Source organism: Corapipo altera, unplaced genomic scaffold (genome assembly GCF_003945725.1).
Source record: "Corapipo altera isolate COAL_440 unplaced genomic scaffold, ASM394572v1 150, whole genome shotgun sequence".
Lineage (NCBI taxonomy): Eukaryota > Metazoa > Chordata > Aves > Passeriformes > Pipridae > Corapipo > Corapipo altera.
In genome coordinates, this window is record NW_020884941.1 from 1,523,880 (window position 1) to 1,584,827 (window position 60,948).

Genomic DNA, 60,948 nt, shown 5'->3' on the forward strand with positions numbered 1-60,948 from the left:
CTGCCAGGCAGACAGCAATAAAACAGACACAGAATATCTGATTTTGGTTCCCTTGTTACCCAGTGAGTAGCTAAAAGTTGATACAGTTAATGCACTGGGTATCTGAATGCACGGGCTTGCTTATCAAACCCGTATCAGGCTGGAACCAGAGGTCTTAGTGCTGTGGCTGGAGATGAACATCTCCATATCAAACAGAACCAGGACTCTCAGTTAAGTGACTGAAGGTGAAAAACTCCATACAATGAAATAATTAATAAGCTAATAATCTCTGGGAAATAATTGACATAGTCCAGCCTTTACGTAAGAAACAGGTTGACTATCTCTATAGCGTAAATAAACCACTAATTCAAAGTCGTGGTGTGTGTGACAGAAAGAGATGTCCCTCGCACACCTGGCAACAAAAATAAAGTGCAAATAAAGCTTTCTAATACTACAAAGAGTGTTTTAGTCCCGATTTTCAGTGACACACTGACCCAAATTGTGCTACAAATGCCCCTGGGAGCACTCTTGCTAACAGGCAGTGAGAGCTGCAGGGCAGCCCTGCTCCTGATGGGATGGGAGAGGGCTGGGCCCTTGGTGGCAGGAGCTGGGGAAGGGGTGCAAGGAGCCCCCAGGAGCTCACAGGGAAGAGGCTGGGGACCCCCTTGGTGAGACCACCATGTGTCAGCTCAGCCCTGGGGTGCTTCAGGGTCCCTTTCCACACTACACCTACCTCCTCCTCCCCCCTTACCGTCTTTTGAGTCCATCCCTGCCTCAAGGAAGGCAGGGCCAGGCTGTCGCCCCATCACTTTCCTTGGCCAGAGTCCCTGGGTGACACCACTGTGGCAGCTGCAGTGATATTTAACAACTTTTTGGTTTTCCACTTCAAAAAAAACAAAACAAAACAAAACAAAAAAGGAGAGGAAGCAGCAACCCAGCCACCGTTACAATTCCAGCATGCCCTGTGCTCGGCACCAATGTGCTTGTCCCTCCTTGCTGCTCCTGTACTTGGTGATGGAGATCTCCTATCTGCCAAAACTGAGGCACAAGGATCCCCCGAGCAGCTCCCCCTGCCACAGGAGCCCACACTCCACAGGGACATCAGGGGACACAGGTTCTGCCACCCCCACCTTATCTGCAACCCCTCCCCACACAGTGGGCTATGGACACCCTGCCCTGTCCAGTGCACCCATCCCAGATTTTGGGATGCCAAACAGCACCCCAATAGCCCAGACCTGCTGCATCCCACCCCCCTGCAGACCCCACGGAGCCCCAGGGGCCCCCAGTCTGGCTGGGAAGCTGGCACCTTCAAAGCCCTGTCGAGCCAGCACATTAATCCCCCACTAATGACCTCGTTATTCCTAACGAGGCAGATCAAGGGAGCTGCTGCCCAAGAGGATTTTGCACCGGGGCTTTTAGGGATGGGGGCACACAGGTGCCTGAGAGGGGAAGAAAAAAGGGATGAGGATGGTCTCCCACTCCTGCAGGGAGGGCAGTGGCGCCTCGCCATTTCAGCAGCTCTGCCCCACACCGGTCCCCAGCCTGACGCAGCAGCAGAGAACCCTCCACAGCCTGCACCCCAAAAGAGCCCGGCCTGGCTGGGCACACACCCTCCCACCCGCAGAGAAACAGGATCACCCTGTTAATGCGGGGGGGGGGGAGGGCAAGACCACTGTGTGAGCCCAACCCTCCGAGCAGCCACCCGAGAGTCCGGCAGAGAGCAAAGCACCGCCACCGCCACAGAGCGCTTTATTTGTCACAGCCACACCAGCTCACTGCCCTCCTCTCTGCCCCGGGGGCAAGCCCCAGGATCCCAGGACCTGCTTTTTTCTGGGAAGAGCCCCCCAGGTCAGGTGTCAGCACCCAGGGACAGGTCCCAGGCCTGGAAAGCCCTGTGGCAGGGAGGGAGAATGGAGGGCACAGCCCCCTGCGCAGCACAACCGGGACCTGTGAGGCAGAAAGAGCCAGGGGAGGGTGGTGTATCACAGAGCTGTGGTCACCCCACACCCAGGTGCCCCCTAAAGGGATCCCTCCTCAGGACAGACACCCACTGATGGACGGACAGGATCAGCCCAGGGGTGCCTGTTCAGTCCCAGTGGACCTTGACTGGGGGGAACGTCCAGAGGTCTGGGTGGCCCATGTGGAGCAGGGAGCTGCAGGGGGAGGTGCTCCAGCGGAAGGGGGGCACATCATCCCACGTGGGGCCACTGGCAGCCACCAGCCCAAAGGAGGGGACCATGCCCGAGGAGGTGACCTGGAGCCGGGGAGACAAAACAAGGTGTGAATCAGCACAGGGGAATGGGCAGCACAGCCTGGGGGAGCTGTCGAGGGGGGTGCTCCCCCCAGGAGGAGACTCCTCCCTAACAGGGCTGCCTGAATGCCCCACCTTCATGTCGGTGCCACCATGGCAGCGCTGGCGCAGGGCAGGGAAGGGGTAGGTGCCATTGGGGGGGTTGAGGTCGGAGCGGGCAGAAATGGCGTTCTCGGCGTTCTGGGGGGGGTCGCAGCCCCTGCACCACGACAGAGGGTCCTGCAGGTAGTTGTTGGACCTGCCAGGAGAGGGGCCAGGAGAGAGTCACGGGGAAGACGTAAATTTACAATGATGAAACAATATCACACCCAAGGGTGGCAAACCCCTGGGGGGTGTGGAACAGCCGGGTTTGGGGGGTCCCCAGTACAGACCTCATGAGGCGGATCATGGAGTCCAGGTCATGGACCAGCGTCTGGTTCCGGCGGAAGATCTGGGCCCGCGGGTTCTTGTCGTAGGTGAACCAGTCTCCATACTTCCTCACCAGCTCCAGGTTCCCACTGGCATTGAAGATCTCCTCAAAGTACCTGGGGTAGGGGGGACTCAGAGTCAGCACTCAACAGAGGGGTGGGGGACAAGGCCCAGCACTGCTGCCCCCCTTTATGGGGCAGCTGTGGGTGGGATGGGGTGGATGGCACTCACGGTACGTTGTAGCTGGCCCAGTATCCCTGCTGGTACAGCAGCTCCGTCAGATCAGCCTCCACCACCAGCCCCCTGTGCTGGGAGGAAGAGTATCGGTCAGAGCAGAGGGGAAAGATCCAGTGGGGATTAGGGGAGATGCCTTAGGATGGGCTGGGACACATTCTAGAGGTCCTTACCGTGTTCCCACCCCAGCCAGGGGTGCTAGGCACCCATCACCTCTACACAGGCATCCCCAGAGCCTGCAGCCATATCTCCATTTCCCACTGCCCACCCAATGGGCTGGGGCAGACACGACCCTCAGGGCTTTCCCAAACCCACAGGGATGGGAGAGGAGATGCTTCCACTGTGGCTCAGCTCAGCGCAGGAGCTGCTGCTCAGGGAGGAAGGGGGTCACTCACGGGATCTGCTCCAGCACGGTCAGCACGCCCGGCGATGGGCTCGCTCTGCCTGGCGTGAAGGCGTTGTAGTCCACCACCATCCACTGGTTGTTGTAACTGGCATAGAGAACAGGAATTGCATGCCTCTGGCAGCCAGCCTCCTCCCTCTCCACCCAGTCCCACCTCGCCCTGAGGATAAATTCCCGTGCCCCATCCCACACCACTCACGTGCCGCTGTTGAACCGCCGGAAGACAGTGGCCCACTCGGGCCCGCTGCGGGCCAGCCGGTTGGCCACGATGTTCCTCAGCCACTCCAGGACGCTGCCCCGTGGGTCCAGGTACTTCCACCGCGCCGGGTTGTTGTTCCCGATGGTGGTTTCCAGCGCTACCTGCAGGGAGGGCTGTGAGGGGCAGGGCAGCGGGGCCGGGGAGGGGTCCCCGAGCGCCACAGCCACTCACCAACCCACTGCTGAGGATGTAGAAATCATCCGCAGAGAAGATGGTGCCGGGGTAGGAGGAAAACACCTGGATGCTCCCGGGGATCTGAGACTTGCCTGGAGGGGGGATGCAGAGGCAGGGGAGCATCAGAAGGGGGGTGTGAGGTGCAGCCCCCCCAGCCCAGCCCACGCACCGCCGGCTGAGGCGCGGAAGGGCAGCGTGTACTTCTTGATGAGGCGCAGCATGGACTGGTAGGAGTTCCAGGTGTCGTGGGCCACCAGGAGATCCTGATTGCCCGGCAGCAGCTTCACCAGGGCAGAGCAGGAGCCTGAGCCCAGCACACGCTGCAGGGAGGAACGGTTCAGGGCAGACTCCAGGTCCTCCAGGTCACCCCCCAACTGCAGCAGCCTGAGGGGAAGCAAGATATATGAGGTACCAGGTGGGGGACACCCCAGTACATTAGCTGAGCTGGCTCAGAGCTCTCTGTCTGTCTGTCCATCCAAGCTGGAGCCATTTATTCATCCCACACTAATGCAGGTGCTTGTGCTGGGAGCACCTTGGCAGCCAGATTAGGGAGGGAAGGGTGAGCACAGCAGTGGGGAAACTGAGGCAGGAGCTGTGGGAGGACCCACTGCCCAGACCATGGTGTGGGGAGGAGGAGAAACTGCCTTGGCTCCATCCTGCCCCAGCAGCAGAGGACAAGCACCCGCAGAACATGGATGAGTTGAACTGGTAGCAGAACTGGCTGTCCCTGGACATGCAAGAATTGTCCCCAGCCATAGGATGCCCCAGCCACACCTTGAGACAACCACCTCCCACTCTCCACCACCTCCAAGAAGGAGCTTACAGGAAGCCAAAGGGTGCCAGGGTGAACCTGCCCCGGGGGAAGTCCAGGCGCCTGTTGTAGCTGTCCTCCAGCCCCTTCAGCTGCAGCAGGGCCAGGCGCACCTGGGGACAGGGGACAGAGCTGGCACCCGGCTTCCCCGAGGAAGAGGGGTGAGAGATTTTGGGGGATGGGCTCCCCCATTCCCCCAGGGGATGCAGCAGATCCAGTGGGTCCCAGTGCTACTGCAGAGGCAGGAAGAAGCACAGGGGGAAGTGTCACTGTCAGCAAGGTCATGACTCAGCACTCATGCCTAAGGGTGGCCAAGTCACCCCCTGGGCACCCCAAAGGCAGCATGTGAAGCTCTAGCACTGAGAAAGTCACGAGTCGCTTCCTCTCGCCCCAGGGAGGAGGATCCACGTGGCCACATCCCTGTCATCCTGCCTGGAGCCCAGCCAGGACATCTCACTGCCCTATCTCCTCCTCCGAATTGAAGCCCCAGCTATCCCAGGAGGATGCAGTGGGGTTCTCCTGGGGTGGGGGTACCCCATCCTCACCTGGTGCCAGTACTCAGGGTCCTGCCCCTTCCCCATCTGCTCCTCCATCCAGCCCAGGTTGGCCTCCAGGTAGTCCCGGAGCTTCTGGCAGTACTCGCTCTCGTACTTGAAGGGGCCGCAGTAGCCCACCATGGTGTTCATCCAGTGCATGTACATGAGCTGGGGGGCACAGCGTGGCGTCACCGGCGGGGGACAGCCGGGGAAAGAGGGAAGGGAAGGGGACATGTCCTCCAGGGCCCCATTTTTGGAGGGGTCACCCCTTACCTGCTCGGTGACAGCGGCCTCGGCGAGCCCGGCAGCGTAGGCCTGCAGGCTGTCATTGTACGAGGCGTTGGTGGTCACCTCGAGGAAGGCCCAGCTGGGGGGGACATGGTCACGGAGGGCGGTCAAGGGTGGGTGATGGGTGGGACGAGGTTCCCCCGGGGCAGCTCCGCCACCCATCCCCGCTCGGCTCCATGCCACTCCCATCCCGTCCCGTCCCACCCGGGTCAGCCCCACCACCCATCCCCGCTCGGCTCCATGCCCGTCCCCACCCGGGTCAGCCCGTGCCGTCCCTACCCGACGTGGGGGATGCGGTCATCGAGGCTGGCCCAGGCCACGGCGGCGGGGAGGCGGCCGGGTAGGACGCGCAGCCGCCCGGAGCCGGGCTCCAGCAGCACGGAGACATTGCGGGGCGCCGGGGCGGGGGCTGCCCCGGCCGGTCCGGCGGAGAGGAGCGGGGAGAGAAGCGGGGAGAGCAGAACCGCCGCCAGCAGCGCCCGCGGGGCCGCCATGGCGGGAACACCGCGGGGCGGGGCCAACGGGGCGGGGCCAGGGTGAGGCCACGCCCCCGTTGTGTGAATGGGGCGGGGTGACGTTGGGGCGGGGCTTAAACTTGGTCACGTCCCCTTCGGCGGTCCCGCCATGACATGATAGGGCGGGTTCTGTTGGGGGCGGGGCGATCAGGTGACCACGCCCTCCTCGAGCCTCCGTGGATGAACGTCGAGGAGGGGCGGATTTTGGGGCGTGTCCTGTGGCGTGACCTTGGTCTCACCAGCCGGCCCTGTGGGCCTGGGGACCCTCGCAGCCCCCCAACAACCCACGTCCCTCCTATCGTACTCCCCCACGACCCCACGCTCATATTCACGCCCCCATTTCAACGCCCACGGGAGATGTGTGCAGGTAGCCCCCCAGCCCCAGCCATGTCCCACCATTAAGGACCACGCATGGCCCCGTGGGGTCCAGCCCCAGCCGGTGCAGCCCGCCAAGAGCGGCTCGTGAAACCTGGGGCTGGTGCGGGGGGACGAGGCCCCACGGGGGTTCGGGGCAGGGGGACACACGAGGTGCTGGTCCCCCTGTGGGCCCCAGCCCCGCCGCTGCCCCTCCTTGTGCAATCGCGGGCGGTGCCTGTTTACTGCCTCCCGCTCCTCCTCCTCCTCCTTTTCCGGCGGGCAAAGTCTCTCTGCGGCGCAGGTGTCCCGGGGTCCGGGGGTAGAGGGCTGGGTCTCGCGTGGTAAAGTCACGGTGGGCTGCACAAAGTCCCCCCGGAGAGTCCCCCAGTGGAGGTGGAAATGATGCCACACGCCCGGGGCTGTTCTGGGCAGGGCGGCACCTCAAAGGCACCGCTCGCGTGGGCACATGATGACCCAGCACGTCCCACCAGCTCCCAGTTGCTGCGGTTAATTTCCCAGTAGTGCCCACATGTCCCCGTTCCTGTGCTCAGCGCTGTGTGAGACCACCCCGGGCACCCGGACCGGGCCACTCGTGGGTGCAGAAGCCAAGAGGGGAGCACAGGGACACGCGACAAGCACCCAAATTTGGCCTAAAAACAGAAAAACCGACTGAGAAAGCATCCCTGTGCCAGCGGGGTCTGGGGGCCATGTCCCGGGCCAGCTCCTGGTGGGGCCAAGGCTTCCACCAGTGGGTGCCACTGGTCTTTGGGTATCAGGGGGACCTGGGAACCCCTGGGAGACGCTCCTGGCTGGGCATTGCCTATATTTTTTATTTTCCTTCCTTTCCCCTCTCCCCGGGGAGAAGGGCAGAATGCGACTTTGAGGAGGCTGGCCAGGGTGGGACATGGATGCTTGAATCCCATCAGGATGTCGGGGCTCCAGCCGTGGGGGCTAAGCTACACATCCTCCCCCCAGAAACACGGCTCGGGGTCTTGCACAGGGCAGGGTGGAGGCTGGGGTGTCCCGGAGCGGGGGACAGCGGGTCGGAGATGGGCATCAGCAGCACCCCCGGCCCCTCTGTCTCGAGCCACCGGCACAGGGGTCTGCGCAGCCCCCGATTCACCATCCCCGGCCGTGCCTGCGATGAGTTCGCCCGCTCTCAGAAGGTCACCCCAAAGGGGGCTGTAGGTGGGCGCAGCACCCAGGGTGGGTGTCCCGGCTTGAGAGGGACGGGACGGGGCAGAGAGTCGCGCGTGTCCCCCCTTCGCTGCCACCCCGCCACCAGCGTGGGAAAGTGCCGCTGTCGCTTTAAGGGCGAAGGGTGGAGGCCCCTTTAAGGCGGGGGGGGCGCGGAGGGGATCAGCTGCCCGCGCACGGCAGCGGGGCCGCGCCGACACGGTGGGTGCGCGCCGCGGGTGGGGTCCCCGGGTACCCCCGCATCCATCCCCCCGCATCCCCGCCCGGTATCCCCCCCCCCCCGGGGCCCCCTCCCCCCCCCCCCGCATTGGGGTCTCGCCGTCCCCCCGTCCCCCCGCTTTGGGGGGTGCCCTCAGGTCCCCTGGTCCTGCCTGGGGTGTGGGTGCCCACCCCCATCTCCCTGAGCTCGGGGCGGCCCCGGGGCTGAGCCCCCCCCCCCCGGCGGGGACGTGGCGGGGCGGCGAGGGCTCAGCCTGCCCGCGGGGGGGCTCTGCCTTCTATCCTTTTTATTCTTTATATTTTAAATTATAATTTCTGGTTTTTATTGTTAATTTTTAACCCCTCCTCGCCCCGCACGTGGAGCGCGGGATGGGGATGCGGGAGCAGACCCCGATCGCTCCCCCCGGGGGCCGCTGTCGGCGGTAGGTGCCCCCCGGTGCTGCCCCCCCCCATGGGGCAGGGGGCCATGGGGCAGGGGGCCGCGGGGCTGGCCGGGGTGCTCAGCCTGGCCGGGGCACAGCCAGCCGGGACCCCGCTGCTGCTGGACGTGGGGCGCATGGTCTCTCCCGGGGGGGATGCTCTGAGCCACGGACGGGGCCTGGATGTGAGTCTGGGGACTGCGGTGGGGTTTGGGGGGAAGCGGGAGGGATTTGGGTGCTGCCGGGGTAGTGGAATCCCGTCTCGTCCCGTCCCCGATTGCCCTGTCCCCGCCATCGCAGTTGGGATCTCACCAGGATTTCCTCCGTTGCCGGTTTTCTCTTCCTAAAACCTCGCCGCCTGCCAGGCCGGCGCCTTCCCAGGGCCGGGGTTGGGTGGGGGCTGTGTGGGGACAGGGACAAGGGTGTGGGCAAGGGCTTCCACCTCTGCTGGCCCTGGCACAGCCCTTCACCCACGCACATGTAGCACAGACGGGGTAACTGAGGCAGGGGTGACGGTGACCTGCCGAAAACAGCCCCGCAGAGGGGCAGGGTGCCCGATGTGGGGAGTGGAGGGTGCTCGGGGTGGGCAGTGCACCTCAGGGTGCCCGATGGCAGCCCTCGGAGGGGATGAGGGGGTGCTCGGGGTGGGGAGAGGCTCGGGGAACCCGGCTGAGCAGTCCCCGCTCTGCCCCGCAGTGCTGGGAGGTTCGGAAACAGAACAGCTCCGAGTGGTGCCGCTTCATCCGATCCAACCCCGACTGCCGGATGGACGGGGGCTTCCTCGACTACCTCAATGGGGTCTTCTGCGTCTTCCCCCCCCGGCTGCTGCCCCTCGCTGTCACCCTCTATGTAAGGACGGGAGCAGGGCTGTGCTGGGGGATGCTCCTCTGTGGGGGCGTGGGGTGGGGACCCCACTGACCCCTCTCTGCCACCCCTGACCCCATAGGCTCTCTGGCTGCTGTACCTGTTCATCATCCTTGGTGTGACAGCAGAGAAGTTGTGAGTGGCCCCGCAGAGGAGGGGACGGTCCCCGGGGTGAGTGGGAGCCCTGTGGTCCCCGAGCAGCCCCATCAACCCTCTCCGCCTCCTTCTCTGCCTTTCCAGCTTCTGTCCCAACTTGTCGGCCATCTCCACCAACCTGAAGCTGTCCCACAACGTGGCAGTATCCTTGGCAAAGCACATGGGAACTCATCCAGGGAGGGGGGGATGTGGGGACAGGGCAGAGGAGGTGGCTGTGATGGGGTCACTTTGTGTCCCCTTGGCACCGTGCCAGGGGAAATCAGTTCAGAGCGTGAGCCTGGAGGTGGCACTGGGACAAGTGGTCGTGTGCTGGCACTGGGTGGGAATGCACAGCCCCCCTGTGTCCCCACAGGGGAAGAGACCCCCAGGCCTTTTCCTTGACGTGCCCTCTCCATGGCGTCACCTTCCTGGCCTTTGGAAATGGGGCACCGGATGTCTTCAGTGCCGTGGTGGCCTTCTCCGACCCCCGGACAGCGGGGCTGGCCATCGGGGCCATCTTTGGTAAGGGGACTCCCACTGCCAGCTCCTCCCTGGGAGCTGCTGGCTTGGGACCCGTGTTTGGGGGGAACATTGTGGAGCCGTGGGATGTTCCCACCCGCTGAGAGGGTCCCGTGGCGTTGGCAGGTGCCGGTGTGTTCGTGACCACGGTGGTGGCCGGGGGCATCGCCCTGGTCAAGCCCTTCACGGCCGCCTCCAGGCCCTTCCTCAGGGATGTCATCTTCTACATGTTGGCCGTCTTCCTCACCTTCATGGTCCTCTACTTCGGCAGGATCAGGCTGGGAGAGGCTCTGGGTGAGCGCTGGGGGGGTACTGGAGCTGGGGGGTGGTGGGAGCAGCCTGGGGGTGCCATAACCCCCCCATCACTCCCCCCTCCCAGGTTACCTGGGGCTGTACGTGTTCTACGTTGTCACTGTGGTGCTCTGCACCTGGATCCACCGGCGGCAGCGGGGGGACGGGACGGCTCCCCCTGGGCCCTGGGAGCCAGGTAAGGGCCACCTGGCTGTGGTGGGACCCCGGGTGTGACGGGGTTTCCTTCCACTGTCCCCGTCCACTCCTCCTCCCCCCAGAGATGCCGACGGATTCCGAAGAGCCGGAGCCCCCAGGCACAAACAGCAGTGACTATGGTATGTTCTTCCTGCTGGGCTTGGGGCTGGCTCTGTCCTCGGGGGTCCCAGAGACCCCCAGGTTGCTGCATGTGTGACTGAGCCCATGGGGTGGGCATGGCCGGGTGCTGCCCTGGGGTGGGTGGATCCCCCTGGAGGCACACAGGGCACTGCAGCCCCACACTGGAAGGGCTGGGGGAGCCCAGGGAACCCCCCCTCACCCTGCTCAGCCACTGTGGCCCCTCTCAGGTGAGGAGTACCGGCCCCTGCTCCCCTCCCAGGAGACCTCCCTGCGCATCCTCACCACGGCCCTCAGCCCCTTGGACTACCGCAAGTGGAGGAGGAAGCCCTGGTACTGGCGGCTCTTCAAGGCCTTCAGGGTGAGTAGGGGGGACATGAGCCAGGAGAAGCCTCCCCATGGGGCTTCCCCAACCCTGCTGGCCCTTGGGACTGTGTCACCCCCCCAGGCTTTGGAGTGGGGATGGTGGGATGTGTGGTGGGTTGGGGATGGGTCACGGGGCACCTCACAGGGTGTCTCAGCTTGGGGGTCCCTCACCCCAGGTGCCCGTGGAGCTGGTGCTGCTGCTCACTGTTCCCGTTGTGGACCCTGACAAGGATGACCTGAACTGGAAGAGACCCCTCAACTGCCTGCACATCCTCACCAGCCCCCTGCTCTGCATCCTCACCCTGAAGTCGGGTGCCTGTAAGAGTCTGGGGCATTCCCAGCTCCCAGGAGGGGACGGGACTGAGATGGCCACCAAAGCCCTGGGGACTACAGGAGCCCCTCGGAGCTGGCTCCCTGTTCTGGGGAGGGAGGATGGGCAGTGAAGAGCCAAGCTGGGGGCCTGGTTTGCAGCTGGATGCACCCTTACAGGGGCTGGGGTGGCCCCCCAGCATCCAGGACCTGGAGTAAAAATGGAGCAGGCCTGGCCTGCCTGGAGAAACTAAGGCACTGAGGGGAGCAACCCTCTGAGGGCTTGGGAGAGGTGGCTTTAGGGGACAAGGCTTTACCTCCTACCTTGAGTTTGGTCAGATCCTGCCCCAGCTGCTCTGATGTCCCCTCTCCCCACCATGTGCAGATGGGCTGTACCAGATCCAGGGCGTCTTCCCAGTCTGGGGACTGGTCACACTGGTTGGCTCTGTCCTGGCCATCATCATCTTCATCACCACAAGCAATGAGGAGCCACCCAAATATCACTGTGTAAGGTGTCCTCCAGCCCTGAACACCCACCGGGGACCAGCCCAGCCTGCTCTGGTCTGGGCTGAGGGTCCTGGGGGCAGAGCAGGAGCCAGGACCTCTTTCCCATTCCCCAGCATCCCCAGGAAGGATATGACTGGCTGAAGGTGGGCAGGGCCCTGTGGGAGGTACCCAGAGCCCAGCTTGCACCTCTTCCTGGCAGGTATTTGCCTTCCTTGGGTTTTTGGCCAGTGCCATGTGGATCAACGCTGCAGCCACAGAGCTGGTGAACATCCTGCGGACCCTGGGCATCATCTTCCAGCTGAGCAACACCGTGCTGGGCTTGACACTGCTGGCCTGGGGCAACAGCATCGGTGGTGAGGGCTCTGCTGTGCCCCAGTGCCCCCCAGGCACACCCTGGGGTCCCCCTGCCATCCCCCAAGGTCTCCCCTTCTCCCTCTGCAGACACCTTCTCCGACCTCACCATGGCACGGCAGGGCTATCCCCGCATGGCCTTCTCCGCCTGCTTCGGGGGCATCATCTTCAGTATCCTTTGGGTGCCAGGGGCAGGGGCTGCCTCAATTTCCCTGCCTACAGCCCAAGAGAGGCCCTGGTCCTGTGGGACCCCTAGAGAGGAGCTGGGCAGGATCCAGCCCAGAGCCCCAGTGATGCTGGCAACCTCCTCGATGTCCTCACAGTGTGGGGATTCTGGGGTAGTATTTATGAGCTGCAGGGGTGGAGCCATCAGCACCACCACACTGTCCCCATGGCTCTCCCAGCCCCAGAAGGGTGGGAGTTTGGGCTGGAGTCTGGCAAATTTGGGATTTGCCAAAGGGAAAGAGGGGAAGACAGAGCCTGTGCCTCCTTCTGGTGCGTCCCCAAACCAGGCTGAAGCCTCTCCTCCTCGACTGCTCCAGGTTGTATTTACAAGCAGGGGAATGCTTTGGGGCCAGGCAACAACCATGGGGTGCAGAAAGGAGGAGGAGAAGGAGGAGGACAAGGAAGGCTGGTGCTGTGCCCCTCCCCAGGGCAGGAGGGATGTGGCTGGTTCTGTCACTGCCCCGAGGTCTCCTGTGCTGTGTCTCCATCCTGAACGTGCCCCAGACATCCTGGTTGGAGTGGGACTGGGCTGCCTGCTGCAGATGAGCAGCAGCCAGCCGCTGGTGAAGGTAAGGCTGCAGCAACACGGTGACACAGGTCAGGCTGGCAGCAGGACTCTGGTGTCACCCCACATCACTCCCCATCTCTCTGGCAGCTGGAGCCTGACAGCCTCCTGGTCTGGGTCCTGGCAGGGGCCCTGGGGCTGAGCCTGGTCTTCTCCTTCGTGTCGGTGCCAGCTCAGTGCTTCCACTTGGGCAAGGCCTACGGCATCTGCCTCATCACCTACTACCTGGTGTTCCTCTGCGTGGCCCTGCTGACTGAGTTCAGGGTGATCCATCTCTCCACCTCTGACTGACCCCAGGGGATCACATCCAGCCCTGGATCTCACTCTGCCCCTCCCCTGTCCCTGCCAGGGGGACAAGGGCACCCTGACCCCAGCTGAGCTGCTGGAGGTGCCAGCCCAGCCCTCAGCCTTCACTTCAGAAGAGAGGATGGCTGTGGTTAGAGAGAGGAGTTGTTAGTCACTGGCCACATCCTCTGCTCGCTCTGTTTAATCTGTTTAACTCATGGCAGCCCTGGGCAGGAGCAAGGTCGAGACCTCGGCTGCCTTTGGTCCCAGTGGCAGGAGCAGAGGATGGGGCAGCTCCAGTTTGGGGGCACAAGAAGAGAGGCTTTACCTCCTCAACCACTTCACCTTCCCCTCCTCACCTCCATCCAGCTGGTCCAGGACAGGGCTGGGGCCGTTGTGTACACAGGGTAACTCTAAAAGTCCAAGCAGATGTTTGTCCTTTTAAAGGACACTCTGTGTTGGCACCATGGGGCTGGAAGAGCAGCTGGGGCAGAGCCAGACAGGGTTAAGGTGAGTCAGCGCTCCAGGGCAGCGCTGGGTTTAGTGCAGGCAAAGCCGGAGGAAAAACAAACACCAAACCAAGGGAGGCTGGTTTCCCCTGCTTTTTTTAGTGATGTTTTTCAACTTGGAGTTTCAGATCCTACTTTTCTCCTCCTCCTCCTCCTCCTCCTGGGGCGGGTAGAGCTGTAGGAAAGGACCTGGAAGTTTCGACACAGTGTTAGCCTCTGGCAGGACTAGGTTTAGACACTGTAAAAAAATTGCAATAAAAAACCCTCACAAACCCAGCCTTGGCTTCTGTTTGCTGGGAGGGCAATTTCTCTTGCCCTATGCTGGCGTGACACAGCCCTTACTCAGCGTGGAGCCTTTGCAGGGCAGAGGGAACAGCGGGGGCTGAGCTGGGAGTGACACCCCAGGCCACCCAGGGCGGTTTTCCCCAGGGTCTGGGAAAGTGGTTTCCTCTGGGTTCACCAGCAGCCGCTGTCCCAAGAGCAGTCACATGTCCCCTCACGTTGGGAAACGATGTGTCACGGTCGTGCCAGGGGTCAGCACGGTCGGTGAGAGGCACTGCTCAGTCCCTGGGGACAGGGACACGGGAGGGGCTGCCCTCGGTCCCAGGGGAGGAGCACAGTGAGCGGGCTCGTGGTTCTGCTCCCAGTTAGGAGCATCCACAGAGCTGGAAAGCAAAGTGCTGTTCCAGAGGGACACCCACCTCACTGCCCCACGGGAGAGGGGGGGGTGTTGTGCAAGCAGCACAACCGTGGACCCAGTCCCTGCTCCCTTCTGGGGGTGCCAGCAGCCTCCTGGCCCCGGAGCATTTCTCCTTTTTCTAACCAGGGCTTTCACAAAAAATAACGCTCCCTGTGCCTGCAGCTATTGGCTCTGCCCTGAACCTGCTCCGGAATTATCCGGGAGACAACCCCCACTTCCTTCCACCCAGCGAGGCTACAGCAATCGAAACCGCGGGGCCAACGTTCCGCAACAGAGGCACAGGGTCAAACACCCCTTCTGGCCTTAACCCTGGAGAGTTAAAAACCTTAACTGAAAGCATTATCCTAATGCTTAGGAAAAAAACTGGTAGGGGGAGGGCAGAAGGGAAGCCGGGCTTTGCAATGTCTCTGAACAGGAATTCAGAGCAGTTCGTCAGGGCACGCACGCAAAATATTCCCAATGCAAGCACTTGCCACTGGAGAGGGAGGGCAGGGCGGGCAGTGCTCCTCTTCAAACACTGCAAATGCTTCAGCTTGGCCAAACCCCACTTCTGGAATAACACAGGGAAGGAGGAGAGGAAGCCGCTGCCTTTACAAAGCCAAGGGTGCTTTTTATTAGTGCGCCTGAAAAAAATCTAGAGAACATTTGACAGACATACCCATAAAATCGTTTTTATAAACAAAACACCAGCATACAAAATCCTGCAGTGCTTCCTCCCGTGCTCCCTACAAAATGATTGTCTCCATCATTAGTCTGTGTGTTGGGGTTGGGGGGGGGGGGGGGAAAGAGGAGGATAAATAGAAGGGGATGCCCCGTACTCAAACTTTGTTTCCTTCCAAAGTCATATGGAAGAAGCAAACTCCTGCCACCCTCCTTGGTTTACAAAAATAATTAACCCAGTGGGTACGTGGGGGTGGATCAACACCTTGGCATGAAGCCACAGAGGCAGCACCTGTGCCCTGACCCCAAGCCCTCCACAGAGCCCTGTTATTGCATGATAAGCAGGTCAGTGCCCCCCTCAGTATAGCTTAGAATCACAGCTCCTTTCACACCCAGAAAACACTCCCCCAAAAAAAAGTCACTGACAGCCCTGCCAGGAGAATGTGGAGATTATACACAGCCACATTTTTCGCCCCCTAACCTTCACAATGCTCATTCATCCTGCCCACAACTTAAAGCACAATAAACACCATCTCCTCCAGCCCCAGGACTAATCTGGATAAACCTCCTGGGCTGCGACTCCACGCAGAGCAACTGCAAGAGCAACAACTGCACTGCTCGTTAACTTGTGGTCGAATTTATGGTTTGGAAAACAGCCCTTTAAGGTCCTTCACGGTTCAGAAGTTGTTTCATACCTGCAAGTATACAGAAAGGAAACAAAGAGTTGCCAGGAGGCACCCAGGGAATTTGGCAAGGGTTGGGAGCAGCCACTGGTGTGTACTGCCTGGAAAGCTGCTCATCCACTCCTTCCATCCCGTAGCTCCCACTGTGCTGTGAGAGATTTCCAGAAGCAGCTCTGTCTTGCCTGCCTCTGTCTCATCCACCCAGGAAATGCTCCTGAGCTGCCTGGGTAGGATCAGCCCTCTCCCACTGTCCTTGTGCCACTTGGTGAGGAAAAGACAGGGATGTGGGACAAGGGGAATGGGGACACAGATCTCCCACTGCCTGAGGTACCTGTAGGAAGGAGAAAGCTTCCCCAGCAAGCTCTGCTTTTAGTCCAGACCTGAGGAAAGACCAAACAGCAAAAGGTGAGGGGAACCTCTGCTGGGTACTTCTATCCCTCAGCACTTTCTGTGCTGACAGGGGAAAGAGGGACTTCGAGAGACAGGTTCAAATGAAACATGAGCAATGACACAACCTGCCATGATCACACAACAAATGTGGCAGAGCTGGGAAGGGATCCCTTTTTCCCCCCTTCCTTCCCAGCCCTCAGCTGCCACATCTGGCAGCCTCCCTGCCAGCTGCAGAAAAGCTGATGGGTGAGAAGAATCATCATCTTCCATGTTCCTCCTGTGTCCAAACTTCAGAGGAACAGTAAAGCTCTTCAGTGGATCTTCCCAAGATCCCACTGAGTCGATGTTTGCCGGCCTGAGGAACATTTCTGCAGGGGTGAGAGCAAGGGAGGAGCAACACTGCTGGTGCTGGGACTCTCACCTGCACAGAGCAAGGACCTGGCTAAGCACTAACCAGCAGGACTGTTTGAAGCTCTCCTTAGCCCAGAGCCAGGCAGAAATAAGCCAGACTTGGAGCTGAAAAGCCTTGCTTTCTTCCTCCCAGTCATTTATCTGAGCTAAGGACCAGCCAGAGGTCTGCCCTTTGCAGAGCAGGTGGCCAAGTGGCAGAGGCCAACAGCCACGTCGTGCTGCAGAATCCCACCCCAGAGCAGAGACAGGAGCTTTGGGGTTTGCAGACCCCAAACTCAGGCAGGGTCACAGGCAGGACTGACCAGCAGCAATACAGATACTGGATGGCTACAGCAGAGACAGAGTTTGTGTCCCCAATCCCCCATCCCACCTATGGTCACAACATGATGTGCTGGCCCCTGGTTCTGCCTCAGAACTGCTCAGGGACAGGTAAATTCAATAATCAGAGCTGGAGATACTACAGGGTGTGCATCTACATGTGCCAAAAAGGAGGGGGAAGGCAGTCTGCTCTTCCAAAAGTGCTGAGATTTCACACCACCTCCCCTTTCTTTGCATAAGGAAGGTGGAGAAGAAAAACTCACTCCCTGATCTTTTATTCCTAGGTTAACGGTACCCTTTAAGCAAGAGGGATCTTCAAAAAGGGCCACGGTTTTAATACTAAGCAGGTGACTTCAGCAAATTCCCTGCTGTTAATAGATTACACATCCCTTTCCCCATGGTCTGTTAGTGGTAAGACAGGCCGCAGGAACAGGCAGCAGGTTGGAGCCTGGGAAGTGGCTCAGAGGGACAAGGGCTCTGTTCTGTCCGAAATGTTCACCCTGCTCAACCTGCGTGCAGCAGCCTTACACAGAGCCCCCTGGGCCTCTGGTTTTTTCAGCAACCCACTGCTGGGGAAGAGATTTGAACCCTAAACCAGTACACTGACAGGTCTATATACATCATCCCAAAATATGCTGTGAAGGGATACTCTAGGTTATTGCATAGAAGGCGGCTGGCGTTAGCTAGGCCTAAATGACAGTCTGGGAGCGTTGTCGGAGGCTCAGGGGCTTCAGAGAGCTGTTGGAAGCAGATGCAGGCTCTTGCAATGGTGTCTGAGATTCCTCTTTTCTGGAGTGCTCCTCATACCATTCCTGCAACAGGAGACCAAACACATAGGGATCAGGTTCTGCCTCACACTGGCCTTGGGTGACTCTGCCATGTGAGGGCACATTTGTTCAGGCACAGAGGGCTCTTTCCAAAGCCCTGGATACTCCTGGAATGACCCTGTTAACTGCAGCCCAATTGTGATGGATGCATTGAGACCTTGCCAACCACAGTCCAAGCAAACCTGGGCAAGGAAACACCCCTCTCTCAGGATGTCCCTCCTGAACATCCAGGGGCTCTGGTATCGATGTTCCCCTGATATCTGGGATTTGCAGAGCTGCTCCCAATCCTGTGTTGCAGCATGTCACATCCCTGAATCACAGACCAAGAAGAACAGGCAGGGAGCTTCTCTGCAGATCACTCAGCCCTGAGGTAAATAATGTTAAAAAAAATGTTTATTTTCCTTAGGGAGACTGAAGACTCACCCCAAGCTGGCTGCCCGGAGACAAAGGACAGATTCAAATGGTTACAAGATTAATCCTTTCAGTACTAATTAGCCCACAACCTTCAACTACCTTTGGCAGGGCAGTGACCAAATACACTGCAGAAAGCTCCTGACCATGGAGGGCACAAGCAGGAAGGTGCTAAACTATCCAGGCAATCAGCTGATTAACGTGTTTCCCATCTTGCTCAGCCTGCTACTCTGAAGGCAAACCAGGGAGCTGCTGCCTGGGAGAACCTTTGGTTTCTGTGTCAGACGGACACGCCTAAGCTCAGACACATTCCAGGGGTTTAGCAACCCTGTGCTCAGCAGCCAAGCCCCAGGCAGCACCAGGAATGTGCTCACAGCCCCAGCAAACACCCGGGGAGCCCAGGTGAGCTCAGCCAAGCTGGAGTGCCTGCACACACCCTGAGTGTGCTTACAGTGACACACCTGCCCAGCTGGGCACCTGGACCCACTGAGGAGGCTCTGATGTGCTCTGTGGTTTAACAAAATCCCTGAGAGCAAGGATGGATCAACCTGAACCACACTTCCTGGATGCCCACCCTTCTCACAGCTGCCTGCCCCCAGAGGAAGGCAGTCTCCTGTGTTTAGAAGGGTGGTTTGTTATTCCAGGCAATGGTTTGTTCACCACAGAGACCTGTTAATATCTCCAGGTCAGGCCCACATACCTGTATCTCCTCCTCATACATCTTCATACTCAAATCACTCTTGGTCCTTGATCTGCGTCCCAGAAACACTGTTGACATTTGCTGAAGAGTTGGGGGAAGGAGGAGGAAAAAACAAAAGAGACATTAATCTGAGCAGCTCACAGGATCAGTCCTGGAAGTTCAGACATCCTTCATGATCCCACTGATGAACTCGGGCTATCCTGGGCTCCTCTTGTCAAGGGAAAAAGGCATTTTAGGGTGCACATCAATGGTACAAATGCAGGCACCCACTGCAGCTGAGACTAATCACACTGAGCAGATCCCCAAAGACTGCAGAGGGAGAGGTAGCTCGGGTGGATGTGTCAGTGGTGCTTAATTGAGTTAAATGAACACAACATCAGTGCCTGGAACAAGGCTCATAACTCATCTAATAACATTTACTGCGTGGGACTGGACCTCTGAAACTGTGTAAACAGAGAGCTGAAGTCAGAATTACGCTCTGACCACATGAATTATATGAGCAGGATTGAGAAGCAAAAGAAACCTCAGGTCTGGCATCGTCATTGCAAGGCTGAGGACAACCTCCTGCTTTGGTTTATTGTCTTTAAAACTGCTTCTGATCAGTATTTCCATCCCTGTTCTGAGCTTTGTCTGTGAACAAGGGCCCAGCCTGTAACTACCAAGCCAATCAAAGCAAATAAAGGTCACCTGAGAGACTGCAGCACCTGCCCTTTGTCATGGTGATACAGGAATATAATGGCTATTATTACAACAACCACTTAAGCTCTTCCCAGATGCATGAGACAACAGATCTGAGACAAGAGCTCATTCTCCCTGTTGTCCATCCCGTTTTAGAATGAAAATGTAAGCTGTACCATGGAAAAAAGAACCTGGAATCGATACCATCATATTGCTGTATAATTCTCCAAGGTTGTCCAAGCCTCAGTGTATGATGGCACAGAGGAGAATTACAAGACAATGTAAAAATAAATATACTTTTTTTCCAGTCAGCATTGGGCCAGGACAGCTCTAAGGGAAGTCTGGAGGGACTAGAGACAAGCCCTTTCTAAGGCTGCCAGAGAGCAGGGAGACTCAGCTGGTACTTTTCTAGAGCAGCAAAACTTTGTGATGCTGCAGAGTCCAGAGAGCAGCTCAGCTCTCAAAGGCACGTGGATTTTCTCTCCTGAGACAGCAAAAGGCACTTGTGGCCCTGGCATGCCCCCCATCTCCTGAAGCTGAGAACTTGCAGTGTTTCCTCCTACCCCATATTTGTCCATCTGCAAAACGATCTTCTGCAGCTGAGCTGTTTCAGTGGCAGCTGAACTCCTCTTGTACAGCTCGATTACACCAATCACTTCCTCCTTGGAGATCTCCTTCTCCAGCACAATGCCATTATCTTCTGGACAGGCAAGAAACAAAAAGAGGGGGGAAAAAAGGTCTCCGAGATGAGCATTGCTTCATCAGCCACTGATAACCCTGGAAAGCAAAGTCTAAAGCACACAGGACTGAGTCAGAGGTCAGGTACAGCCTGTACCTGCTCTTGTGACTAGAACATGTATGTCCTTGACCTACAGCAAGGCAGGGAAAAAAGTTAACTAGTGTGTAGGGCCAGCAAACTTTCTGGCCCAAACCATTTTCTCAACTTTTTAAATCATCAGGCTCCTCAGTAACTTAAAAAATAATAAATCTTGTAGCTTTTTGCTTGCCTGTAAATTAAGAAAGCAAATAATCACATAGGAGTTGCTGCCTTTTGACCTTCATCTGCCTAAAAGAGCTTGGGAGTTCAGAGCTAACCAATGTCCTTCACTGCTCCCTTCAAACTGGGTGCAAGAGGGATCACAATGACAAGTGTTTCCAACCCCTGGCTCCTACCATGCACCACAAAAATTTGATCTTCTGGCACCTAAAAAAATTGGGGTCCTGGGCCTTCATCATGTTTCTGCAGGGAAGATTCTCTGCTGTTAAATGTGTAAGGGCAGCAGCTATAGCTCCTTCCTGCAGAAAGGTGTTCAGAATTATTAAGATTAATCTACATGGAAAATGAATAGAAAAGTCTGGGTGCAGATTCCCTGAAGGAATAGCAGGAGAAGGGCTACAAGAGATGAGAGTGGTTCTGGCACCTAAACTAGCAGGTTATGAAGGTACTGGCAGTTTCAGACCCCCAGCTCAGGAGACAGGGAGTAAAAGTGATGGTTCACAGGGGCAAGGGGATGGAGAGAGACCAGTCACTGCCAGTTCCTAAAGGGTACAGAAAAGCAGGTCCAAAACCAGCACCAGTCTAAGTGCCACTGGGAGATGTGGAAAGAATTGGATAGGCAAGTGCCACTGGGAGATGTGGAAAGAATTGGATAGGCAGTGTCTGTTGTCCTCCATGTCATGGCAAAGAACGCTGGCAAACCACCAGGATCAGCCTGGATGCTGGAAAAGCCACTTGGAGACGTTCTGCTGCCAGTGAGTACATTAGTGAGGAAGGGAAATTGGTTTTAAAAAACATTGTCATCTTCCCTTCCTGTAAGGTTTGCTGCTGTGCTTTGCTACATCATTGCTGTAGTGTTTCCTAGAGTTCTTTCATGAAATGAAGACAGACTTCCAATTTTCAAGTAATTTGGTTGAAATGGCTCAAGTAGTTGAAGTTTGTAGGTGCACACACACACATATATATATATAAAACACATACACCCACCCACACATTTTGGGGAGTGCTGGGGGAGAGATGAGGGCCAGAGCAGAAAGACCAGATAGAAATATCACACAAAAGCAAAAGAATTAGCTGAGGAAGCCAGGTTAAGATTTAATATCTGGTCTTTGCTGGCCAATCCCATTCTCTCCTACAGATATAAGGCACCAGGGAGAGAAGATACAATGTTTTAGGTTCTGACCTTCTGAATCTTGGTTCTTCCGAGTGTAGTTCATGCGGAAGACAAAAGCATCCAGAATAAAAGCCACAATGATTGTCATCACCACCATGGTCACAATATAGAAGATCATGAAGTAAAGACGGCTCCAGTGAGTAGTTTGGGATGTCACCCCTTCCTGAAGAGGAGAGAGAAGACATCAGCAGTGCACAAAAGAAGGGAGAGTCACTGTTAACAGACATAAAGCAACATAAACACACTCTCTCTTTTGTGGCTTTGCAGTTGGCCCCAGGGACTGCTTGTGCAATGCTCAATGCCCCAGCTGGTCCTCACAGATAAGCTGCCCCTCAAGCTAAAAAGGAGAGGTTTCTGTATACAAACACACAGATCATTCAGGGCTTGTGGCTGTGAGAGCCACTGTGCCATGAGAACACAGCTCGGACAGCAGGGTGACAAACTGGAGCACAGAGCGACTTGTCTGTCCAGACTGTGAAAACTGGCCTGAAGGCAGGTCAAGATTCACAGGAAACCGTGCCCAGCAGCATCCCAGAGGTCAAATGTCTGTCCAGACTGTGAAAACTGGCCTGAAGGCTGGTCAAGATTCACAGGAAACCATGCCCAGCAGCATCCCAGAGGTCAAATGCCACCCAACAATCAGGACCAAAAGCTGAGTGGCAACAGGTGACAGTATTGAGCTCATTCCAATCACCATGGGAAGGAAGCAGTGGTGGTGTGGAAAATCCAGCTCAACTGGCAGAGTCTGTGCTGTCTGTGCACACGGGGTAGGTGAGGTTTACTCACCATGATGATGTACCAGTCGTTGACAACTGTCAGCTCAAACAGTGTGACTGTACAGAAGGGAGAGAAAACATACAGGCAATTGCTTTATCCATCCTGACCCATTTTACAGTGATTTTTAGACAAAGTTTCAAGACAGCCAGCAAATCTGGAGACACAACACAAACCCTCATCTTTGCTTCAGACAAAGGGGGTCAGACCCACAGAACGAGCAGCATGGCTCAATCTGTATTTCTGAAAAGAATCAGAAACAGACCTGACTCTCTTCACTAGGGAGCATGGAGACCTCTGAAATCTCCAGGACATAAGCATCTCTGCTCACACATTGAGAAAAATCAAGGAGAGTAATCAACACATTCAAATTATTCTTCATCAGTGGGTTTAGAGAAATGTATTGGCATCACTTTGGTTCTTTAGAAGGGCAGTGACTTAATGCCCTCCTTAAACACCTCTGGAAGTCTGGTCTGATCACCAGCCAGAACAGATCTGATGGCTTCCAGCTGGCTTTAAGAGACATCTGCCTACCTTGCAAAACAGTCATGGCACAATTAGTCAGCTGGAGTTGTCCAGACAGAAAGTGCAGGATGCTGTGTGCTTGAGGTGCATTAGTAGGACTCTTGGAGAGTCCCACGCTCACATGAGCATTACAGCATTACAGAGCCACCCAGCTCGGCAGGAACACAGAATAATCTTTGCTACAGACAAAACTGCCCTTACCAAAGCTGTTCAAAATGTTGTCAAAGTTGTTGAGATAGTAATACCCTTCTTCCACAACTGTTTTGTTGCCAACTGTGTGATTCACCCAGCGGTAGGAATCTGCAACTGTGCTTGTGCTGGTTGGAGAAACCAGGACATAGAATCAGCAGAGACTAGAAAAGCAAGGAAAATCTCAAGGGTTATAAATACCAATCCCCCTAGAAGGTGGTGAGCAGGGTGGCAGTTTCTACCTCTTGGCCTTTTCCTCTGAAAGCAATTCCCTTTCCTTCACAGCTCAGCACAAGCCCAGGGAGCACATGGAGACTTTCTAACCACTCTGCAAATATTACACTAGAGAAACTGAGAGTTTGAGTTGGACTCCCTGGCTCATAGCCTTAAAGCTTGGCATTCCCAAGTGGTCTGACATAATTTAAGATAAAAGGGCACAGGACAGCTTAGCTTACAGGACCAGGTGAATTCATCTTGGTACAAAGGGAGGTCTAAATATTTAATACATCTGGCCAAGCAACTCTGGCATCACGGAAGCATAGAATGATTTGGGTTGCAAGGGACCTTAAGGACCATCTCATTCCAACCCCTCTGCTATGGGCAGGGACACCTTCCACTAGACCAGGTTGCTCAGAGCCCCCTCCAACCTGGCCTTGGACACTTTCAGGGATGGAACAAGAGAAGTGAAGCATGTCCTGCATTTTCACCACGTGTGGCCTGAGCTACAAAAACCCCACTGAGCCCCATCCTCTGGCCCCTTCTCCAAAGGGAAATAGAGCTGCCAGAGCTCACTGCTGCTGGCTGAGCACCAAAAGCACTGCTGAGGGGGATGGAGATTTGAGGTACTCACTTGCAGCAGTTCGGGTAGACCACGCCAGCAAAGAACTCCATGCCAACAATGGCAAAGCAATAGTAGAAGATCAGCAGGGTTAAACCCAGACTGGAGGCAAAAACAGAAAGAGTACTGTGCTATTAAAGAGTTGCTAAGGCAAGGAAACACAAAATCCCAGGCTGGTTGCTCTGGAAGGAATTTCCAAGGGATGGGAAGCAGCACTGAAAACTCCACACAACCTTCCCATACTGCTGTGGCTCTGCAGTTCTTTGCCTGCTCTCATTCAAGAAGTCCTTGGACAAAGAACTTGCCACTTGCTGAAGAGAGAAACTAAAGAGCAGCCTGGATTCCCTCCCAGTCTGTCCTTTTCTGTTACAAAAACATCTCTCCACAGTTTCTTTAACAAAGAACACCACACACTGTTTCTGCCCTCTCCACATCCTCGGGTGCAGGGACTGTGCCAGGAGCAGGGCTCTCCAGCCAACACGCTCTGCTCAGACCTCCTTGCAAGGGAATCAGGGCTGAGGACACCCCACTCAAACACCAACCTACCTCTGCCCCACCACTTCAATAATGCTCTGGAGTGGCTCTGCTGAGGACAGGGAAACATCTGGGGCTCAGTACATTCATGCCAACGTTCCTCCCAAATGGGCCTCCCCTCTCAGCAAGAGCTGGGACGGGGGAGAAAAATTAAAACAAGCATTTACTCTTAGTTATGCTCTTAACACAAAAGCAGGGGGAGGCCCAGGGTGCTGGAGTGTTGCTTATCATATACTGCTCCAAGAAACTGGAAGATTTAACACCCCACTGCAGCACAGGGAAGAATCAGTAACGACCTACTGGCAGATCAGAGCATAAATCCCTTTAGCAGGTCTGACAGCTCCCTGTCCTGATCCCAGCCCTGGACACTAACCCTCCACTCCCCATGACCACTCAAAGACAAGCAGTTGGTACCTGGCCATCCGAGGGAACAACTCAAACATGGTGTCGAGGACGTTTCTGTAGCGCTTCTTCAATTTAAATAACCTGGAAAGAGAAGTCAGGAGTTACCTCCACCCTGCAGCTCTCCTGGTGTCAGGGGAAACAGTTAAAGGGGGTATCCCAGCTCTCTCTTCCTCCCAGCTCAACAACAGCAAGGTTTCCTGACACCAAACTCACAGGGTCTGCTCTTGCTCAAGTGGTCTCCACTCACCTAATGATGCCCTGCTGTCCCATCTGACTGTTTATGGCACATTCAACTAAGTGTTTACAGGACTGAGGATCTCAAGGAAAAAGTCTCTGTCTTTTTACACAGCACGATGCATAAATAGCTCTTTAAAAAACCTAAAAATCATAAGAACTTAAACTAGTCCTGTGTACAGGGTCAGGATTCATTCCTCCTTCCCTCAGACACAAGCTTTTCTGTGTTTCCCCCATGACCCAGTAAAAATTGATGAAAGAAAACTACATTGTGCCTGCTAATTTAAGATTTGGCATCTCCATCAGCCTTTACAGAGAAACACAGCTGCCAAACAGGCCTTGGCAGGGCAGGAACTGAGAAAACATTTTTTTCTCCCCCTTGAGTGTCATAAAGTGTTCTTTAAATCCTCACTGAAGAGCTAAATTACATTAGCTTGTTTTTATCAAAACATTTTGCCTCAAATCCCTTCCTTCTATGGCTCTTGAGGCGTTTGTGAAGGTGAATGTACCTCGACACGAGAGGGTTAATCAGCCCCTGCTCACTGAGCTGCAGACAGGTTACAGGCTCTGGTCTTGCTTAAAGTGTGAGATGCAGTTAGAGCAGGGCTTGTACTTCACCCTAGAAAGCAGCATCCTTTGAAAACTGTAATTTCTGGTAATTCAATGGAAATTATTAAACTGGCTCAGACCGTCTCACCCTGACAGAAGAGCTTTTCTCTGAACAGCATCAGACAATTTAGAGGAGGTGTAAGAACCCCACGAAGGCAGACACAGGATAATCTGCCCCTGGTAAATCCCTTGATCTCTATTAGAGATCAGCTTAAGCTCCAAAGCACGGGGTTTCATATCCCATCCCAAGTTTTTTGTTATCGTTCATTTTGATAACTCTGGCTAATCTCATTACCCCACGCAATTCCTGCTTGCCATGGTCACATACCCACAGAGCAATCCTTGCCCTCTCCTGGTAAGGAGCTCAGTCCCCAAGGGGATTGATGGAAAACAAGCCTGGTTGTTTCCTCCCACCTGCTCTCTGGATCCCCCCCCCAGCCTTCCCAGCTCACCTCAGCAGCTGGAGGGGCCGCAGGACCACGATGAAGTAGAATGGCTCCATGTCAAAAGCCAGTGCCATGAGCCCCAAAAATGCAAACAGGGTGACTGAGAAGTCAAAGCTGGAAAGAAAAATATAAAATAAAGTAAATAAAGTAAGAGCAGTGATTTATCACTGGTGTTTCTGCAGAGAAGAGCTATTGGTGCTGCTCCAGCCTAACGAGATGCACGAGGCCAAGGGCAGAAGAATTATAAAAGCCTGCTCACGGCCTTCTTTACAGGCTTAAAGACTCAGAAGTTGGGTCTTTCTAACCCAAAGACGTGAGTGTGCACTTACAGATTCCAGCCTGAGGACAGGTACTCCACAGGCCCCAGCCCAGTGGTCTTCAGGAGCAGCTCCACACCATAGACTGTAAGACAAGAGGAGAGCCATGGTCAGGAAGGGGCAGCATCACAAGGAAGGCTCATGAGAAGGTTTGTCCTCATGGATGTGTGGTGCTTTTAGTGCAGAACTTCTGACAGAGGTTTAACAGACTCCCACCCACCCTCCTTATTCTCAGTGAGGTGTCAAAGAGACATTTCCCCTCCAAATCAACACATTTTCCTGTTCCTCATGGTGACTTCTCTCCAGAACAGTGCACAAAACACTTAGCTGGAAAACATGCTATAAATGTTGAGGGACAAGCTCCTGTAGCAAAAGCCAGAAAGGGGTGCTGGGAATTTGGTCCTGCCTTATTACTTCCTTCTATTTTTGTGGAACATATCCACATCCCACAGCCTCGCCTTGACCTACAGGGAGAGAGATCCTTTCAAGGAAGAGCCATTTACTTCACCCTCTGTTCTGGCAGGACCTGTAGGCTAAAGAACATCATAACAGCAAGTATGTCATCCCAAAATCTTTCTTTCCAGCTTCCAAGGAGCAGAGGTGGGTGAGAAGCAAAGGGAAGAGCTGGATGACAACATCCTTGTGAAAAGAGGAATTGCAGAGCACCTCTGCCTTCAAACTTCCATAACAAGTGTTTTGAAGACTAATGGCCAGGGAAGCACTAGAGCTCCCCAGCAGTCACATAAGAGGTAGCAACCTCCCAAAGAACCTCCTGCTGCAGTTGTACACACTGTTTTGATTCAATGGAGCTATACTTTGTTTCTCCCTCAACAAGAGCCATTGTCAGCAGCATGGCACTGAATTCACATCACAGTGCAATGAACCAGCACATGAAGATGTAATTGTTTATACTTGGGCTGGAAAGGAAGACTAAGGTACATGTTCATGGAGGGGATGATGTTCAGTTAGAAAATTCAGCTTGTCAAGTAGCTCATCCAGTGCTTTCAGACTCCTCAGCACGTCCCTGTGCTCTGTACTCCACCAGGCCTGCCTTGCTGTGTGTGGCAGAGAGCCAGCTCGCAGCTGCAACCAGATCAGAGCTGGGAATGCCTCCTGGAATAGCTGGTGCAGCACAGAGCAACCTCCCACAGAGCCATCACAAGCCTGGAAACCTTTTCATTCTGCATGCTGTGCCTGACAGATGAGGCTTCTCTGCTCTCTGGGCTCAAACCAGCTCCAAGAGTCACACAGCAGCTTCTGCAGAGCTGCAGCAGGGGTAAGAGGCTCCCATATGACGTGACACAGAGAGCTGTGGGACAGTGCAGCAGTGCTCACACAGGGCTGAGAGGATGCTGGTGATCCCTGCCAGGCACAGCATTGTTCTGGATGGAGGCTCTATGCCTGTGGCTAATTTATAACTTCAATTCCCCTCCCAAATCCTCATGAAATGACACAGTTCTGCTGGGAGGCATCAGCTTACTTGTGAGGAAGACTATGTAGCTCCATGGGACGTTCCTGGAGAAGAAATTCCCTCCTGCAAGACAAAAGAACAGCTTTCTCTAGCCTTCCCTTTTTTCAACCCCCCAGCATCCCAGTCAAGAAACAAGCTGTGATGTTTCCTACCTTGCAGCATGAAGGTTTCAACAAGAATCCAAATTCCATTCACAGCCACCACAGTATCTGGAAAACAAAGTAAAAACCCATAGCAAAGCCATTCCTGGACCAGAGGACATCCATTTCCTAGGCTAACAGAAAAGTACAATACAGGACAAGTGGCAAGGTCATAGTTTCCAATTCAATTCAAACAAAACTCATAAACTGGGAGAGTCTTCTACCCTGACTTTTCCCAGGCCATTAACAGATGCACTGCTTTTATCTTCAGAAGGAAACAAAACTAAACCAAAACAACAGTCTGAATCATGTTCAATCATTTTTACTCATAATTATCTTATATTCTGCCACATTATTAGCTGTGTATTCCAGCTTCTTCCTAGTTCTGGAACAAGACCTTGAGAACCACTGGGTCCCCAACAGTGCAGGACAAAGTCCTTTCCACTTGGATCTATAACTGCTCCTCAGCATTCAAATCTGAAGCTGCAGGACTTCTTTTCATTCAGACCTCACTCCATCCCCCCTCTTTAGTTTAGCATCCCAATTTACAAAAACTGCTCCTCCAACATTCAGAAAAGCCCCAAATTACTGAGTAGGAAGAGATCATTTACAACACAGCAGGTAGCGCCACGAGGAAGCAGTTTTTCTCCTCTGGAGAGGAGAGGAGTACAGACTCCTCCTCACAGGCAGCACAGCTGCCAAGCAATCCCTCCAGCAGTGAGGATACTTGCACTTCCTGGAGTGCAAACAGAATGTGGTTGACTGGCAAGGCAGTTCCTTATCCAGCATCCTTCAGCTGATGGATAAAACCCCCAAGCTTGGGAAAGCTAACCACCAACCTACCTAAATGCCAGACCCACAGGAGTGCTGTGTAGTGACCCCGGGAGCCTCTCCAGGGTGAGAGCTGAGAGCCCAGGCTGCAGCTTGGTACAAGTAAACAATTCTCTTCCTCTCCACCAAAACTCCAAAATTTGTACATGAGCCATGGCTCAGACCACAGCCCAGGCCACACCACACAGACAGAGCACACCAGACCCGCATGAGCAAGGGAGCTCATTACTTCTACTTACACATGGTGTACTGGAACACATGGGACTTCACAAGGATGTTGATGCCTGCATGAAGGAAAGTATGGTGAAAAAAATGTTTACACAGTCCTCCATACCACAGATTCCTCTATCTTCCCCCTAGGGACATTTTTCATACCAATCCTCAGCAGAACAGATCAGCAGATTATTAAATTTTACTTCTTTGGGAAGTTCAAATGTCCCCTAAAATTTTAGCACCAGTGAACTCACCATCCTTAACCTCTGAGGTGCCTTTTTTTGTCCCTATGTACTAGTTTTGAATCCCTCTCCACAGTCACTGCTGATTGGAATATGGAGAAACTCTGCAAACTCTCCTGGATTCAGCAATTGTAAATCCCCACCTAACCTCTGTGCTGAGAAAGGAATACAGTCCTGCACGACTTCAGGGGCTGATTTACTATGGAGCTTCTGCCAAGAAGCCTCTTATTTTCAGGAAGCCAGGGTTTGGGTCAGAGCATGGGGAATATTTACAGGACAGAAATCTTCCTTGGAGGCTCTGGATACACAGGGAGTTAGTTAATAGGCCTTTTACCAGGGACATAAGAGAAAGTCCCCTCAGAGTGCCCTGCCTTTGTAAAGAAATGATTTCCTTTTAGTTGAACACGTGTTGCCATGAAAACACAGCCTGTTACCTTTAAAAATGAGGAATGCTGTCCGTGGAAGGTCATCAAACCAGTGCTCGCGGTTTCGTTTTGCCTGGAAGCAGAACAGCCACGATCAGCAGCAGCCAGTGCTACATCCACACACAAAAAAAAAAGGCAGGGATGGAGACCCACCTTATCCCCTTCATCTGCTTCTTTTCAACTGCCTTTATTTCTTACCCAGCTTCTCTCTAACCACTGGTCTCCTTTGCTCTCCCTCCTACACACACTTCCCCTCTTCTCCACCCAACAAAGACTTACCTTCCATTTTAAGCCAACAACTTCATAGAAATTGTAAAAATCCTTTAGACTGCAAAACAGAAAGAAAAATCTGATCAGAGCCTTGAGGTTGACTAGATTCTTAAGTGTCCTTGCCATCAGCAGCAGAGAGTCCATGGAAGTTATTAACTCCTTATTAGAACTGCAGCCACAACTGACAGAACTCAACACTGACCTCTCCTCAGTCTGGCCAAAGGTTCCTGACTAACAATAGCCAGAATCTCCTTTCTGTGATACTTCAGCCCTTAAAGGAAACTCTGACTCTACTGAACTCCAGAATTTTACCACTGAAAGAAAAGACCTGAGGCTTAGATGACAACTCCAAGGGATAGAGATTGCACTGCTCTTCACGAAGAAGTCTTGGACTATTGCCTTAATTACTCATACAGCCCTTTTCTAACATCTTTGCACATTTTCTTTTCAAGGTAACAATGAAGTTTGAAAAAAGGACACGAAAGCAAAGAAACTCATAGAACATGAGTGCCTGTCTAGGTGTTTGGGGTCAGGCCTGTAACAGCTTTTAGGAGTCTGAAAGCGAGGATGCTGAACTTCTCAGACTTCTACTGGTGTCATTAGGTGCCTAAATTTAAGAACTCAGCCTTTCTCCCTATGCCATTTTCAATACTTCTCCGTGGCACTTGACTTCAAGGAGAAGCATCGGCACCAGTTTCATGGGAGACTCATTCCAAGCCTGTCTGTGGCCAGAACAAAGGAAAAGGAGGAGAAGATCTCCTGCTCTAATTCCCTCTGCTTCCTTGCTGGTTGGTGTCAGCTGCACCCACCCACCAGAATGACAATTCTCTGCCTCATAACACAGAGAATGGCAGCCCTGAAAGCACCAGCAGAACCAGATTTTAATTAACAAAACCCTGGGGGGAACAGCCAGTTGCTGGAAAAAAGCAAAAACTTGTTAAGCTGCGAGGCTGCGCTGTGTGAAGAAATCTCCTCGCAGGCTCTAGTGCTGCTCCCCAATTTCTGGCTCCTCTGTTCTGGCACAGGAATGGGAAGCAGATCCTGCCTGTGAGTGCCAGCACAGCGCTGTATCCACAAGAGGGCATGCAGGAACTCCATCACCTCCGAAGGAAAACCTCAGCTCTCAGGGTACCCACCCCTCCTGCTTCCCAGACAAATCCCTTCGATCGATCGCATAACTCTATCCCCACATCTCAGACAACAACCCTCATTCCATAAACCCGCTGGGAAGCCCGGCCAAACGCCAGGGATTGGAGCAACCTCCCTGCTCTGGGTGCAGCAGGAACACCATCCTACCTGACTAAAGGAGTATTGCTCTGATTCAGTGCTTTGAAGGTGAGATATCTCTCCCTGGCACACATCCGAGGCTTGTAGAACCGCAACAGCCCTTCAAAGTGCCTGAAGGAAATTCCAGATGGCCTCTGGAAACAAAGGAATGTTGTCATAAGCAGTGACATCAGGCAGGAATATGCAGAGGCAAGGGCATTTGATTCTCACTCTGGATTTATTTTAAGCAGTATTTCATACATTATAACTGAGCCCCCAAAGTACCCTAAGCTATTACTTTAACGTATCAAACTTATCCCAGGGCACAGAGATCAGAAGCTCTCCTGGCAATTGGTCCCTCCAGCAAAAGCAGAACTGTTCCCTGTTGTCCCACTGCCTGAAAATTGTCCAACCAGGCACCCCAAGCAGAATTCAAGCCCTCTTCCTGGGCAATTAGCAGACAGCCTAACAGATCCCATAACTGGCACTTTTTAAAGACTATCAGCCATGTGAACTAATCATGAACTAATCTACTAGAAGTGGGTTAGTTATTTTTGGGCCTTATTTCTCATGCTGCTCCACAAGTTAAGCAAGAAATCAACCTTCTCTCCCAAGTGCTTGTAAAAAGTTGTTTGTAGGTGAATTACTTCTATTTCTATACCATTTACTCGTGCAGGATCCAGCAACTGGACTGTACCTTCACTTGTATGACCCACCCCTCCTCTCAGTACTGGTGTCTGAGTAAGTCAAGCAAGTCCTCAAGTGACCCAAACCGAATCAGGGAGAAAGCAATGATCACATTCACTCCAGAAAAAAAATTTCACTGATTTTATCAAGCCACCCCCATAACCTCACACGGGGCTGAAATTCAGAGTGCTGAGTTACACAAACGCAAAAACCAGCAGCCCTTGGCGAGTATCATTACAACCAACAGACATAAATCACCTTTTTTGGAAGGTGCCCTTTAACCACTCCAGCCCAGGGGTGGTGTTAAGGCAGCTGGCAGAGCCCTGTACCTGTTTGGTGACCAGCAGGCCGTAGGCGTGCTGCATGGCCGTGCGCTTGTGCAGCAGCAGGGACTTGAATTTCCTCTTCTCGATGTCATTGAAAGTGTCAAACACCACAGCGAGAAGCTGAGAGGGAAGACAGGAGAGAAAGTTGTGATTTGATCCTTATGCTCTGCAGCTACCTGAGCCAGGGCTTCCCAGACAGGTGGGAATATCCTGCCTGCCTGCAGCAGGAATTTACTAAGCGCTGGCTGAGGCAGAACGGAGCCAGTGAGGTCTTGCTGGCGTAAGGGATCCCACAAAGGGATCCTCAGGCTCACTTCACACACACTCATCCACTTTTTGGAGGAGGTCCAGGTGTTTCTGGCCTCTCAACACTTGCTAGTGGGTTTTAACAGCTAAGGCTAAACCACACACGTGCCAACAGAAAACAGTATCAGGTTTGTTAAAACGTTCCTGGAAAGCAGGTTTTGAGGGCTGCTCTCTGCACTCACCCTGCCATGGGAGGGAGCTCTGGCTAACAACTGTCAAAGCTAACCCTCTATCTAGGACACAAGCAGTGAAATCCAAGCCCACCACAAGCATCAAATCCCTCACCTTGGGTTGCAGAACTCCTCAACTCCTTTGGCAAACCCTTTTCCACCACTCACATCCTCCCCTGAGCAGCCGTGGTCTCACACTGCAGTGATCAGCACTCAAGCCCTGCCACACTGAGTAATTCCATCCCCTTCAAACTGATTTACAAAGTATTTCAGGCGAGCCCAGATAATAAAATGCCATTTTATGATAAATAATTAAGCCAGAGAAGGACAATAAATTCCATGCAAGGGAGTATGTCACTCCAAGCACGATATTAATGTGAGAGAAGTTGAAAGATGCTCGTATCATTTGGTTTGCTGTGATTTAGTTCAATTCCTCGCGGTTAAACACTAGAAGAGTCCTGTCTGTAGCAAAGCTGCCACTTCTTTGGGAGTGGGGAAGACTCTGCTGGGCAATGAGCTCCCAAATCAGGCAGAGAGAAGTCAGGAGCTTCACTGGGGACTCACCAAGTTCATGATGAAGTACAGCTCAATGGAGAGATACACGATGAAGAAGACACAGGACCAGGGGTTCCGGGAGTAAGATGGCATCATCACATCAGGGAAACTGCATCCCAAAGGACACAAGTTTAAGCACCAAATAGCTCATGTTACACTTCCCACTACACAGGTAAGAGGCACAGGACACAGGGGTGTGTGTGTGTGTGTAAACTCACATCCAAAGATCTGCACATTTCTGCAAAATGTGTCATTGCTCATGACACAGAACTCTGTGCCCAGCAGTGAGCAGCAAGAACATGGGGGCACAATGAAAGAAATAAATAAGGAAAGCACTCTGAAATTCAAATTCCTTTCACATCCCAAATACCAAACGGGATTTGTGACGTGGCTAAGGGTTGTGCTTTGATACTTAACAACAACAGCAATAGAGCCTTAGTGTGTTACAATCTCAGATTTATTCCATCCTTTGCTAATTTCCTAATCATGAGAGCTCCCCCTGACAGCAGACCAATGTTTACCCACTGTTGTTATACCAATTTCCTAGCAGATAAGTGAACTGAAGCAGAGGAATAGGAAGTTACTTCTCAACAGCCAATTGTTGGCTGACAAAGGAGCACAAACAGTAACTTTCCCTTCCTGGGCCAAGGCCTAATAAAGCTGTTTCCCCCCTTATTGCCCTCGTAGTGATGAAGCAGTCTGAGTCCTCAGAGATAACTCTGCAGCTGAGGTCACAGTGTCCTAAAGCAAAATGAAATACCAGTTCTTCCCATGCAGGCTGACACTGGAAATCTCTGACACGGAGGAAAGGGGTCACACATTTGGAGACAGAGCATTTCTGCAGATAAACTCTCGGCTCTGCTAGACTCCTTTTGGACAAAGGGAAAGACTGAGCTAGAAGAGCATGAACTTACTTTGAAGTGGTCAAAAGCACGAAGAGATTCACGAGGCTGTTCTCTAAAGTATTGAAGTACTGAAAGAAAAAGCTCCCATGACAAAACGCAAGCAGAATTTCACGGGGACATTTCGTTCAAAAAACAACCAACCCGCCCACTCGCGCTTCCACAACTCCCTGATGGCTTCCCTAGGGAAAGGTACTTCTGCACTGGTCCTTTTTAAAGTTCCTTGACAAAGATTGAGGGTTAAAACGAAAGCTTATCTATGCTTTTTTGGTGGTAGTCACTCCCAGCAAGCCACAGCCTGGGCAGCAGCAGGAACCTGTGGCTGCTGGACTCCGACCGCCGCAGCGGAAGCAGCCGAGCTTTCACCCAGACACCTCCTCCCCTGGGGACAGTGGCAGGTGGCTCTTTTGACTGGATTAAGACATCAAGAACAAGGAACAACTCTGTGTGAACATCCCCTCTGGGGCACCCTGCCTTTGAGGCAGTTCCCTGCACAGTCTTCCTTCCCAGCAGGGGATGAAGCAGGGTGACGCTGCCAGGCAGCCTTGGACCAGCCGGCACCTGGTCTCCCAGGGATCACATGGAATAAGCTAAGCCTGCACAGTAATGTCTGAGCCTCAGGCATGTCAAATGAGACTCGAGCTGCAGCTGAAAGAGTCAAGATACTCACCGGGTCGGAGTGGTTGGGAGAAAACAAATAAAAACCTAAAGAAGCAGCAGAGAAGGTAGAGGAGGAGAGACAGGGGGAAAGAACAAACAAAAATGAAGTCTGTTTAATGTCAAGCAGCAAAGCAGTTCCCAAAGAGAAGATCACGCCAACAGTAAGTCCTCTCTGACACCATGAAGATGGGAGTATCTGAAAGGCCTTCTCCATAGAGATTTGCCAATAGATGTCCACTGATCCTTTTGGAAAACAAACCTTCTGGGCATGGTTTGGACTGTACCAGGTACACTGCAGACATTTGCATTTGTGGGGATGCAAACTAAACTAACAAGATTGAGGAACAGGTGATGGAAGCAGAAGTTGGAAACACACACCCCTGACTGTGCTATGAAAGAGGTCAAAATCTTCCAGATTGCCTCAAAATCAAATACCCAGCTCCCAGATTTTTTTGATCTTTAATTCTGCCTTCCAGATGACTGTGGATGAAATGGGATAAACGGAAGATCCTGGCAGGACTCTGAATATGATCAGTTTTATATTCATCCAAGCTGTTGATGTTGATTTTGGACACTAACTGGTTAATAACTTCACCTTCCATAAATACAACTTACCTAGAATAGCAAAAATCACCATGAAGAAAAGGAGGAGGAGAAGAATGTCAATAAATGGTGGGAGGGACTGGAAGATCTGTCGCAGATTTCTGAAAAATAAGAAAACATTAATAAACTAAAACTTGCACGTTTACTCCTCCAGGTTGTCAGGGGGAAAAAAAACCCACAACCACCACCACATCACACTTCAGGGCTTTCTTCCCACTCCCTCCAAGGATTAAAAGTAGAAGGCTTGCTAAATTAAGATGGTTTCCAAGCTACCCATCTGTCCTTCGCAGTCAGCTCTCAGGTACTGCAAACAATACTAATGTCACACTGTCAACTCTCCTTCTTCAGACTGACTCTGATTCATTGTGCAGCTTACAGACAAATCAGGGAGCAGAGGCAGTGCAGCCACACTCATGTGCTGGGCTCTGTGAGGTGGTTTGTACACGTGAGGACAGCACAGTGTGCTGTGAGCAATCCACACGAGGTACAACTAAAATATCTCCAAGATCTGAAACGCCCGTGAAAGACACCGGTTTTCCCGGGATGCTTGCAGGATCTGGGTGCTTTTCCTCCAGCCCAGCCCCAGGCATGACAGCAGAACACCCAGCCAGCTGAACATCACCTTCTGACAGCCCCACAGTAGCGACAGTCCACGAGGAAGATGCAGCGCAGGGCCCTGGTGATCCGGACGTGCGAGGTCTGGCGCACCAGCACCACGATGGCCTCTATGAACTGCACAAACAGCACGCAGGTCTGCAAAAAAGGGGGGTGATGAGAGCCACAGCTGCAGTCTCCTTTTGGGAAAGGCAAAGCTCTCGCTGACCACCTGTTTATTTGGACGCTTTAAGGGATGGGAGGTGTCCCTGAGAGCTGAGAGATCTCACATGAATCATCTGGCAGCTGGGACACGTGGCTACGTCAGCTCTGCTGCAGTGCAGGCCAACATTGAATCTGGTTCTTTGGATGCTGAAGGAGGAAACACTGACAACTTACCTTTACCATAGTCCTTTTGTGCCTGATAAAGGTTTGGAAGCCCAGCCACCTCATCTTCATGGAGAGTTCAAAGACGACCACGATTAATGCAAACAGCTCCAGGGTTGCGTGGACCTGTCACAACACAGGTTTGACTGTAAACAGCAGCACAGCAAAGGCCACGCTTCTGCCCCTCCTTTTTCAAGAAGAACAACAGTCTAAGCACAGCACACAGGAAAACCCAAGGCCACTCTTTTAAAGCTAGCACAGCGCTGGTTTTCAAAATTTCTGTATTTACTGCTTTGGGCTTTCATTAAAGCCTGAGCAATTTTCCTCTAATCAGGCCAGATTTTCCTGAAATCCTTGTCCCTTTTGGACTTGAGCAACACATCCAAAAAACTTATTGATACATTTGAAACACAATGGCAAGACACCAGTAACTTCAGCAGAAACACTTTTAAGAAAGATTGAGACTGTAATTTTTTTAGTGAAACACAGGAAGGGAGGCAGGGACAATTTACACAGGGGAGGGTTTTCCCTTGAACTAGACATTCTGGACAACCACAGAGAGGGTCCTGATCAAGCTCTGGATCACAATGCTGCTCTGTGCAGTGCTGAAGGGCCCCTTCTCTGTTGGAAGATGCAAAATCCACCACAAAGAAGACAACAGGATTTTCTTACCACCTCAGTTTTAGTCACAGCTCAAAACCCGAACTGAGTTGTGCAGCCCTGACTCATTTTGAGGACCCCAGGGTTATCAAGGCTGGTTTACACCCCTGGCATGGTCCTAAGGTGCCATAACAGCTCCAAAAGCAGTAGTAGATTCTCTCACGAACAACAGCAGCTCTTAGCACTGTGCCTGACAGTGGGACCTCATGAAGTGGATGTGGACTCACAGAGGTACACACCAGTTTGTGTATTGCCCCTTCTCTCAACCTGCACTTCGTGCAGCTTGGACATAACACTTCAAGTCACTCACACTCTCATTAAAAAGAGTCCTCATAACACTGGGAGAAGAGGACAGGAGAAGGTTTAGCAACCTGTCCCAGGCTGACATCTTTGTGTTCTAGGCTGGGGTAACGGCACCAACCCTGACAATGACCTTAAAACCACCCCAAAGCACACAGATTCTTGAGTTATCTCAAGAAAAAAGAAAAACCACACACTTCTGTTAGAAAATTTAAGAACTGCATAAATTGATAATACGAAATACGTGTCGCTTTCACTGTGGTCTGTGCACATCAGATGGGAAAAGGAAGCTTTGCTGGCTCCCCTATCTGCTGACAACTCACTTACAGAACAAGCCAGGTGGGTTTATTCCTCTCAGTGCCTCCTTCTTCCTCTCTGTTTGGCCTTCTTTTTCCTCTTACCCACACTGCAGAGCAAGCAGACTTCTTCATTTTGCCCCAAAGTACTTACAAAGATGCCCAGACGGAGCATAGGGACCGCTGGAGCCTCGCAGAGGGACAGCAACAGGAGCAGCAGTGCCGTGCTCAGCTCCATCAGGTAGAAAAGGTGGTTGTGTGCAAAGAGGTAGGCAGCGAGTGCTTTGGCATTTTTGGGGTGAGTGAAGAACTTATCATTATTTTCTCCTTCCTAGGGCAGCAGGAATAAAGAAGAGAACAGCATTAGTGACTCTCAGAGCTATAACGGAGTTTTCCACATGAAGAACAGAGATTTTTATAAGGATTAGATACAATTCTCGACAGACTGTTCCCACTTACAGCCTGCCATTGATCTGTTTATTGAGGAATGTTCCCTTCTGTTCATAAGCATATCTCAGTAACAAAACTTAACTAATATTCACAAACTCCTGCTTCAGACACCCTTGAGCCTTTTGAAAAGCAGGAAGAGAGCTGCAAGAGTTTACAAAGGCAGGCAAAGAAACTTCAGTCAACATTCCAACATAAATACAGCACTTCATTTACTTGCAACTACTTCCACATATTTACAGACTTATTTGATTAAACTTCTCCAAGAGAACACAAAAACACCCAGATAAGCTCCAGGGCACCTGGCTGACAGTTGCTCCTCCTTATCTTGGCCTTGCAAAATGTCTGGGAGAAAACACTGAAGCCCACAAAGTGTTTTCTGCTTCAGGAATGTAAGACAGACTCCATGAAAAATTAACGAGCCTCTATGCTGATCTGTCATTCCCTCTTACCTAGAAAGCTTAATTAACATTAAAAGGTCAGATACTCCATCTCGACACTTTGCCTACAACTGATTTTCAAACAGCTACATCGTCAGTATTTTTACCTCTAGGACAAAACTTAGTTTGGGAAGAATTTAGAAGCTTTTCGTGCAGAACCACCCAACAGCTTCTTCTCTTTTTTGACTCAAGAGTTCTGGCAAGGAAGTCTTTGCCACTCACAGGAAACTTGCTGCCTCTTGAGAACCGTCATAAGAGATCATTTTAGCCCAGCTGGGACACAAGGATGCACAAGAAGTGGTGGATTTTTTTTTTTTTTAAATTAACATCTTTCGAGGTAAGCAATTACTGTAACGACAGTCAAACTATTACTATCAAAGCGGAATAACTGTGATTGCAAATGGATAGCGAGGTCAGGAAGCTCTCCTTTAGAAGTGAAGCATTCTCCAGACTCATTCAGAAGAGGGTTTCGAATGTTTCTCATTTATTCCAGCTCATCTCGTGTTTCAGAACAAACCCTGCTGGGTCAGGGAGCCAGATTGTGAGCGGGGCAGAGCCCAGCAGTGAGTTCCATCAACACCAGCCCCCCCGAAAGAGCCCAGGCTGGGATCAGCAGGGCATTCTCATTCACGCCTGGCAAAACACACTTGCAGAATGAAAAGCAGTCTAAATCCTGCCTCTTGGTAGCCAGGCAATTCCAAACGTGGCTGGACAGCAAAGCCCTCTTATCCAGATACAACACTTGCCTGCAGCTACTGTTCACATGAACACTCTGCAGGCTCTTTAAGTGATTCTACTTCATTTCAAGGACGGTGTCATCGTAGCCATTGGTCAAGGCAGCAGCAAGAATCATCTGCATCTGAAGGGCCAGGCCTGCTGTGTCCATTACCATCAGAGCTGCAGCAGCTCAATGACCCTTTGCAGAGCTGCTCCAATAATCAGGAGTTTAAACAAAAGCCCAGGAGGGGCTGGAGCCACCATTCCATTGTCAGGGCTGCTCCAGCATACCATGAAGCTCAAGTATTGCCAAGGTCCAGGCTACACAGTTTTAAAATATGTGGGAAGTGAGATTTCTGAGTCCTGTGGGGTCAGAACAGGGAGAAACAAATGGTTTCTGTCACCTTGCAGTGCCTTAAACAAAGAACTAAACTGGGTCCAACACCTCAAGCTGCCATGCAGAGCTTTGAAAGGGAACAAATAGAAGGAAGTGGGACAGACAGTAAGGGAACCAGCAATTATTTCAGACTGGACACCTCTGGGAGAAGCTCAGTTTTGGTGGCTAATTCATTACACCAGGCTGTGCAGTGATCTTAAAAATATGGTCCCTTTGCTGAAGTAAGGATGGTGTTTCCTGTACTGGGGTTTGTTTGGGTTTTGTCTTTTTTTCTTTTTATATACAGTAAACTTCCCTCCTGGGCTGATCCTAATCCCAGCATGCTTTCTTCCTGTAGAAACCAAGACCTCTACCCTCCCTCATGCCTTACATGACCTGCAGGACTTGACTGACACTAAACAAACATCCCAGGGCCACCCACCCAACGTGTGGCCAAGGCAGGATCGGGACCTGCACTTCCAGAACACGGGAGCACCGACCATTCACCGTAGAGGTGAAATGATGATCTATGACCAGCTACAAAAATCTCCATGGCAAGGTGACAGAACTGAACATGTGCTGAATCCCTCAGCCACCACAGCCCTTGACACAGGGAGAGATGGGTAGTTCAGTTGCCTCCAAATGACCACCCCATCTGGAGCATCACCCCACTCTTCAAGCAGAATCCTTTGCAAAGCACCAAATTTTTAACCTCAGAATGGAAGCTCTTTGTTCCTTACAGCCAAGAGCCACCACAGCTCCTGAAGAGCATTTCCCCCACAACCCAGCAGGCAAGAGGGCTCACCTGGAGGTAGATGGCTGCCTCTTGGTAGTTCATTTCCCAGTTGTGCCGGGCGGCGCTTTGCTGAGCGCAGCAGTCCCCCGCCGCAGGGCTGGAGGCATCATGGACAACGTCATAGCTGCCTCCATCTGCATCAGGACACAGGGAGAAACGTGCATTCACAATTAGGCCAGCTGGGATTGATCAGGAGGCACTGGGATCAGAGACAGGCATCAGGACAGGGCAGAGCAGCCAGGAAACTGGCAGCTTGAACACTGACAAATTGATTCTTCGCAGGTAGGAGCTTTTAAGAGACACTCAAACTCGGCGCTCCAGCACGGGGATGCTCCCAGAAGATCATCAAAGGAGGCAGCATCCTATTTAACACAGTAAGCAGGTCTCCTGGCTCAGGAGATCTGTGCTGTCATGCTTGAAGCATGCCATCAGCACTCATAAACTATAACCAGGCAGGTAACAGCTCCCAGTCTCCAAGGATGTCCAACCCACAAAATAAAAGAAGGTTTGCTGAAGGAGCACTGCCTTTGCACATCTCATGGTAGGAGAGGCCACGGAAGGATGGAGTACAGGACTGTCACTGAAGCTGTCAGTACCTTTAGTAGAAAGCCTCATTTCTCACAGCACTTGAGAGTCAGTAAATAATGCATCCTCACAACACCCATAGATGCTGATAAGTACCAACATCCCTCTGATCCAAACAAACAGCAAGATTAATTTTCTGTTCACATTCCACAGATTAATTCTGAAACTCCTAAGTTTCCTTCTCACCAGCAAAGCATTATAAAGCAATGCTTTACTGAACATTTGAACCAGATTTTATAAGTGAAGATTTCATTTAAAAAAATACAATTCAATTGCAAAAAGCAACTCCAAAGTTGCACATACATAGTGCCCTTCCCATGGGAGAGTTACACAGGGCATGTATATAAACTCCAAAACAATTGTCATTTTTTGCATGATGCAGCCCCCAGTGCTATTAAGACACATGAAAAATATGCCAGAAGACAATTATTGTGCAAAAAGGGAATGACACTTGGTTTCTTCTTCTGGGACTTGGGTTTTTATTTTGTATGTTCGACAAAAAAGTACCGAGCAGTGAGACCTGCTTCGGGCCATGCATAAAACCTGTGGTGGAGCTGACCACATGCTCTCCAGAGTTTCAATCATTTCCCACACCACATGGTTGTTCTTGCTCTCAGTAGAGACTTCCCTCCTCCAGTGTCTCATGTTCCCAAAGTGGGTACATGTAAAATTGATCTTGCCAGCACAGAAGTGCTGATTTCCCCCTTTTTAAGAGCACAGGAGCTGTGGTGTGGCAGCTTGTTCTCTCTGTGTTAGAAGTTGTTATCTGAGAGTGGGCAAAAATTACCATGAGGTTCTTTTCCTCTCTCATGACAGCCTGTTGATGATTTGCTGTGACAAAATAATCCTCACTGAATTACTGATTCACTCTTTCTAGAACACCCTTTGAGTGGAGGAAGAGTCCATGCCAAAAACTCTGCACCCACCAAGAGAAATGGCACCATGTGCTTCTGGCAGAAAGGCAGAGTGGGAAGAAATCACAACCCCTTCACCAACGCAGAGACACATCTGCCTCTTCCACCCTCAAATCAAATTAAGATAGCATTTCTCTGGGATTTGTGAAGACTTTCCAGATTGCACACTCAGATTGCTGAAAATCCTGTAGCATGAAGCCTATTTCTCTTCCTTGCTTCCCCCACACCCTTAAAATACCACTCAAAATCTGGACAAATGTTTGAATGAGGCCGATTCCTCCCCCACACCCCTTGATTTAGCACAGTTCTTGAAAAAAACTGAATGATGGAGTTTTTATTTATCCACAGAACTGGAATGGCAGTCATCTGGTTTGTCTGCTTTTTAGCTAAAAGATTACAGCAATATGCAAAAATCAGAAGGGTTATATTAAGAGCTCTAAAAAGTTCTTAAATGTTATTATTTACAAAGCTTTTGTTGTGGATGTGTTTCACAGACTCCCTCCCACTGCAGCCTCAGAGCAAAACCTTTTCACATTTAATGCCTACCAGAGTTACAGAAGGAGCACATCATCATCAGAGCCTGGACTTTAAATTACAGCATACACACAATTTAAGAACATCAAAACACACTGTGGCCATATCAGCAAAGGTCTGTAGCCTTAACCTAAACACCAACACGCTGTGCCCTGCCAAAAGGTGCCAAAACTACCTCCAACCCTGAAATAGTTTTCCTGCAAAAATCAACCTCTCTGAAAAGGATCAACACTAGGAAAAGACACACCACAGCAAAAACCCAGCACCAGGACCCCTCTCTGTGCTTCCCACTGAGGACTCACAGCTGAAACAGAAGAGATGTCCCAGTGAGACCAAGGTTGCAAATACAAAACAACACTCAGAGATGCAAATCAGAAACAAAAAATAACTCTAGGAATCAAGATGTTTTCCACCTGTCTAAACCAGGCATCATTTTTTCCAGGCACAGACAGGAGAAAACGTTCTGGTGAAGTGTTCCAGTGGGGAGCTGCATTTTGTGGATCAGCTCCTTCCCCATCAGGTACCAGAAGGTTGATCTACCCTCCCTGAGGCAGCAGCATCATCTGGGTAATAAATAATAATAAAAAATAATAATAAATTTGAAGAGCAAGCCTCTGACTGTTTGCTTGGCAGCCCTCCAGCCAGCTAATTTCCTCAGCTGCTCCCATGATAACAATGACACAGACTAATGCAACCTCCGCTCCGCTCGTGCTGCAGAACATCCCCGACGGCGTTTACCATCAGTATGGAGCTCAATGAGATAGGAGGATCTCTCCACAGGGCTCCCGGAATCCTCCAAGTAGATGGCAGGCAGCTCTCTCCACTGCATGGCAGCCGCTTGTGCTCGCAGCCGGGCAGAGGGAGACGAGGCAGATCCGAAGTTGCTCCCTCCCCTCCCTCCCCTCCGAAAGCCGATCCTCGATTTCGCAGCTTCCTCAAGGGAAAGAGCTACGCACAAAAGCTTCTTCTCCTCTGCTCGCTGCAGAACTGAACGTTTTCTCCCCTCCCCTCTGAGGAAGGTGGCTCAGACCTCAGGGAAATCGTTTCCCTCTCGCTGTCTGAGCAGTGGGGTGTTCCCAAGGGCAAGTTTTTGGAAGGTTCAGCTGCGGGACAAAGAGCTTTTAGGCACGAGCGTGGTGGCAAAAGCAAAGCTTCACGTGCAGGGCTCTCTTTATTTTTTGGCATTTAGCAGAACTTGCTCACCAGCTAACGGGGAAGGAGTGAAAGTGCTGAGTTAGTCACAGCAAGGAATCTCCAGCGCACAAAAAGAAAACAGATATTTGTGAAGTTCGCAGTACAAGGGGCATGACAAAGGAAAGGAACTGAGCTGTTCACAGATGGCAAAAACTTCCTTCCACACTCGTGTAAACTTATCCCAGGCGTTCCCTGAAAAGAAAGAGAGAGAGGGGAGGGGGAAAAAAAAAAGAAAAGAGGGGGGGGAAAAAAAAGGAAAAGCAAAACCAGCTGGCTGCTTACACAAGGCATCCGGAACGAGACTGCCGGGACTCCAGCATTTCCATTCAGTGCAGCAGAGCATGCTCCTGTGTAAATAGTTTCCATATGTCATCATTACAATAAAAAACAGAAAAAAAAAAAAAACAAGAAAGAAAGAGAAGGAGCATAAACTTTCCAGAGCCCAAACCTCTCCCTCTGCAAAACAAATTCCCTGCTTAGGGGAAGGAAAAACCCTCCATGGGCTGAGAGCAAACAAATTCCTCTCATTCGGAGGAGCTTGAGGCCATGGGGGACCTCGAGGGCAGAGCAGAGAGGGGAATAAGGGACAGAAAACATCCAGAGGAACCAGGGATAAATTACCCTTCCCAGCCAGCTATTATATGTCAAACTGAAGTCACTCCGGAATTTCATGGGCTTTGGTGACTGCACTTGTTTAAATAAATAACAATTATAAAAATTATCCAACAAACCAGTAACCTCCTAAAAATTCAAAGAGTTATAACCCAACTCTACAGGGTAGCTCTTACATTTGCCTCGGAGCTCCCCCAGTCTGGCTCTCATTAGCCTGTTTGCCAGATGTTCTGCTTTCTAGATAGCACACACTTTTTATGGCCTTACACTGCAACAGACTGAGATTCCCTAATTACCTCCTTGACTGACTCCAAAGAATTTACTGGACTTACCGGGGCTTTCTCCTAAAAGGCTGAAAAATGATGCTATTTCAGATAATGTTGTTTTAGCAATTACACCTGTGATGACAGAATGCTGCAATCTGTGTGAAGGCAGGGCAGGTGACTCAAATCAGCAAAAATATTCTTACAGCTAAACCTGTCATTCATGTTGTTTACACTTCACGTGTGCATGTAAGATGCAAGATGTGAGCTCCTCTAACGAGTTCCATGTGTAATATTTCTCTCCATAGGCAAAAAAAGAAATGCCAAGGGCACACGACTTCGGAGATGGGACACACCTTCCTGCACATGGCCTTGCAAGGTGGATTCACCAAACAGAGCAGTGAGGGAGAAAAGTAAGGAAGGCATTACCTCCTGCAGTTGGGAAAGCTCAGGACTTGTGCTCCAGGCAGCTCCAGTCACTGTCTTGGACAGCTGGTTGTCTGCCAGCTACAGGACTCCACAGAGCACCAGCTACCAGCCACAGAGAAGGGGAAGGACAGTTAACCATCAGATTCCTTCTTAATTAAGTATCTTTTGGCACCAACTTTGCCCTTTCTTTTCTTCTTGCAACATTGTAGGAACTGATGTCTTGCACTTACGTGGCTCTGGACAGAGCCATGAACCCTGTCAGGGAACACCTTGCCAGCTGTGGTTTTTCACAGGAGTAATGTATTTTTCTGTCTATTCCAGGAGCACAGTCTGTCCAAGGCAAATGTGACTTCCTGGAAGTGAGCAAATCCTTCACAAGTTTAGTGGAAGAGCCCACACAGCTGTGCAACCTGACCAGCACGAGGGTCCTGCTGGAAGGTGCCAGAGCCTCCAGAGTAGGGAGAAGGGCACAAACCAGTCTGTGATCCATTCAGTCCCAGTCCCTCATCACCATGTGAGGGTGGGGAGGCCCTGGCACAGGTTGCCCAGAGAAGCTGGGGCTGCCTCATCTCTGGAAGTGTCCAAGGCCAGGTTGGACAGAGCAATCTGGTCTGGTGGGAGGTCTTCCTGCCCACGGCAGGGGATGTGGAACAAAATGATCTTTAAGGTCCCTCAAACCATCCTATAATTCCCTAACTGTGGCACCTTTCAACTGGAGCCATTTCTTTTCAGGCTGTGCATTCCTCACTGGCACAGCACCTCCATTTCTTACACCCTCCAACTTGACTGTATCTGTATTTAATTCCCAAACTCAGTCACAGAGCCCAAGCTTTCAGTTTAATACAAACATAGCCAGGCATTCCACAGCACTGAATGTGAGCCCATGGAAGAAGGCAGATCCCAGTAGGATCAAAGGTGCTCTTGGGGTTCCTGGACCTCCTGATCTCACATACCAGACCCATCCCAGTGCAGGATCCCTGTGCTGGCTGAAGTTTCCAGCTCCCTCAGTGACTGTGCTCCCTGAGGCCGCAGTGAGGATGAACAAGGCTGCAGAAGAAGGACAGCACTCAACTGTCAAAGACATCCAAAAGCAGTCCTCTCTCTTGGAAAGCCCTCATCATCTGAACCATATGGGACACTCACTACAGAAGACACAAATCCATGAAAAAACATGGAAACATGGTAGATGCCTCCCCTTCCCCAACACAAGCTGTGCGGGCACCTCCAGTCCCAAAGACAAGATTTTAATCAAGCATACTGGAGTTGTCCCAGCACCAGTGGTGGCATTTTCCCTTCCAAGGGCTTACATGCCACGTAGCTTCGCCTCCAGAGGATTTATCTTCCCTCCCTGCTCCAACGTGGCTGATAAGAAACTGCTCCTTTCCAAGTGCTGAGGTGTGAACATGTGTTTGTCTCTTCAAGGCCAGACTCACCTACCCCGGAGGGAAAAAAAGCTGGAAGCTGCCTGGAAGCACAGCTGGTCTGGCACTGGGCCACACATCTCAGAGGTGAGAGAGACAGACAGGGAAATCACTGCCTTTGCTGCTTGATTGCCAGTTCATCGCTGTGCCGACGGGAGCATCGCAGGAATGATCTTTGTAGCCCAAAATATCCTAGCGCCTGTCCTGTTTCAGGGGATGTTGTGGGAAGGAATTTAAGAGCCCTGGGGAAGTCTAAACAATTTGCTATCAGTTTGTTGCCTAGGAAAAAAAAGGGCATCTCCAACAGAGAGCAGTGCCAAGCCCTTCTGTTGCAAGAGAAATAATATACTTTGGAATATTTCAAGGCAGCTTCACTGAGTTGTGCTCTTCCTTGGAGACAACGGCACAGCAGAAACATATGCAAAGGCCTTGGGGCTCTTTGTTTTACTGTATTCTCACAGCACTCACTTGCTGTGAAGCTCAACAAATAAAGTCACTTCAGCTTCCTATTTAACACAGAAAAGTTTTTTTTTAAAAAAAAAAAAAAACAATGAACGTTGCCACTTCCCGTCAGTGGCACGAGGCACGTCCTTGATTCGAGAACCCAGCGAGTTCCTGCGGCACCGACACGAGCTCACTTCATGCTCTCATCACCACGCTACAGGGAGCTGAATCCTCGTGAAGGAGGAGCAGATGTCCCTCAGCATGGTAAGTCACATTTTATATATCATTGCCTCTTATCAATCGTGCTGCTGAGCTTCTTATAGCGAAGACAGCTTAAGCCTGGCGTTGCTTAATTAGGGGACCACTGTATCCTTGCTAACATCTGCACTGCACACATGTAAAACCCTCCCATTGCACGAGCTAAACACGATGCCAGAAGAGCTAAAGCGTGGTAGGAAATGGTTTTGTCCCAGCAGAAGCTCCAGCCAGCTCTTGCTCTGAGTGGGGCAGAGCCAATTAACCATTTGCTCCGCGGCTCGGGAGGTGAGCCAAGATGATTCACTCGGACATTCACTTCCTGCACCACCCTGCTGGGGACAAACAGAGCCATTTGTAAGGAAGAATTAAAAAAAAAAAAATCAAAAAAAAAATCAAAGGCTTCTAAGAAAATAGGGATAATTTTACCCATCTACAGCAGCCAAGCTCGGTTGGTTGGAGATCCTCATCTGCTGCTTTGTCTCTCCAGGACACCTGCTCTCCTCTGATCTTATCCCTGAGTCACTCTGGGACTTGTTTTGGTTTTTTTTTTCCTTTTGAAATGTTACATAGGAAGTTTTGACCAGGAACTGTTTGATCGCAGGACAATTTTCACTCCTGAATATGCGGCAGCAAGAGGCAGAGGGGCGGATCCCTCCTGTCTGGGATGTTTGGAATCCACAGTTAGGTTAACGAGGGACTTCAGTGGCTGAAGATGAACTGATGGATGCTTTGTCACCCTCAGAGAGGCCCTGACCCCCAAAAGGGCTCACTCATACACCAGACCACACAGCTCAGGAGCTGCTGCAAGAGTCACCAGATCACCCAAGATTGCTCCTCAATCCACAGAGCTGCCTCCTGCAAGGATAACATTCCCTACCCCACTACCTCTTGCTCCCCAGCTGCACTGCCTTCCAGCAGCTCATGCAAACCATCCCCCTGCCTAAGCCCTGTTCCACAAAGCTGCTTTTTGACAGCTGTGGGATTAAATCCTGCACATGAAAGTCCATGAAATAAGGAGAGCTGGAACCAGGCTGGAACTCCTTCAATAGGAGACTGTGTAACAACAGAGTTCCTCCTTCTTAACAAAGCTGCAAAGTCAAACCCAAAAAGCATTTTTAATCAGCAAAACTCCCACAAAAAGATTGCATTAGGTTGCATTAGGAAAATATAATTAAGAACCTCACTTGTATTAAGCCAAATTGCTGCCGGTTTCATATCCTTTATTTCTGATCTTAACAAATGAACCACCCCACCACAAAAAGGAGAAGCCAAAGCCACAACAGAAGGATCACTTACAACCTTACATTATCCATCTTTTTAGCATCTAATATGCTCCATAATCTCATCAGTCCAATCATATCACAGCAACAAAGGCTTTACACAAACTGAGACAGCTCATTGAGGGGCTCTGTGAAACAACTAATCAATGGAAAAAACAATTGGAAATAGTGACGTTTTTGCTGAACTCGACAAAAAAGGGACAACCCAGCCTAAGACTCTGGCTCATGAGAGAGGCCAGACATGAAATACACACACACACACATTTCTAATTCATAATATTTGAGGAATAACGGAAAGGGAAGGAGACAATATCACAAACCCTCAGCTATAGCATTTCTTTAACGCATCCTGTTACATGAAGGAATTTCCTCTTTTTGTTCCATAAAGGGAAACTTGCTTTTAACACATTAAAGATCTGCTTTGGCATCGGTAACAACACGATGTCAGCAGTTTAAGAGCATGTTCCTCATTTCAATTCTCCAAAGCAGAGCCTTTGGATTTCCCTGGTGCAGTTTGGAAAGATGTTTGATTAAGCTGCAATCTGGCCTCTTTAACAAAAGCAGTGTGCTGCCAGGTCTGACTGCCAGTTCCAGCCACCAGCAGTTCTCCAGGGAAGTCACAAAGTTAGGAGTGGGAAGCAGAGAGGAAGTGCTTCCCTTATGGGAGAAACCAACATTAATTTGGGCAACAAACCTCCTGCACGGCCACCCAGTGCTGGAGCAGGACTAGAATGGAGAAGGCACAAACAAGGTATGTGCCTTACAGATGTTTTTTTCCCTAAAGAGAGAGGGATAGCAAGAAAATGACATGAATTTAAAAGTTAAATAACAAACTCTTAATATCTTACCATGACAGGCTGAGACCAATTAAAGTTATTTGTTGTGATGCAGTGGTAATAAGGAGGTAATTGCGTTTTGTGGTGTTAGAACACGACTCCACCACACTGGTTCTTTTGAAATACAACACTGCCACATCTCCTCTGCCTTGCTGCTCAGCCAGGAAAGAGAAGCTGCCAACTTCAGGGGAGGACACATGTAAAGGAGTAGGGAAAACCCCAGCCTCTGGTGCTGTGGAACTGTTCTCCATTAATAAAAAAAAGACTTTTGCACATTTGGTGGAAACCGCTGCTGGCAGGAACTGGAGGTTATGTGGAATGGCTGGAGAGGAAGGAAGGAGTTAATCCATTAGTTTGACATCTGCAAACCAGCTGCCAGAGGGTTTTCCCTCAACTGCTCCTTACTTCCAAGTCCTACAGCCCCCACAGAGAACCACATCCTTAGAAAATGGACAACTTTGACTTCAGAAGTCTCCCAGCACTGCAGAACCCTCTCTGGCTCTTATGAGGTGGTTCCAAACTTTAACACACTGTCAATATGTGCATTATTCCTTGTCTGAATTTCTCCAGCTTCAACCAACACTTACCTTCAAGCCTCTGGGACCTTGGATGAGCTGGAGCAAAGTCACTAGAAACATGCCAAGCATGAACACATTGATCCCTCTAGAGCCAGCACAGATGGCAACATCACCTACTCACCCTAATCATTATCCCTGTTGGAAGGCCCAAGGAATACACTCTCCATCTCACTGGACAAGTGTCCCACGTGCTCACTTTCAGCTCAGGTGCTCATGAAACCAGACTCAGCTCAACTTCTCTGCTGGCCAAGGCAGCCCCTCTCCACCTCTGCGTGACCCTACAGCTGGTCACACACACATCAAACAAAACCAGACATCCTCCCAAAACACTGTCAGTCTGTCTTGTAACCTCACAAAATCAGTCAATTCATGACTTCAGGTTCATATGACGTTCACTTTTTCACAAACCCATACATAAAACCTGCCCTTTAAATCCAGATTTTAGAAGAGCAACTGCTGTTTTCCCATTATTTTGCCTGGAAACTTTGGCTGGCTGGCCTGCAGTCTCCTGCCTGGTGCTAAATACCTTTTGGGGCTGGAAGAAAGTCCCTATCACAGCCATATCCAGACTGCCTCAGCTGCAGCCTTAAGGAAGTCATCTGTTGATTTTTAAATGCTGACCTTTAGAATCAGCTGTTTAATCTCTACTTTATTCACCATAGGAATGGATGAATAGGCCACATGATGACCATGTCACCTGGCTTTTCAGCAAATATAGAATACATGTGGTATTTCTTGAGCTTCCCCTGTAGTGTTCAACCCTGAACTCCTGACAGGCCAATATCACTTAACATGTCTTTATTTCTCAAGTCTTTTAGAGCACCTTTAATTCTGCTGACCACATTTCTCTTTTTGATTTTCTTCCAGTCCCAGTTTCTATGTCTTCATTTGATATATATTTATCTATATATGTTCTGTGTTAGCCAGTCTAGACATGCCTGTTCTGTGACTTTTTGCTGCCTCTCCAACAGCTTTAAAGCTTCCATTACCATTTTTGTTTTCTATGCACTTGTGCTGTCTCACAGCACAATAATTTTGAATATGAATAATTATGAATAATTTTCAATGTTTTGAAATCTTCCCCCTTGCAAACGCTGAGATAAGGTCCTGCCACCACCCTTGTAGTTGAAAAAAAAGGAGCTTTGCCTTGGTCACTTCACCCTCCTGCCCCAAATGCCAAAATTCTCCTTAGTAAGTTGCTTGTGAGTATTTATTTAACACGGGTAGGACCACGTTCCTCTTCAGCACCAGGAAAAACAACCAAATGGGCAACAAGCAGCAGCAGTGACTCACCACTCCCCAACTCACTGACCAGCTGGCTCTGCTGATTCATGTGGTGGGAACACTGCCTTTACAAGACGGATTATGCCACAGCTCTTGTGCCTCTCTCCAGGCACAGATCCCCTCCAGCCAGGGTGACTGTGACACGGAAAACATGGCACAGACTGGAAATACTGTTCTGGCCCAAACTGTCCTCACCCTCTTCCTCTGGAGCCCACACCCACAGCCAGAGGCCACGAAAGCACGAGCTGTGATGGCATCCCTTCCTTCCTCCTCCCACATCTGGTTATTCCTTAAATGACACAGCCAACTCACCAGTCTAATGTGACCCTGGGGAGTTTGCAGTGCTCCCAGTTCAGGATTGATCACTTAGTCTGCAGACATTTCTTCATTTGGTTAACGAAGAGCAGGAACATATTTTTGCATTTTAGGGAAAGTGTTAACAGGCCACATTGCTTGTGTGCCATAAACTTTCCCAAATCCACTAGGGATAGTGAAAGTGTTCTCAGAAAAGCAGAGTTGGAATATAATACAGATGGTCAGACATTCCCAGGTGACAACAGAGACACACACGTTATATAGGAAATGCAAGAGCAGTTAAAAGTGTCCAGCCCCACAGAATTAGAGGATTTAACAAGGCTGTGCAGAGAGATACATCCTAAATTTTATTCCCCCACATGAGCAGGAAAAGAAAAGCCTTTTGTTGCAAACAGACACGACCAGATCATGATTATGAAAGCAGCACTGGATGCTTCAAACCCCCACACTGTCATTCAAATCACAGCAGTCTCCTCTTGTCATCCTCAGGATCTTTCAGCAACCCCACAGTGCTGCTGTGCATCAACACCAACACACCTTTCCTGCTTCCCTCTCTCCCAGATGAAGGACAGGTGCAGGAGCTTCCTGCGGAACTGCTCACTAGGAGCAGATGGATGAAATCCTAAAGCTGCTCCTACAGCTCTCCACAGTGAAAGTAGCCATGTGAAAACCAGGCATCTTCTCCACATGCAAAAAGCAATTATGCTAAAAGACACAGGGAGAGCCCTGCGAGGTCCAGATCACAAGCCAGAGACATGGGAGGTGAGAGAAAGACCGATCAAATTCACCGCACTTTTCCCAGCTTAAGGATCAGAGATGGAGCGTTCTGCCTCATAAATTCTACTTCCAGCAAATTCAAGCTTAAATCCCCTGAAGGCAATAAGGAAAAGGCAATCAACAACAACTCTAACCACTTCACAGATGCTCCTGTTTAGTTTATACAGCACTTCTTACAGCATTCAAATGGGTAAAATGGGATTTCAACGCAGGGGGGCTGACGGCAGCAGGCAGGATTCCTCGGTGAAGATACCAAGGGCAAAGGAAGTTCTGAGAAGCATCATGTTGGTTATGATGAGTGAACTCAGCGTGCTCAGCCTTTGCTCATTTTAATCTGCCAGTAAGCAAGCTTGGCTAAACCGAACATCCTGCATCTACGGTGCCTTAAAAATCCACAGGAATCACAAAAACGAGGGCGGGGGGGAAAACGAACAAACCGACGCGTTCCCTGGGAAGCCATGAAAAAACTAATCACTATTTGTTTCCAACTGTTGTTCCGCTTCCTGAGCCAAATGTTCCCAAGTCAGCTGTGGTGGCTGAGGAGTGACCGGTTAGAGCTGGAAAGTTGTCGATTTAAAACTGCAGCTCAAACACTTTCAGACTCCTTAACGTGTTTTATAGTTCCAGGGCCACCTGTTCGAAAAGCAGAGCCCTCCCACACCATGGCACGTGCCCCTATCCCACCTCTTCCAACGAAAGCAATCGGCTCGGGGAGAAAACACCTAGAATAGCCTGTCCTGTTCTCATCCCAAAAAGATGTGTGCTGGGAAAGAGACACACAAAGGGCACAGGCTGCCTGCCTCGAAGCATTAAGGTCCATCACTCCTGTCTCCAGGAAGGCAGCGAGGAGCTCCCAGACCCCTTGTCCCCACTCTGCAGCATCCTCCCTAATTTACAGCGAGCATGCAGGCAAGATGATCTCCGTCCCCAGTGCTCTGGGAGACGACAAAGGAGAAAGAACCATTTGACTCCCGGATAATGGAACACTAACCCAAGTCTTCTCCACCTTGTAGACGCTGTTACCGGCTCAGATTTGAACAGCATGGGGCATTCAGGATGAAATCACCAGGAATTTTTTCTTTTGCACTGCGTGAAAGAGTCAACAGTGCAGAGATTCTGTTTGACAGAGCATCCTACTGTGAGACACACAATGTGTGCATTGTGCAAACCGCTCTCCTGCAGAGCTCAGAAAACAAGGAAGGCTTGGAAAAAAAAAATACCCTGGGTAACTGCAGCCCGTGATGGCTCCTGGTACTGCACTGGGCTCGTGGTTCTGCCTCTGTAGGCAGCACGTTCACACAGCCACGGTGAGGATGTGTCCACACAAATGCTTTTGAGTTTTGGACAGTACAGTGCTGTTTCTCCTGAATGAAAGGTACCAGCTCTACCCTCTCAGGCAAGTATTTAAGCACAGTCCTGCCTTAAAAACCTGAATTCTCAGGTCAGGTGAGATTCCAGAGCAGGAACACATTTTTCACTATTTCTAACACCATACCAAACATCTCCCATAAAGCAGCATTTCCCTCCTTCCTCTGTATTTACAGAGCTCATCACCAAGGGAAACGAATTGTACTGAAGGAGAAAACAATAATCTCCTTATGTTTAGGGTGTTCATTTCCCTTTCCAAGATTTTCACCCCTCACTCATCTCGGAGGCAGTTTTGCTTCGCTTTGCTTGCTTAAAACACTCATTATAACTCATCTAGGCCAGGAAAGGATTAGAGAAGCCCTGGCAGAAGCTGCAGAATTCAAGGCTGTTAGGCTGGAGAAATGAGACTTTCAGAGGCGTAAACAACAATCCAGCACGAAACTACCACTTGTGCTCTGGAAAAAAATTGCTCTCTCTATAAATTTTAAGCAGGTACATATTAAGAAAAACAAATCATGCACAGCAATGCAAAACAGCACCTCTTCATAACAAAGGAATGAAGCCTACCTGTCTGTCCACTTCCACACCAGGTGTAATTGGCGCTTTCCAGGTGAGACTGTTGCCCATATAATGGGGTAAGACATTAACTGACTTACCCCAGGTACAGGGAGGAGCTGCTCCAGCAGCAGAACCCGACTGCTTCCCAAAATGAGATCCCAGTCCTGTAGTCTGGCCATGCTTCACCTCTGAAGGCAGCAGCAGAAGCACTGCTGCTGGAACTAATTAAAGGCAAATCGGTAGAACTGGGGGCCATGACGTGAGGAAATATCCTGCACAGCATCCAAGAAAGCCGCCAGATAATCCAAAAGGCTGTTTAAGAGCCTGGCTGTTGGAAATCTTGGGATCTGCCAGGTCCATTGCAAGCAGTTGCTTGTTCCCTCATCCCTTATTTCTTCACATTAATTAACTACAGCACTTCATACCCAGTGCCCCAGCCCAAATTGCCACCTTCAAAACCCTTACTTCCACACAAGGACCAAAACCTACAGATCCTGTAGGATTTATTAAATCTGCCAGATGGCTGACATTTAAAATGCCTCTTTTCCTCCAAAGGTAGCAAAGCCAGAATGTGTCCACAGCAATTGAAATGGTTCCTCAAGAAGCACAGCAACTAAGAGTTTGTGTGGTTGCAGCATTTCCCCAAAGGTCAGGTATTTCTTCTCTGTTTCCTCAGCCCATTAGGAATTGTTTTACACCTGGAAACCTCTTTCATCCACAGATGGCACTAAAGGAAGTGGCAGTAGGAAGAAGGCAACAAGGATATCTGATGAGCAGGGATTCACTGACTTTTTACAAGGGCCAGGAGTGACAGGACAAGGGGGAATGGCTTCCCACTGCCAGAGGGCAGGGTTAGATGGGGTGTTGGGAAGAAATTCTTCCCTATGAGGTTTCCCAGAGAAGCTGTGGCTGCCCCATCCCTGGAAGTGCCCAAGGCCAGGTTGGACAGGGCTTGGAGCAACCTGGGCTAGTGGAAGGTGTCCCTGCCCGCGGCAGGAGGTTGGAATGAAATGAGCTTTAAGGTCCCTCCCAACCCAAACCATTCTGTGGTTCTCTGGGATGATTCCATGACCAGATGAGCTGAAGCTGTGGACTACATGGACAGACTTACCCTCTCACTGCTGATACAAACGTGTTCTGGAACCAGATCCAACACAGAAAAGACTTTTATCACTTCAGGTTGCATTAGTTACCAAATACTTAAAAATCCAGGTGGCTCACGTGCCTCAAAAGAACATTAACTGCCCCAAATCCTGGGCCACTCCCAAAAGCAAATGTCTACCTGGGGATTAGTAAAGGAATTTTATTTAAAGAAGACAAGTTTAGTGTACACATCATCCATTAATGCTGTAATTAGACTGTTCAGAGCCATCACATGGGTCTCCACCAGCCAATTACAAAAAGAACAGCTTTGCTGAAAGCCCCTTCACACATTCCATCAGGGAACTGTGCAGACACCAGGCAAGGGCAGAGGCCCCCCTCCAGCACTCTGGGAAGCACAGCACACACTAAACTTTCACAGGCACAACCAACAGTCTTTGGGCATTCCTCACCCACATTCCTCACCAAGCAAACCTGGAGCACTCCCCCCCAACCTCACCAACAGAGAAATCTCCTTTTCTTTACACAGCTGGGGCCACCTGCTCATTCCCAGCAGTGACAGGCACAGGGGCATGTGTCAACGATCCCAAAAGGCCAGGCTGGCTCTAATTTTCCTGACAATTTACTCCTTAGACAGCAGGAAGTGAGATTGCAAAGGCCCACCTGAAATACCAATCAAAGTTATAACTTCCCATTTTCCAACAATCCTTCTAGAAAACCTCTCTCTTGGCTGTTGCAGTTGCTCCCCCACCTCCCCAATAATTAATTTTTACCTCAATAGCAGAAGCAGTTGCTTTCTTGTAAAAACCCAGAGTTGAAAGATGACTTCTTCCCCCTGCCATCACCTATTGTGTGGGAAAACAGACAATATCCCATTGTTCCCTCTCCGACACTCGGAGCTGTACTTTCTGCTCTGAACACACTGAAACTCCACTTGAGCCCACAGCAATTTCCATGTGGAGGTAAAGGAGAATCTTGTACCTGATCTAATGCAGGATAAATCAATGTGCACTCATTTATTGCTTATAGTTCCCATCAGCTCAAGGAGAGACACTGTCCCGGAGTTTCAAGGCTATCCACGCTGCCTTTGTAGATGGAAAACAGACATTGCACTTTGAGATATTTTGAGAACTCTGTTTGAACACTTCCCAGGAGTTTGGGTGAGGGATGGGAAATCGCTAAACCCTGGCAGGTTCTCATCATTCTCAGAACACAATTTCGGGAGAGGCCACGCGAGGACCGCACCTCCCTTTTCACCTGGCACAGAAATGCAGTTTCAGGTTAGTCATTCACCTCAGGCAAGGTGCTGGGAAGTTTAATCAGAGCGTGTACAGCACTCAGAGATCCTCAGATAAGATGTTCCAGGGAAGGGCAGCGTCACATTCATTCGCGTGGACTCAGTGATGAAAGAGCTGCTCTCTGTCTCCTTCAGCTGCTGGAGCTTGAAAGAAAAATTACCCGGCGCTGAAGTCCTACACGGGGTAGTCAGAAAACCACCAGCACCACAGGGACCACATTTTTCTGGCTGTGGTCTGAATTCCTGTCAGCTTTGCAGGATTCTGATCCTTTGTGGTGGCTGCAAACGGGAGCTCCCTGGAAGCCCTGTATCCCAGCACAAGCCAAGCAAGGCAGAGGTTTTAACATTCCTCCCCATGCAAGTATTTTCTCCCATTAAGTGCTTAAGAGCTGGATTATTTGGGAGATTAATTTTTGCAGCTGGACATTTTGTCTAAGAATGTAATTTTCCACACAATTTTCTCCTTTAGCTTCCTTTTATTCTAACCCCCAGACATTCGCTTACCCAGGAGAGGACTCTTTTGAAAGCTTTGGAAAAGAATATCCACTCCTGCACTTTGGTCCTTTCTTTTTACATCTGCTACTGCTTTTGGAAAACCCTGTTTCTACTTATTTCAACCCAGCAACTTGTCTGCACTTCCAGACAACCAACACCAAGAGTCCAAAACTACAAATTCATCTACCCAAGGACCCGACTGTAACAAAGCCACACCATGGGTAGGTTTTTTCCTTTTAAAAGCACAACAAGTTCCTTAAATAACACAAGAGCTGATAGACTGAACCACACAGGTACACAGCACTTAGGGAGACACTTGTGACAGGAAAATGGATTAAAACTTAGAGAGGTTTGGGGATGCAGCAACACAAAACAGGAGTGAAAATTATGATCAACCACAAACGTGTGATTTAACAAAGGGCAGTTGAGGCGACTTTGTCTTTCCCTTGGTGTCACTTGGAAGAGGACAATGGGTCCTTCACTGCAAACACTCCCAGCCCGTTCTGGGGACACACTGAAATAAAAGCTTTGTGTTTAACCCACCACTGAATCCTCAGGAGTTGATCCTGAGGCACTGTAACGAGTGAGCTGTTCCTCCAAATTCTGGCTGAATGTTCTATTAGCAGAGTTTATGCAAAAGGAAGACAAAACCAGAAGGAAACAGCCTCCTGACCTTCCCTGTCTCCATGTCCTCATCATCACCCTGGGAGGCTCTGCCTCTCCTCAAAAGAACTTCTCATATACTCTTTTTCCCTGGGAAAGACAAGTTTCTGGCTAAAACCACAACATTACACACTTCTGTTAATGCCATTTCAGCCCTCAGCAGCAAACGGGACGCAGAGCAGAAGGGGCACATTTGATTCCTCACAGCCTCCATGAGATACAAATTCGCTGCATTTCACAGCAGATTTTCCATGCAGGCAAAGAGGAAAAGCTGCACCACACGTCCTGGTTTTTAAACAAGCTTACTTTTGCCAGTGATGGTGTCACTGTGCTCACTCACTCATTTAAGCTTCCCGCTTCTCAGAGATAAACTCGCCTTTCAAGTTGTTGATGCCAGCCTTCCTCCTCTAATCCTCCTTCCCACCCTGACTTCAGAAGGCTCCTTCCCTATCACTTCCATAGAATAAGCTTTATATTTTTGCAGCAAATCCAACTTTAACAGCGATTAAAACATAGGGCAAAATAAGAGACGTTTCATTCAGAGAATCCCAGGAAATGAAGCCTCAGGAACCACACAGCAATCTCTTAAGAAGCGCAAAATTGGCCCCTAAACAACTTCCCTGTATTTCCAGGGAAGCAGATTGTGGAGTATTTTTATTTATTAATACATCCATTCTCATGCCTGTGCTTTAACACAGTAGTGCTGGTTTTAAGCAAACGTTAAGCCTCACCCCACTTCTTCTTTGAAGGGATGGGAGGCGGGGGGAAGAAAGAGAGAAGAGCGATTAAAATTAGTCACAAGGAATCCTATAAATACACCAGTGGACGGAGGAAGAATTCTCTCTTCTATTTAACTTAAAAATAGAGAGCTAAACTTTAAAAGACAAACAGATGGGATGGAGCAAGGATGCAGCAGAGCTTAGGGAAAGTCAACTGCAGGGGTGGGAGAAGAGGGGGAGGAGGGAGGAAGAATCCTTTTTGTCCAAAACTAACTCTTGACTTGGGAAGTCACAGAAGGAGCAAATTAAGGGAACCCATCTGATTAGAAGAGGAATCAAATCTCAGAGGCACAGAGGAATAATAATGTGGATAAAAAAAAGGATGCCAGGCCAGGAAATGATTTCTTTGTTACAAATGTTCAGCTTGTGGCACAAAGGGCTGGAACAGGATCACAAGACCTGTGCATGCACCTGCAATGTCAGCTGGAAGTCACGGGGATGTGTGGAACAAAACTGCTCAGATTCATTCAGTGACAGGGTGCAAACAAACCAGAAACTCCCTGAACATGCTCAGGCACATCTCTGTACCCATCCAACCTGCTGCAGGGTGATGGCTTTAATAAAGACACAAAAAACCCCAAAGCTGGTGAGGGATGGTGGCTTTTGTTTTTCCCCTCCCAGTGCTCACAGACTGGCTCTGCCCCACTGAACACCTGGGGCTCACACCAGCAGGAATAATTGTCTAAAAGTACTCCAGGTTGTTTGATAAGAACACAATAAAAGCGTTAAAGGCATTTACTGGCCCATTATCACTTTTCTTACTGCAAAAATCAGAATGTAAACTAAGAAATGAGCAAAACAACAGTTGTAAAGGACAGATGTTTATAGGAAAATACTACATGAGGTAACTGCAGTGGGGCAGTGCCAAGGGAAGGAGATGCTCAGGGACAATGTGGAGAAGGGTTGAGCTTAAGGTCACAGAGAAACCCAAAATATGTGCTAGAAACAGCACTGGTAGGACCCATTCAGCCTGTTCAGTGTCACATGGAGCTGTGAGCAAACAACCAACACAAGCAGCAACTGCCTGATGTGATTTTCTCAGGCAGCCTCGGGATGCCGAGAGACAACTCCGAGAGTTTCGGGCCCTGGCAAGCACTGGGAAGAGCAGCCACCACAAAAGAGACAGACAAGTGGGCAGGGAATGACAAAGGGATCTTACTTTCGTTAGGCAGCTCCTCCCGATCCAGGTCATCCAGAGGGGCTGAGGCGGTGCTCCCACTGTCGTCCAGGGTGAGGATGAGGGGAACGTCATCGTCCATGCTCACAGCCATCCCGTCCCTCCAGAGGCTGCAGCTCCCAGAGCTTTAAATAACGCCTTTTGCAGTCCCACTTGTGAAACGCTTGTGTCAAAACCTATCCCGGGAAAGTCCTCCACCGGGGCTGTCTTCTGGACACAGGGACATAACACCACACGCACCCATCTCCGGAGACCACAGTTCCAAAAAGGAGATCGAGTTATGTGCTTTCCAAAAAGCAAAACGCAGGATGCCGGGCTCGATGTATTTATGCCAAAGCTGAACTCAAAAAGCGAGGTCCGGGCTGTCTATCCCAGCCAGCGCAGGGCAGCAGGGAAGCAGGAAAAGCGTTCCCTGGCAAACTCCTGACCCCTCGGCACCAGGGGCAGCGGGAGTTGTCGCATCCGGAGCCAGCATGGTGCTAAGTGTCCCCGTCACACATGGCTCTGTCCCCCGACGAGCCCGCACGCCTCGGTCCCAGCTGGGGACGGGAAACAGGGAGCCCCGGAGGCCGCTTGGAGTCCGCACACATGAAGCTCCTGTGGGATATTTTTAACTGCGCGATGCCCCACAAGGTCACGGGTTTCTCTAAAAGGTGACGGGGAAAGGAAAAAAAATCAAGCAGGCCCAGGGCAGCGCCGCGGGGACAACCCACACAAGCTGCCCCTGCCCGGCGGGACGGACACGGGCACGGGGCTGTCACGGAGCCCGGCCCGGCCCCGCCGCCTCCCCGAGCCCCCCCGGCCCCGCCGCCCTCCTCACCCACGCGTAAACCGGCTCCGCTCCAGCCCCCCGTGCCCGCGGGACCCTCCGGGACCCCCCGAGCCCCCCGAACACCCCCCGGGACCCCCCGGCCCGTCCCGGCCCCTCCGAACCGGCGCCCGCAGCGACCGCGGCTCCTCAGCGCCCCGCGCGCGCGGCCCCGCCCCCCGCGCCTCCCCATTGGCTGCCTCGCCCACGGCCCCGCCCTAAAGGGCGGAGCGGTCGCATCTCCCGCCAATCCGCGCGCCGAGCCCGGCCCCGCCCTCTGCGGGAGGACCCGTGTTGATCCCGCCTTCCTCCTCCTCCCATCGCGCATGTCGCCTCGCCATTGGGTAGCGGCGCTGTCCCTCAGGACAGACGGGGGCGCTGATTGGCCCGAGGTGGCGGGGCTGGGCTCTCGGGGAGAAGATCGTGGGCTGCCATTGGCTGCACTGAGGCCCCGCCCCCGGGGGTCAGAGGGAGCGGAGCGGTTGCCGGGCAACGGCGGGAGCGGCCCGGGGAGCCCGGAGGGGAACCCGGACTGGGATCCTCCCGCGACACCCCCGCTCCTGGGCTGGACCGGGACAACCCCACTGGGGACCCTTCTTGCTCCGGGGCTGGGCCAGGACACTCTCCCCGGGACCCCCACACCAGGTTCTGGGCTGGGCCACCCCGTTCCCCCGCTCCAAGAAGGGACGTCCCTGTTCCCAGGTTCCAG

The 60,948-nt window shown here is 51.3% G+C and overlaps 3 protein-coding genes across 7 annotated transcripts; 1 reads left to right on the forward strand and 2 right to left on the reverse strand.

The window, feature by feature from the left end:
• Positions 1-1,695: 1,695 nt before the first annotated feature.
• PLBD2 (phospholipase B domain containing 2) lies at positions 1,696-5,918 on the reverse strand. The gene is made up of 12 exons (XM_027661482.1): positions 5,683-5,918; positions 5,389-5,482; positions 5,125-5,283; positions 4,592-4,692; positions 3,938-4,152; positions 3,766-3,860; positions 3,535-3,695; positions 3,328-3,423; positions 2,930-3,001; positions 2,662-2,814; positions 2,366-2,528; positions 1,696-2,233 (listed from the first exon to the last, which is right to left on the reverse strand). Exons 1-12 carry the CDS (start codon positions 5,895-5,897, stop codon positions 2,066-2,068), a joined length of 1,692 nt encoding a protein of 563 aa, XP_027517283.1. The 5' UTR covers positions 5,898-5,918; the 3' UTR covers positions 1,696-2,065.
• Positions 5,919-7,637: 1,719 nt separating this feature from the next.
• Positions 7,638-13,645, forward strand: SLC8B1 (solute carrier family 8 member B1). The gene is made up of 15 exons (XM_027661481.1): positions 7,638-8,295; positions 8,807-8,959; positions 9,057-9,109; positions 9,215-9,272; positions 9,526-9,631; positions 9,755-9,922; positions 10,008-10,115; positions 10,198-10,254; positions 10,483-10,613; positions 10,795-10,936; positions 11,313-11,434; positions 11,634-11,787; positions 11,876-11,956; positions 12,515-12,579; positions 12,666-13,645. Exons 1-15 carry the CDS (start codon positions 8,143-8,145, stop codon positions 12,864-12,866), a joined length of 1,752 nt encoding a protein of 583 aa, XP_027517282.1. The 5' UTR covers positions 7,638-8,142; the 3' UTR covers positions 12,867-13,645.
• A 1,009-nt stretch (positions 13,646-14,654) lies between these two features.
• Positions 14,655-60,414, reverse strand: TPCN1 (two pore segment channel 1). 5 transcript variants are annotated; one of them, XM_027661475.1, is made up of 27 exons: positions 60,365-60,414; positions 59,414-60,077; positions 40,279-40,403; positions 37,648-37,824; positions 36,250-36,363; positions 35,879-36,009; positions 35,269-35,357; positions 34,664-34,698; positions 34,006-34,064; positions 33,101-33,200; positions 32,064-32,180; positions 31,078-31,202; positions 29,791-29,839; positions 29,521-29,584; positions 28,871-28,915; positions 27,813-27,869; positions 27,670-27,723; positions 26,202-26,274; positions 25,879-25,986; positions 24,593-24,664; positions 23,657-23,746; positions 22,819-22,934; positions 22,105-22,151; positions 21,328-21,481; positions 19,711-19,847; positions 18,470-18,550; positions 17,221-17,343 (listed from the first exon to the last, which is right to left on the reverse strand). In XM_027661475.1, the coding sequence occupies exons 2-27, from the start codon at positions 59,523-59,525 to the stop codon at positions 17,221-17,223; spliced, it is 2,454 nt and encodes an 817-aa protein (XP_027517276.1). In that variant the 5' UTR covers positions 59,526-60,077; positions 60,365-60,414. The 5 variants fall into 5 exon arrangements, with proteins under 5 accessions (XP_027517278.1, XP_027517281.1, XP_027517276.1 ...); XM_027661476.1 differs by lacking the exon at positions 60,365-60,414 and adding an exon at positions 60,252-60,266; XM_027661477.1 differs by lacking the exon at positions 60,365-60,414 and having other exon boundaries at positions 14,655-17,343; positions 59,414-59,525.
• Positions 60,415-60,948: the final 534 nt, after the last annotated feature.

Excerpts from the sequence above, each read along its gene's own strand:
- PLBD2 (XM_027661482.1), bottom strand. The coding sequence starts at position 5,897 with ATGGCGGCCCCGCGGGCGCTGCTGGCGGCGGTTCTGCTCTCCCCGCTT. Across the intron at positions 3,696-3,765 it reads ACATCCTCAGCAGTGGGTTG|GTAGCGCTGGAAACCACCAT; the intron begins GTGAGTGGCTGT and ends CCCTCCCTGCAG. Across the intron at positions 3,424-3,534 it reads CGGCGGTTCAACAGCGGCAC|TTACAACAACCAGTGGATGG; the intron begins GTGAGTGGTGTG and ends TCTCTATGCCAG.
- SLC8B1 (XM_027661481.1), top strand. The coding sequence starts at position 8,143 with ATGGGGCAGGGGGCCATGGGGCAGGGGGCCGCGGGGCTGGCCGGGGTG. Across the intron at positions 10,255-10,482 it reads CACAAACAGCAGTGACTATG|GTGAGGAGTACCGGCCCCTG; the intron begins GTATGTTCTTCC and ends GGCCCCTCTCAG. Across the intron at positions 12,580-12,665 it reads GCAGCCAGCCGCTGGTGAAG|CTGGAGCCTGACAGCCTCCT; the intron begins GTAAGGCTGCAG and ends TCTCTCTGGCAG.
- TPCN1 (XM_027661477.1), bottom strand. The coding sequence starts at position 59,525 with ATGGCTGTGAGCATGGACGATGACGTTCCCCTCATCCTCACCCTGGAC. Across the intron at positions 37,825-40,278 it reads AGGCAGCCATCTACCTCCAG|GAAGGAGAAAATAATGATAA; the intron begins GTGAGCCCTCTT and ends CTGCTGCCCTAG. Across the intron at positions 27,724-27,812 it reads TGAAACCTTCATGCTGCAAG|GAGGGAATTTCTTCTCCAGG; the intron begins GTAGGAAACATC and ends TTTGTCTTGCAG.